The sequence below is a fragment of the Macrotis lagotis genome, chromosome 4 (genome assembly GCF_037893015.1).
Source record: "Macrotis lagotis isolate mMagLag1 chromosome 4, bilby.v1.9.chrom.fasta, whole genome shotgun sequence".
NCBI classification, from domain to species: Eukaryota; Metazoa; Chordata; class Mammalia; order Peramelemorphia; family Peramelidae; genus Macrotis; species Macrotis lagotis.
The window spans coordinates 126,302,726-126,374,814 of NC_133661.1; the positions used below are offsets into that span (position 1 = coordinate 126,302,726).

General features: G+C 39.1%; 2 protein-coding genes across 3 annotated transcripts; both read right to left on the reverse strand.

The window, feature by feature from the left end:
* Positions 1–28,029: 28,029 nt before the first annotated feature.
* On the reverse strand, positions 28,030–43,375 carry ISG20 (interferon stimulated exonuclease gene 20). The gene is made up of 4 exons (XM_074234124.1): positions 43,018–43,375; positions 42,336–42,594; positions 36,270–36,470; positions 28,030–31,542 (listed from the first exon to the last, which is right to left on the reverse strand). The coding sequence occupies exons 2-4, from the start codon at positions 42,570–42,572 to the stop codon at positions 31,456–31,458; spliced, it is 525 nt and encodes a 174-aa protein (XP_074090225.1). The 5' UTR covers positions 42,573–42,594; positions 43,018–43,375; the 3' UTR covers positions 28,030–31,455.
* Positions 43,376–49,484: 6,109 nt separating this feature from the next.
* Positions 49,485–59,483, reverse strand: AEN (apoptosis enhancing nuclease). Of its 2 annotated transcripts, XM_074234126.1 has the most exons (4): positions 59,392–59,483; positions 54,934–55,567; positions 53,416–53,619; positions 49,485–52,724 (listed from the first exon to the last, which is right to left on the reverse strand). In XM_074234126.1, exons 1-4 carry the CDS (start codon positions 59,424–59,426, stop codon positions 52,521–52,523), a joined length of 1,077 nt encoding a protein of 358 aa, XP_074090227.1. In that variant the 5' UTR covers positions 59,427–59,483; the 3' UTR covers positions 49,485–52,520. The 2 variants fall into 2 exon arrangements, with proteins under 2 accessions (XP_074090227.1, XP_074090226.1); XM_074234125.1 differs by lacking the exon at positions 53,416–53,619 and having other exon boundaries at positions 59,392–59,475.
* Between the last annotated feature and the right edge of the window lie 12,606 nt (positions 59,484–72,089).

The following is a 72,089-nucleotide window of genomic DNA, read 5'->3' on the forward strand; positions in this document are numbered from 1 at the left end:
AAATGTCTGAGGCAAGATTCAAACTCCCATCCTCCTGATTCCAAGGCCAGTGCTCTATCCATTGAACCACCTAACTAACCCTAGAATGAGTACTTTTTAAAAAATACTTGGTAGTCCTAATGGTCCTGTTTAATTAAGCTTTTGATTTGAATTACACAATGTTAGAGCTAGGAAGTATCTCAGAGATCAATTATCTTGTCTTCATTTCTCATATGTTCAGGTTGCTTTTTGACAATGCTGCTAGTTTCTGGGTGAGGCAGTGTGAAGTTGGAGATAAGGGACCCACCTCTCACACTGACTAGTTTATTTCCAGTGTATCCTCTTTTTAATTCACTTGGACATAGATTATTTTCATGTTTTCTCCTTCATTAAATTGGGAGTTCCTTAAAGACTGGTATTGTCTTTATCTTTCTTTTCATCCTCACAGCTTAGCCCAGTGCCTAGCACAAGATAAATTTGATAAATTATAGTGGCATCTAATTGCCTTCAGGTTCAAATACAAAATCCTCTGGCATTCAAAGACCTTTGTAACCTAATCCCCTTGCCATGTATTGTTCAATCTAGTGACACACTCCTGGCTTTTCCATGAACAAGACACTCCATCTCTTAGCTCTTAGTATTTTCTCTGGCTTTCTTCCCATGCCTGGAAGGTTCTCCCTCTTTCTGTCCACTTATTGGCTCCCCTGGCTTTCTTTAAGTCCCAACTAAAATACTTTCTTCTAGAGAAAGTCTCTCCCTATCCCTCTAAATTCTAGTATCTTTCCTCTCTTAATTATTTCCTATTTATTTTATATGAAGCTTATTTGTACATATTGATTTGCCTGTTGTCTCTCCTTTTGGATTGTGATCTCCTTAGGGGTTGGGACTGTTTTTTGCCTCTTTTTGTATCTCCAGAGCTTAGTACAGAGTCTGATACATAACAAGATCTTAATAAATTTTTATTGACTGGCTGCCAGGGGCAAATCTCATACAAAACCTTAGTTTCTATAGCTATAGTTATGAAGAAATAATAAATAAAAGATTAAAAGAAAAAATAAAAATGAGGAAAATAATGCTTGTAGTACCTGTCTCATATGGTCATTGAAAAGATTCAATGAAATTATGTATGTAGTAAAGCATGGCTCAAAGTGGTATTATTTGATAGTAAACACCCATTTCTAGGTCCATGCCAAGAATTCAGAAGCAGGACAACAGTAGTTTTCACTTTGCTCTTCTGTTCAGGAGAAGTATAAAGGGAAGGACTATTTGGAGTTTTTTAGTTGTTTGTTTTGTTTTGTTTTTTATCCCTAACTTCTTGAAAACATCATCTTGAACTGAGAATTCACTTAGTTAATACCGAACAAAATTGAATTAAATTGTGACCCAGCTCCTGTTTATTCCCTTTCTCTGACTTTTTCCTACCCCATCGTCTTTGAACCTCCTATGGTATAAAAAGAAGATGCATATGATTTGATAAAATGGGGTCTGGCAGTGTTCATTTTCTTTCTTGAAGTTCTGAGCTGCCTTCCTTCTTCTTCCTATTTTTTTTTCTCCTTTGACTTTCTCTCTCTCTCTCTCTCTCTCTCTCTCTCTCTCTCTCTCTCTCTCTCTCTCTCTGTCTCTCACTTCTCTTCATATTCAAAGTGATAGTTGGATAGATGGGGACATGGCTAAGGTTAAGATCATGTAGAACAGACTTCTCATTTTACAGATGAAGAAACTGAGGCACAGGGGAGTGATATGATTTGCTCAAGGTCATACAAATAGTGGCAGAACCAGGATTCCTATCTCTCCTGAAGCCCTTGAGTGCCAGCTATACCCTTTAGAACACAAGCTATTCCTTCAGCCTCAGCCCTCAGCTGCAGTTTGGGGTTCGGGTGGCTCTACAGTTGTGCAAACTGCCTACAAAGCACTCCCCAATAGTGCCCACATCTCCATGAGAAACTAAAAGTTAAATTCTCCATCTTTGCTGCCCAGGAGTTCTGAGGCAAGGAGCACTGAGGTACTGGTGCCTCGACCCAGAGCTGGACATCCTCATTACTCTTGCCTGTGTGTGACTCATCTGAAATCCTGGCCAATCCCATTTGGAAAGAACAAGGAGCTAGGGGAGGAGTTGGTGAGTTGGGACAGAGGACACTGTCTCTGGGTCTGAGTGGGGCTTTGTGAGTAAGCCAGTCTCAGAGCCTCAGTGGCTAACACTGTGTTTTCTTTTTCCAGCCACAATCTTTTTCCAGGGGATTATTATTAGCAGAGGCAACAATGCCCCTAATGACTCAGAGACTGACTGTGCCTGCCCAGGGAGTGTGCCAGGAAGCCAACCAGTCGAGGGGCCGGCACACACTACTCAGCAAATAATTATTTTGGAAAGGGAGCAAGTCCCAGGGAGGAGTGGCCCAGAGACCCAGGTTCCCAGTGGGCTGCCTAGTGAAGTCAGAAGGTGATTTCTGCAATGCAGGGGTCCCTTTTAAGAACTTCAGGGGCTCTGTCTTTGGAGGAGGCAGAATCCTTCTATTTCTCGTTCTTCCTCCCCAAAGCATAACCTGATCCTTTGCCAAAGTGATCTCCTTTTTAAGTTTTAGACAGAACCCCCTCCTCTGCCCTTGGAATAAAGTATCCACAGACAAAATTTTAGAGTTGGAAGAGAGTTTAAAACTCATCTGCCCAACAGAGTGCTTTAATACTGGAAAGTCAGAAGACCCAAGTGTGAATTCCAACTCTACTATTTGCCATTTGTGTAACCTTGGACAGGTCATTTCCATGTCTTTGAGTCTCATTTATCAAAAAAAGGGTGATGAACTCTAAGGTCCCTGTCAGCCTCTAAGGGGTACAGTGGGTACAGTGACAGCCTTGGAATCAGGAGAACCTGAGTTCAAATCTTGCCTCAGATGTTTGACACTTACTGTGTGACCTTGGGTAAGTCACTGAACCCGGATTGTCTGACATCTAATTCATATCTGGTCACTGGACCCAGATGGTTCCAGAGGAGAAAGTGAGGCTGGTGACTTAACCCAGCATCCTCTCACTCAAATACAATTCACTTGCTTGTCATGGCATCACCTTCCTGATATCATGGTCTTCTTCAAGAACCAAAGCAAAATATCTTCATTTGTTAGCTACATAGACTTTGTTAGCTACATAGAAATCCTAAGTCCCTTCTCATTTTACCAAAAAGGAAACTGAGGCTCAGAAAGTTTCCTAACATCACACAGACAACATTAAAAACTTAATTTTAAATAATTCTAAAAAAAATTCTGTAGAGGCAAAACATTGGTCTAAATCTGAAGAGAGGTTAGCTTTAGGAGTTCTAAATTCCTGTGGTAGCCAGAAAACTAATTTGTGAGATGGGGATAAACTGGGTTTTCTTCCTTCAATTTATTTAACAAATATTTATTAAGGATGAACTGGGTTTCCTTCCTTCAGTTTGTTTAACAAATAGTTATAGGGATAAACTGGGTTTCCTTCCTTCAGTTTGTTTAACATTTATTAAGCAAGTACCTACTATGTGCCAGTGCCTGAAATACAAAGATAAAAATTACAATAGTCCTGCCCTCAATAAGCTTACATTTAAGTAATCTAAGAATTAAAATGATATTTCACATTTTTATTGTATTTTAAAGTTTACAAAACATACTATTAGTGATCAGCTTTTAAGGTAGATAATCCATATTTGCCCAAATTGATAAACAAGAAACAAGCTTAGAAATGTTAAGTGATGGGGCTGCTAGGTGGCACAGTGACTAAAACAACAGACCTGGAGTCAGGAGGACTTGAGTTCAAATTCAGCTTCAGACACTTAATAATTACCTGACTGTGTGACCTTGGGCAAGTCGCTTAACTCCATTACTTTGTGGGTGACTCACCTAGGACTACACAATTAATGTGAGCTGGAAATATATGCAATGTTTGTCCTTCATTCTGGAAAAAGACCATGACATCAGGGAGGTGATACCATTACAAGCACATGATTTAGATTTGAATGAGGGGGATACTGTGCTAAGTCACTAGCCTCACTTTTTCCTCTAGAACTATCTGGGTTCAATGGCCAGATATGAATAAGGATGATAAGATACTTAGGTGACTTGCCCAAGGTCACAGAGCTAGTAAGTGGCAAATGTTTGAGACTGGATTTGAACTCCCATTCTCTTGACTCCAAGGCCAGTGCTGTATCCACTGTGCCACCTAACTCCAAATCACTGACTTTGGACAAGTCCTCAGCTCTGGATCTCCTGATTGCTCATCCATCATGCTTTCCATTACTAATGCATGGGACTGTACATCTATGTACAGGTTAACTTTAGGGCTACTGTTCTCTTATTCAAAAGGCCAATAGTGTTGATTCAGAATTCTAAGATTTTGATTTGCCTCAAATGTACCTGGAACATAGTAAGTATATGCCAAATATTGCTTATCACCAATCAATCTACAAGTACCTACTATGTGGCAGACACCGTGCTAAATGTTGGGAATACAAAGGTAAAGGTGTTGGGAAACTCAAAGGAGATAAGCACCTTGCAAAATAAAGCACTATTTAAATGTATTATTATTAGAATTAGCCTATGATCAGCAAGCCTCCATTCTTGAAGATGACTTCATTTCCTGAATCTTCTAATGCACTCCTGCTGAGTGCAAGCAATGTTTATAGAGCAATACAAGAGTATGATGGTAAATATTTAACAACTGGCTTGGTGTGTGTGTGTGTGTGTGTGTGTGTGTGTGTGTGTGTGTGTGTGTGTGGTGGAAATGTACTGAAAAACACAATTATAAATTTAATCTACATTATTAAAATTTTCCCCATCACTTTACTTTTATTTTGTTTTTACAAAAATACAAGGTAACTAGGTGGCATAGTAGCTAGAGTTCCAAGTCTGGAGTCATGAAGACTGATCTTCCTGAGTTCAAATCTGGCCTCAGATATTTGAAAGATGTGCGACCCTGGGCAAGCCATTTAACCCTATTTACCTCAGTTCTTCATCTATAAATGAAGGAAATGACAAACCACTCCAGTATCTTTGTTGTGATACTTTTAAAAGTTTGAGAGATATAATTTCTGGGTAATAAATTGTTTTATTAATAATGATAGAATTTTATTAATAAAAGAGGTCATTGATACTCTCAAATGCCAAAGACCTCTCATGTTGGTGGAGTCACAGTTTATGTGCCCTTGAAAGAGTGAGTGATCCTAAGGGTGGCAATCAGCTCTGATTGGTTAACAATTAATGAGAGACTTTACAAAGAAAAGTGGGCTCACTCCACTGAGGTAGTAGCAGAGTGATATCTTGTCACTCTTGGACAAAGAGACCATCTCTACATCCAGACCACCACCAGCCTTGAGCAATCTAAAAGGATCTGTCTCCACCCAAATGTGCTTGTGTCCAACTCAGTGGACAGCAATTAACCTTAGATTACATTTTTTTAAGACTGAGTGGGATCCCACCAAGACTGGGGAGAAAGTTAGATCTACCTTCCCAGACTGAAACTTTAGAAAAAAGGGGGAATTCTGGATCTCCCTAAATTATTAGTTATTAATAACCATTTCTCTCATTTGTAAGAAAATTCCCAATGGGATCATAAAGAGTCAGGCATAGGTACACCCAATAAATACATATATCCATGTATATATATATATATATATATATATATATATATATATATATATATGCATATATAGATAGATAAATACATAGTCACAAATCTACAAACATACTCCCCTACCATATTCTCTTTCGCTTTTGCCTCACCTTAGTCTCTGGGGAAGGAAAAAGGATTGGGGGGGGGGGTCATAATTTAGCTGGGTTTCCTAGAGAATACTGTTACTTTCTTAAATCTAGACCAGGAGTCAGTAAACTATGTCCATCGGTCAGATTTGGCATCATTTTTGTTTTTGTATGCCCGTGAGCTAAGAATGACTTTTATATATTTAAATAAAGTTTTATTGTATTTAAAAATATAAAAATCAGTCAGCTCACAACTGAACAAAAAAACAATCTTGAGTCAGATTTAGTCCTCTAGTCATAATTTGCTGACCCCCCAGGTTGAGAAAATCAACAAAGTGGTATATCAAGCCCTGATTTGTAGCTGGCTGATTTCAAATGTGTAAATGCTCACATTAAAATTTCAACAGTCAGATTGGAACTTGTTTCAGCACATTTCTATCAAAAGCAAAAAAAAGATAAGGAAAGGGGGGAAAAACTGATAGGAAAGAAAAGGAAAGAAGGAGAGGAGAGAGGAGATGAGGGGAGGGGAGGAGAGGGGAAGGGAGGGGAGGGAGAAAAAAATAGAAACAGTTCCTGCAAGCTTTAAGCATTGAGAACCTTCTACCTCAGCTGAGCTCTTTTTTAATTTTCTCAAAAGCTAATGCTGTTTTTCAACAAGACCTGTGATCTCCTGCAGCCTATGGACTACAACCTGGAAAAAATGATTGGCCAAGCTCTACCTAAAAGGTCCCAGACCTCATTGTCATGCCAATTCATTCCCAGCACCCTGTGCTAGTGTGCCAGCAGATGTACCAGGTGCCAACAGCAACCCCAGGATGAAATCTGAGACATCAATCATAAAAATTTCCCATTTGAGTGGCTTTTCAGACTGATGAAGAGCCCAAGTGAAGAAATCTAAGGCCCTTGTGTTTGAGAGATGGGGGTAGGGGGTGGAGGAGTGGGGAGGTGAGGAGGCAGAAAAGGGGGAGTGGGGCAGAGATGGGGAGAGAAGGAAGAGGGGAGGGGAGAGGGAACCAGAAGAAAGACAGAGGCCAGGGATGATACAATTTACAGTAAAGTGGTAGATTCAGAGGGAAACATGACCCAACCTTCCAGGTCTCTTTTCCAAAAGGCCTCATGTTATAATGGTCCCTGTGTAACTGGTGCCAAAGGACTGGTAAATGGTCCTTTGAAATGGAGAGCAAGGAGTTTGCAGTTTCTCACTCTGGGGCATTGAACAAATGGGAGATTGAACCTTCAAAACAATGCTTCTGGGGAAGTGACATGCCATCTCCACCTAATACTGTGTGTGTGTGTGTGTGTGTGTGTGTTGGCATGGGATACCAGATTAAGACCATCAAATTTAGAGCTGGATGGGACCATAGAGATTATCTAATTTAGTGATGTCAAACTCAAACAGAACCAGAACCACTAGACCAAACTTAAGGATCCTTGTGGGCTGAATATTGACTTAGAAAACCACATAAAAATATTTTTACATTTTATTGTTATTATTATTATTTATTTTGTGAAATATTTCTCAATTATTTTAATATGGTTTGGGCTATATATGAGAGAGTGTCATGGCTCACATACAGCCTGCTGGTGTGTTTGAACATCACTCTAGCTCAGTCCTGTCTTTTACAGATCAGGAAACTGAGACTCAAAGTAACTTACCCAAGTTGATACATAGGTATCACAATTGAACGATCAGGTGTCACAGTGGATAGAGAACTAACATCTTTCTGAGTTCAACTCTAGCTTCAGAGACTATCTCTGTGACTCTGGACCAGTCACTTAACCCTGTTTGCCTTAGTTTCCTCATCAATAAAATGAGGGGATTGGACAAGAACTGAGGTGTCAATGGCAAAGCCACTTCAGTATATTTGTCAAGAAAACTCCATGTGGGGTCATGAAGAATCAGAACAACAATGGGAAACATACATTTTTAGACTACTGCAGGAGCATGATACACCTCTTAGAGAGGAGTCATTTTTACATTCCTGATAGTTGGAAGTTGACTGTTACATAGTTTCAAAATTTATTAGTCATTACATCAATTCTACACAATATGGGTTTGTTTTATATAAATGTAATTAATGCTAACTACATTGTAATATGGGTGGTTAGGTGGTCAAAAAAATGCAACATGATAGATAGCTCAGTTAACTGGGCCTGGAATCAGGAAGACTCTTCTTCCTGAGTTTAAATCTAGCTTCAGACACTTAGAAGCTGTGTGAACCTGGACTAGTCACATCACCCAGTTTATCTCAGTTTCCTCATCTGTTAAATGAGCTGGAGAAGCAAATTTCAAACCACTCCAGTATCTTTGCCAAGAAAAACCCAATTGGGGTCATGAAGAGTTGAACACAATGTAGAAATGACTGAACAATAACAAAACAACAATTTAACTGGTTTAGGAAACAGATCCTTTGATTCCAAACATAGTATTCTTTCTGCCAAAAATAAAAGAGGAGACTATAGAGACAGGTCCTCAGTAAAAAAAAAAATGGATGGTTGAAAAGGATTGAGTTTTCTGAATTATCCCAAGTATGTTGATATTTCTTTCTGTCGAAAGAATGGGGACCATCTAGGGTAAGACTAAGCCACCATTGGACTCAGCATCTTCTTAGAATTAAAGAAAACTTAAGGATCACAAAATCTCAAGATTTGGAAGGAATTTCAGAAAGTCCAGAGTGTGCCTGGGCAAGAGTTCCTTCTACCTATGGGACAAATGGTCATCCAGCTTTTGTCTGAACATCTCCAATGAAGGGGAATTCCCATCTCCCAAGGTATTATTGTTCAGTCCTTTCAGTCATGTCTGACTACAGCCTAGGGTGCCCTAAGATGCTCAGAGATTTTTAGATAAGCTTCTAACCAGTCTTGCCTTTCCCAATTTGATATAGAATGTTAGAGCAAAAAGAGACTTAAGACATGATGCAGTTCAATTATATATATACATATATTTCTAAATGAAATCTAAGCTAATCTTGTGCTTGCTAGGATTCCCTCAACCAAAAAGAAATCATCTGTATTGATTTTGTATTTTTTTTATATTGTCTCTTTTGAGGGAGCACAGATTTCTTGAGAGAAGATACTAATTTATTTGGATTTTGTATTCCTAGAGTCTATTCTAATACTTGTCATATAGTAAGAGTTTAGTAAATTCTTGTTGATTGACTCACCTTCATTTTACAAAAGAGAAAACTGAGGCCCAAGCAAGTTTAAGTGGCTCAAATAGTCGTTCAAATAATTAATCCCAAAGTTAAGACTAAAACCTAGATCTAGAGACTCTAAATTTACTGCTTTTTCTAGTATATCTGATAAAAACTTATCTGGGCTAGGGAACTAGAAACAGCTCATTCATGGACTTTCTGTATTTCCATGAAAAAGGCACTTCTCTATTCTGTGCCATAGTTTTCCTTATCTGCAAAATAGGAAGAAAAAAATCTTACTCTACCTAGTGTTTTCCCCTCTTGGATTCCTTCTTTTTGGGTTGCTTTTTTAACCCCCCCCCCCCACTTAATCACTCAGATCACTTTGGATTGTGGGAGACTTCTACTACCCTTCTTCCATTTCATTGGCTGGAAATAAATTTTCCTTTCATAAAATGTATTTCCCTAGTCACTCAAGTTTTCAAAACCTCATGGTGAGGGGCTGCTAGGTGGCATAGTAGATAAAGCACCGGCCCTGGAGTCAGGAGTACCTGGGTTCAAATCCAGTCTCAGACACTTAATAATTACCTAGCTGTGTGGCCTTGAACAAGCCACTTAACCCCCTCTGCCTTGCAAAAACCTAAAAAAAAATCATGGTGAGTTTCCAAAAACACAAATTGCTTGCATGTCACTCCAAGCCCTGAACTCTCCCTCACATCTCTGCTCCTTCCATTTTCTAAGAGGTTTTAACTATGGTAGCTCTAGTTTTCTTAACCTTTTGCAGAATCACATCATTCCTTTAGTGCACTCAAAACAATTTCAGTGGATAATCAGAAGTTTTATGTCTAGATGATAGAAAAATTGATATCAGAATCAAATTTTTCCTTGTTAAAAATTAGTGAATTGGGGCAGTTAGGTGGAGCAGTGGATTCCTGGAGTCAGGGGGACCTGAGTTCAAATTCAACCTCAGACACTTAATAATTACCTAGCTGTGTGATCTTGGGCATGTCACCCAACCCCATTGCCTTGCAAAAATGTAATAAATAAAATTTTTAAAAATTAGTGAATTATGTCACGCTATTGGTCATTTTCATCATGGATAGGGAGACCTGGGTCTAAGTGTTAGCTTACTTACTCATTATACTACTATGGACTAATTTTTCCATTTCTAAACAGGAACAAAGATTTGTGATTTAACTGGTGACAATCTCCCCCCACAACCAAGGCAGATCACTGTCCCTCTGTGACTTTAAGAGTCTCTGGGGCCAAAAACCTTATTGTTTTGGTGTTAGGATGAAGAATCAGAGAAGCATTTTAGTGGAATGGAGTAAAAATTGGATCCCAAATGGAAAATGTGTAATGTCTTACCTCTGCAGATATTTGCTTCTCTTGCTACTGTCAGGCAAATGATGACTGAAATTTTAGATATGGAAGTACAAGGGGAAATGTGAAAATTCTCTGAAAGTAGAGAGGCCTAGACTAGGTGCCCAGTTCATAATCAATGGTAATTTCCATTTCTATCACAGTAACCTAGCTATGAGCCATAGAGCCTTGGTCCTGGGCTTTTTATGGTCATGACCACAAGGAAATTTCTGTCAGTTGATCCTGTGAGTCTTATGAGTAAGAGACCAAAGAATTGTGGGGATGCCATTGTGTTTTACTACAATACCTATCAGCAATATTGCTGGGCAGCAATAATGCTGAGTTTCTTTCAAGAACCTGACTTCTTCCCAAAATACAATGTCTTCTTAATAGAACAATAAACAGCATAAACAAAAATGGCTCCTTTATTTTCCTGTGCTGGTGTTCTGTCTGTGACCAAGGCTGTTACAGAGGGAGATTTTATGTTATGATAGTCTTGCCTCTCATAACATTTCCAATCAGGGTCCCCAGTTATCATATATACATATATATATATATGTATATATATGCATATATATGCATATATATATATTTGCACTCTATTATTCATAGTCTTCCAGATAGAGATGCATCTTTGAATAGCTTGTCAATGGTTTGACAAAAGACCTGAATAGTATTTCTCATATGACACTATACAAATTGACTAAGTACTCTACTTCCCATGCTGAAATTTTGGTATAAATTTCATCTCAGTTTAAAGAAGTAATTGTCAAATGTATAAATGCTCTTTGAAAGATCAGGAAGAACTGGAGAGCTGCTGTAGGACTGAATAAGGATAAATGTCCCCATTTTCTAAAAAGGGAAGGAAAGTGGATTTGTAGGTTAAAGAGATGCTAGTGAGTTTGCCTTTAATTCTTAGCAAAATTTTAGACTATATTGTTAAAGAAATAATAAGTGAACACCTAGAAATGAAAGCAACAGTCATAATGAAATAGCATGGCTTCACTGAGGAAAGGATCTTATAAGGTTAAGTCCAGTAATCTTTTCTCAGGGTTATTTGAATGTAGAAATGTTATAAGCCTAATTTAATCTAGATTTTAGCAAAGCTTCTGACAAGTCTTTTATGTTATTCTTAAGAAAAAAATAGAAAGATTGGACAAGTTGCTAAGTAATTAGGAGGATTTGGAACTGGCTGAATAGGCTAGACCTAAAAGTATTCATTGGACAGCTTAGGTGAATGCTACTGCTACTGCTACTGTTACTGCTAGTCCTTCAGTATGAAAGAGGACCAAACCAATTAACCAAGTGACATAGTGGATAGAATGCAGGACCTGGAGTCAGGAAGGCTTAACTCCCTGAGTTAAAATCTGACCTTAAACTCCTATTATGTGACTCTGGGCAGCTCACTTAAACCTGATTGCCTCAATTTCATCATCTGTAAAATGAGCTAGAGGAGGAAATGGCAAGCCACTGTATTATCATTGCCAAGAAAAACCCAATAAGGTCACAAAGACTCAGATTTGACTGAAAAGAGGAGTTATGGGAGTCTTTTGGAGCTATGACATTTTAGTGCGCAGTCTTCAGTGAAGTACTCCAGATAGTAATCCTTGGTCCTTTGTTGCTTGGTATTTTTATAAATCATCTGGGGGGAAAGAAACAGATGACATGTTTTTAAAATTGTGACATGATGAAGTTAAGAGGTGTATTAAATTTGTTAGTTGATAGTTGGTATATAAAGAGATCTAGATATGGTACTGAGTTAAATAAGATGACATTTATTAGGGATAGATATAAATTCATATATAATAAATGCATTATATATATACATATATATTTAATCAACTTCACCATTGTAAGATGGGTCAGATGTGTCTAGTTAGATGTTCATCACAAAAATAATAAAAGAGAATTAAAGGCTCAAAATGAGTCATGATTATGGAAACCAAAAAAGTGAATTTGATCTCTGGCTATATTAAGAGAGCCATGATACTAGGGAAATGGCAGATCCACTATATTCTGTCCAGTGCATATCAAATTTTACACTGGTAAGCCAGAGATTATCCACAGGGAAACAAGTCAGGATGATGAAGGGTCTTGAGATCATGTCATATAGATATTGGTGGAAGAAATTGGGAATATTTAACCCAAAGAGAATAAGAATTAGAGATCCAAAATCTGCCTTCAAATATCTGAAATGTTATAATGTGGAAAAGGTATTAGGCTTGTTTGATTTGGCCCCAAAATTGAAAGTTATAGACAGATAGATGATGGCTTATGAAAGGAAAAGCTTCCAAACAAAAGAAACTCTCTATATTTGCAGAATGGAGGGCCTCAGAATATAGAAAGGAATAATTTCTCTCTTACTGGAGGTCTTTTAGCTGTCAAGTATACTGAAGAGCAGCTTCTTATTCAAGAGTGCTTTGGAATACATGCCTCTAATGTTGCCTCCAATTCTAAGATTCTTTTATGATGACTTGTGGGAGATCATTCTGGATAAGGTGGTATATTGGACAAGATGACCCCAGAGGTTCTACAGTCACAAGTCCAATAGTTATTGTCTCCAATAGAAAGTGATGATGATGTTGATGTTTTGTCCTTTGTTTTTGAAGAAGACCATGACATCAAGGAGGTGATGCTATGACAAGCCCGTGAATTGGATTTGAGTGAAGGAGGTGCTGTACTAAGTCACCAACCTCACTTTCTCCTCTAGAGCCATCTGGGTCCAGTGGCCAGATATGAATCAGGATGACTGGAGATGGCCCTGGATGTGAGGCAATCAGGGTTAAGTGACTTGCCCAAGGTCACACTAGTAAGAATCAAATATCTAAGGAAGGATTGATGTGATACTCTGTCCTCCTGACTCCAAGACCAGTGCTCTATCTACTGTGCCACTAGACACACAGTAAATCAAGTCAACAGACAGCTTGTCCCTCAAGCTCTATTATAACTCATACTTATATTGCTCCTTACAATTTATAAAACTATTTCCTCCCCAAAACCTGTGAAATAAATATTACAAACATTATTACTATTTGATAACTAAAGAAACTGGGATCTACTAGAAAGACAAATAGAAAATTTGGGTTCTAATACTCCTCTAACAAATTACATGACTGGAAGATGAAGGACTTTATCCAATGTCAGACACAGAGCAAGTAAGGTACTATAGCTCAGATCTCCTAAGTTCAAATCCAGTGTTCTTTCCATAATATTATAGTTGACTTTGTAGGGAGGGTAACCAGTTTGTTGCTGGCAAGAAATAAAGGAAAAAATTAATAGTTCCACTCTTCTACTCCAAGGTTTCTAAGTGAAATTCCAGTTATTAACATGGACTAGCTAGGGATATAATGGAAATATAAGGACTTCCTTACCCTAACTTAGAAAGAAAACTGAAATCAATGAGTAGTAGACCCAAGGCAGAAAGAAAACAATTAAAAAGACAAATATAACTCCTAAGGGATTGTCTGGCTGGCTACCTCCCGAGTCTAAATTAAAGAGCTGAGATAGCCTATAGAGTTATGAATTAAAGGAGTTTTCTAGACACCTTCCCCTATGGAGGAAAGGAGACATAGCAGCTAGAATGCAGTGGAGAATCATCATATGGAAGCAGCAAAGAATGAGTAGTGAGCAATTAAGTTCAGACATCAGCAAATACAAGCACAGCAGAGAGAACAGACCAGTAGAAGAGTATAAAATCATGTAATGGTGAAGAAAACATTTTGCATTTCAAAAATATTGAGACCTGAAGATGATACTAGTGACTCCTTAGGGAGTTAAACAGCAGTATCAAAGGCTGAACACTATAGGATGTTAACCTGACTGTGAATTCCTTGGCCACAAGTGTTGCTTAAGCATGTGTATAAGCTTCTTAATCCCATGTGTTCACTATGCATGTGATACTGCTGCACATTTCCTTAGCAGTAGTGTTTCTCTTTCATCCATTATGTATATGGAATGAAGAGACTTTTGCCATTTTTCTATACTATTTAATTAAATGTATTTTGCTTTGATGTGATAGATTTTCTTGTTGTTCTACTCAAAGAAATATTGGTGGGGACCCATATGCAGTGGCTGTGAGTGGATAATGACTCAGTGCCTTGGAACTGGAGAAGCTTTCAAGGGGACAACTGCAGAAGATTCAGACTCTCTACTTCTTTCAGAACACTAGAATTTTCTGTTACCTGAAATTTCCCCACCACCTCCACCACCATCTCCACCTCCATACTTAAAGAATCACAGTTATTATTATCTGCCTGGCAATAGCAATAGCAGCAGAAGAGGTCAATTGTGGCACATTTTCAATGTATGTTCAAATTTTAATCTACCAAAATTCTTCTCTAATTATGGCATGAGGCTAGATGCAAAGTGTTTTGTTTTGTGGTCTCAGCAGTTCTCAAAGAAGATGTGATCTTATAGGTAATGGTGAGAGAAATATCAATCCCAGCGAAATCTCACATATTTGCAATGTTCAAGGATTCCTGATTTGCTTTAGGTATAGCTTAGTTTCCTGACTCATTTCCATAACAGTGTCCATGTCATATAGTACATGGTATAACATCTCTGCCAGAAGTTAGTGAAAATGTTAGAGGTATTAGAGCTAAATAGACTTGATCTAGAAACCAAATCTCTTTGGTAGGGGATAAGCTCTGAGCTTCTTACTGACGTTTTAAAAAGAAGATAAAATTCCTATCTGGAGAACAAAGAATGAAAAACCTTGATCTTGAGAGTGGCGGAGAATTATGGGGTAATAGAATGACATCATGTGGGGTCTTTAAAATGAACTTTTCTAGAATCAAAAAGGGCTGAGTGACTCACAATGCACCAATCAAAAGAACAGTGGAAAGGAGCCATAAGAGCTGAGAATAGTGTAAATTCAAAAGGATAGCCTAGAGAATGCAAACACATGTCTGACTCAGGGATGATTTCAGTTGGTAAGCTTGATTTGAAGATCCACCCCTGTGCTTCTCTGGAAATGGGGTCCCCTTCTCCACAAACTTGCTTTCATATATTGTCTTCTTTGATTAGCCCCTCCCATGGAAAACAGAATGATCCCAATTGCTTTAGAGGAGTGGCCTTCTCCCTAATTCCTTTAAGCAGTATTACTGTATTAAAAACTGAAAGTCGGTTCAATGGAAATTCATTCTATTTACTGAGCTGCATTCAAAAAATTAGGAAGGGAAAGAACTCAGAGGAGCATATTTAAGTTATTAGATTAAAAAATATTAGTTATATTCTAGCCCACCCCTCTCTCTATAAAATGTTGTTGGTCCTTCATTTTCAAAGAGAACCAATTGACATCATAGGGGGATGACTTGTGTATGAATTGGATTTAAGTGAGGCAGAATCTCACAGAGTCATCAGCCTCACTCTCTTCTTGAGTCATCATAGTCCAGTGGCAAGGCAAAAGACAGGTCAACTGGTGCAGCTCCATGGAATGGATGACCTTGGTCTCTGATGTTTGATCAAGTTCTAATCATAATGCCTCAGCTGCCTTCATGGCTATTGGAACAAATTACTCTCTTGTGTTCGTTTCACTGGGACAGAGGAGGAGAGTGAGTGAGGTAGGAGTTTTCACTTGTTTGGGGTAGACACCCCTATCTCACTGAAGATTTTGAGGTCTGTCAGTTGCCCTCAACTGGGTGGTTATTGGCTATGTTCATGCTACAGCTCTGTGGAGCTACAGGTGAGAGTTGAGTGAAAGGTGGACATCAAAAATGGATACACAGCTCTGAAAAGGGCTAGGCAAGTCCCTATATCAGAGCTGCTAGTACTCCCTGAACACCCCATATATCCCTTTACATGAAACAATTTAAATAACCTTCCCTACAGTAACTATGGATGCTATTAATGTGTCTCTAAGAAGCTTAGGAATTTGGGGAAATGGTGATTTAATTACCACTCCTTGAAAAGTCACTAGTGAGGATGTGTATTTTAATCCTGATCTCTGAGGAGCTGACAAAGAGACAAATGCTATCTATAAAGAGATTGATTTTAACTATCATTCAAGAGAGACTGTTAGCAGTAATGGCTTGAGAAAAAATGAGAAGAGAATAAGAAACAGAAAGATGTAATTCTTTTAATTCTTACCTTATTAAGAAATTAATAATTATAAGTAGTATTCATATATCATTTTAAATTTTGCAAAGCACTTTATATTATTTTATTTGATTCTCACAATATCACTGTGAGGGGGTGGCTAGGTGTTATAGTGGATAAAGCACTGGCCTTGGAGTCAGGAGTACCTGGGTTCAAATCTGGTCTCAGACACTTAATAATTACCTAGCTGTGTGGCCTTGGGCAAGTCATTTAACCTCATTTGCCTTGCAAAAACCTAAAACAAAAAAACAAAAAAAAACCCCCAATAACACTGTGAAGTAGGTACCCCCCCATTTTACAGATAAGGAAAGAGTCACACAATATCTGAGAAAGGATCATGAACTCAGGTTTTTCTGATTCCAATTCATACTCTCTAATCACTATGCTACCTAGCTAAAAAAGATTCTTGAGAAATTTTTGCTGCATCTTCAAAGTTGAATGAAGGGGTAGGAATGGGGGTGGTTTCTAGAAGTAAGGAGAAACCAAAAGTTAGAACTCATGCTGTGATCTTTCTCATAGCTATAATATTGAAGTTAATTATTTATGTATTTGTGTTATTGTTGATTATATTATTAATAAATTATATAATTGGGGAAGCTAAGTGGCACAATGGATATAGCACTGACTCTGGAGTAGGAGAACCTGAGTTCAGATCTGACCTTAGACATTTAGACCTAGCTGTGTGACCTTGGGCAAGCCACTTAACCCCATTGCCATGCCCTCCCAAAAAAAAAACCCCCAAACAAATAAATAAATAAATAACAGCAACTTAGATATTTATTCAAACCCAGGAGATTATATATATATATATGTATATATATATATATATATATATATGTGTGTGTGTGTGTGTGTGTGTGTGTGTGTGTGTATGTATATACACACAAACATACATGCACATGTATATTTATATTTATATGTAATGCCTTATGGGAAGAGATTTTTCTAGTTTACTTAATTTATTAATAAATAATATTTAATTAATAAATATTTATAATATTACTAAGTAAAAAATTCTAATATTTAATCAGAGTATAGACTCAGATAATTGATCATTTAGTGAGAAATACTACAATGCTTAAAATTAATGAGGAAATATCTAAGTATTCTCCTGAATTACCTTAGAATTTTATGGATCAATCAACTTCACATATATATGTGAAGTTGGTTGATCCATAAAAACTCTGTTTTTAATAAGTGACTTGCCCAAAGTTACAGTTAATATCAAAATTAGGACTAAAACTTAAATCTAAGGTCCCTTCTAACTCTAAATTTATTATACTATGACCTCCTTTCTCCTAGTCTGGTCCTCTTGTTTCTATATTACTTTGACAGATGAATTTCAACCACTCGGTTCAAAAACCAGAAGAAACATTTTCTGGGATTGGAATTTGGGTTGGGCAGGTCTTTTGATACAAAACCCTGTGCTCATTCCAAAAGACCATAACTGCATTTCCATGTGTTTTTATAGAGTCTGATTTTATCTTTACAACATCCTCTTACTAAAACAAGCATGAATATCTTCACTTTATAAATTAGAGGTTGTGATTTGCCCAGATTCACAAAGTTCTTAAGTGGCTGAGGCAGGACAAGAACCCAGGCCCTTGGCCTAGATCCAAGGCTTACTGGGTTACAATGCTTGTTTCTACAGTGCTCTGGTTGCTAAGCCCTTTTCCCCTCTACATCATGTTCAGTGTCCTGTGCTAACAAAGAACCCTTCTCTCATCTCCTTTTTCTGCACAAAAACCTAACAGATTCCTGAGAGAACTTACAGAGAGGGACTCATTGGGCCAGTGTCTAAAATCCCTTTCACTTCTCCTCTACTCTGAAGAGCCTCTCTGGAAGGTGCCAGGACCCTAAACAAGAACAGCATATATAGGAAGATGAATAAAGCCAATACTCAAGAACCAGTAGCCAGGACTGAAAAACAGAACTAAAAGGAAAAAAAATGCCTGCTCATTTCTTCCCTTGAGCATCCTAGCTCCCTGGCTTTTTCCAAGAAGTTCTCCTGAGAGACAGATAGTAGGAGCATCTGCATCTCTGGATAGACTGTATTGGAATGGGATAATATTGGTCTCACCTGGAAACTGTGATAAGGAGTAATGTGGGGACAGTCTGTGGGGCTTTCCCAAGTTCAGCCTTATGAGGACAAGGGCTGATGCTTCAAGAATTTAGTCTTCTGATCTGCCAAATTAGCACTAAACAACTCAGATTAGGGGACAAGAGAAAAGTACATAAAAATAGTGATCTTTGTTTCTATTAATGAAAAAATGCTTTGGGAGATTCCAACTGTGTTGGTTAGCTTATTCAGTCCCCATCAGCTGAGTGACTGGGCATACCACCCCATCGTCAGAATAATACACCATGTTAAAATTTGTCCCTAAACCATCTTTCTACTGGCTTCAGACTTGTTTTAGTCATTTTAATATCATACCACCAATGCCTTTCATTTGATTTCCAGAATTTTTTCTCTATGCCAGTTTTTGGCCATACTATTTTCTGTGAAAATCTTGCATTCTATGTATTATAAATATTTTGATGCTGGCAATATTCTTCCCAAATAATAGGTTAAGTATAAGATGTTACACTTCAGAATATTCATGATTTCATCAATACAAGGATTCTTAAGAGAGATCTCAAGCCTACCATACCTTGGTAAATGGTCTTCTTCAGGAATTGCTTGCTATAGCAATAGGGAAAAAAAAAAAAGTAATCCCCTAGTGCCCAAACTTCTGATACAGAGAAGCCTTTCCATACCTAGAAAATCTGAGCCTTGAATGATAAACATTCAACTCATCCCCAGGTCTATACTTGAATTTTTTTCTTAAAAGACCTAGTTAGAAGTATTCTGCAACTGGCTTCTACTAGCTTAAGGAAAGTGAATAGCTAAATTTTCAGTGAGAACATTTATCCCTTGGAAATGGGAAAACTCTACAAACCAAGGTTTGATTTACTGCCTTGTTGAATATATAGACTAAAAAGTGATGGAGAAAATAATAATGCAGATTAAACTTAAAAATCAGAACTTTTTTCCCCCAGAGAATCAGTTGTTATACATTTACCAGTATATCATTAGCCCTGTCATATCTTGTGCTCTGCTTCCATACCTTGAAGTCCAAACAGAGTAGGTCTCTGTTGAAGAAAGAAATAATATACATATATGTAATATAAATGCTATATAATATCATATATAAAACATATATATTAATGTTAATATATGAATTAGTCAATTTTTTTTCAGTCGTGTATGACTCTTTGTGACCCCATTTGAGGTTTTCTTTGCAGAGATACTGGAATGATTGACCATTTTCTTATCCAGTTCATTTTACAAATTAAGAAACTGAGGCAAATAGAGTTAAGTGATTTGACTAGGGTTACACAGTTAATAAATGTCTAAGGTCTTATTTGAACTCAAGACAATGAATTTTCTTGACTTCAGATTCAGCACTGTTTTACATGGAGCAATATTTTGGTAAGAATATGACTTTAATTTTCTTTTTTTTACACCAAAATTACCTTTATTAGTCCCCACCCCTCTTGTCCTGGTATGTCAAGATCTTCCTGACCATAATTTACAGGTTCTATCAATATCCTTAAGTCCAAAAGTGTTACATAGCCAATTTAGTTGGGAACCCATGCTCTAAATAAATCCATTTAGGAAAATTGACCTAAAAATATCAACAACAAAATATTTTTCAAGGTATGTTATTCCCCAGTGGGTTATGATCAAAGGACATAAAAAAAGTTTCTTAAAAGAATTGAAAATTATTCACAACCATATGAAAAAATGCTCAAACCACTAATAAGAGAAATGAAAATTGTAACAAACTTAAAGTTTCAATTTACACTCATTCAATTGATAAAATGATAATAGTGAATGTTCAAATGATTATAAAAAGATAGGCATACCAATAAACTGTTGGTGGATGTGTAAATTAATCAGCTTGATCTGGAAAGCAACTTGGAATTATTCAAAGAAAGGAATTAGGATGAATCAAGTGAAAAGTAATTTGGAATTATTCAGAAAAAGTGATATGAATGTACCCTTTGATTCAGAGATTCTACTGTGAGGCATATATCCCATGTAGATCACTGATAAAAAGAAAAATCAATACAATACATGCCAAAATATTTGTAGCAGCAATTTTTTGTCATAGTAAAGAATTAGAAAAAAAGTAAATGTTCATAAATTGGGTAATGGTTAAACAAATTATGGTATGTGAATGTACCGGAATACTATTGTGCTGTAAGAAATGATAAATACAAACAACTATGAGAAAACATATGAAATGAGGCAAAATAAAGTAAGTAATGCCAGGAAAAATATATACAGTGAGTAGAATTTAAATGGAAATAATAAAGCAAAATAATTGAAATATTGAAAGTGATTAAGAAAAAGTAGAAAAAAGATATTAGAAGGCACTTCTCATTTTTTTTCAGAGTTAGTGAGTCTAAAGATGTGCAACAACACTGTAGATATGAAATTTTATTAAGGACCAATTAGTTTTGTCAAACTATTTTTTCCTCTTTTTTATTTTTTGTTTTAATGGGTGACTTTCTGAAAGAGAAAGAGTAACATCAAGGAAAGGTACATTAGAAAATATAGGTGATGCAAAAAACAAAAAAAATATTTTTAAAACAGTTACAAAAAAACAAATCTCTACATTCTCTCAGAGAATGGAAAAGCATCTGGCAGTAGAAATGTATGGAAGCAGCTAGGTGACTCAGTGAATAGAGCATGGAGTCTGGTGTCAGGAAGACCTGAGTTCAGATGTGATTTCAGAAATTGATACTTAACTAACTGTGTAATCTAAGGCAAGTTACTTAGGGACTTGCTCCACCCCCATCCCCCAAAGAAATATAGTATGGTTAAATAATTTAAACAACGTTTAATTCTCAAACAAAGCAGTGAGGTAGGTATTACAAATACTAATGTCTCCATTTTACAACTAAAGAAACTGAGGTTCTGAGATTGACATATAAACACATAGTTAATAAGTAATGGAATGTGACCTTGGGCAAGTTACTTAACCCCATTTCTTTAAATAAATAAAAAAAATAAAAAATTCTTCATCTGTTTGGGGGCAGCTAAGTGATGCAGTGGATAGAGCACTGGCCCTGGAGTCAGGAGTACCTGAGTTCAAATCCCACCTCAGACATGTAATAATTGCCTAGCAGTATGACCTTGGGCAAGTCACTTAACCTCATTGCTTTGCCAAAAAAAAAATAATAGGTAATAGAGCTAGGATTTAAACTTAGATGTTCTGGCTCTCTATGTTTTCAATATTTCCCCAGCATAAACAAAATGTAAATATTCAGGGTCTACCAGACCTTCATTATTTTCTATAGAACTTAATTGAATAGTGCCAATAGATAGGCACCTGAACACATTCTTGATAAGAAATAGATCTCATATTTCAGACTCAACCCATTTCCCAAATGTGCATCCAAGAAGCTAAAAATTGAAGGATAAATCCAGACTAGCCAGGAAAATTGAGTTCTTTCTCACCATCTCTCTCCCACTCCCAAACTTTGGCTCTGATCCCATATAAACAGAACCAGGGAAATTAGGCAGCCAGGGCAGCTGAACCATAGGAGGGGCACTAACTCAGCTTCATAAGCCACATGTCAAGGATGGGTCTTTCTTGCAGAGCAAAGGGGAATGCTAATCATCTACAGATCATACATCCCAAAGCATGGAATGGGGGAGCTGAGAGCAGTCAGATTTGAAGGATCTAGTAGATTTACAGACATGCAGAGGGAAGTACTTTCTCCAGTAGCAAGGAAAATGTACATTCTTTCCATACAGAGGCAAAATTGTGCCACATATGAGTAAACCATTTGGCTCCCAAGCACATCTCCATTTCCCAGAATACTATGCAGGAAACTTAGCCAATGTTCCTGGTATTGAAAACAGAGGCCCAGATGTAAAATATATTTCTGAGACAATAGTGTCTAAGATGGGGTTTGAATGGGGAAGGAGATAAAGGATGAGAGCAAAAATGGGTTATTATATGATGTCTCATTTTATGCATGACATATATGTAAAAAAGTAAGTGGCAGGAAACGAAAGGGGATTTATGGTCATTCTGTCCTCATTAATAACTGGTGGGGGCGACTAGGTGGCACAGTGGATAAAGCACTGGCCCTGGAGTCAGGACTACCTGAGTTCAAATCCAGTCTCAGGCACTTAATAATTACCTAGCTGTGTGGCCTTGGGCAAGCCACTTAACCCCATTTGCCTTGCAATATCCTAAAAAAAAAATAACTAACTGGTGTAGCCAGGTTTCAAATCCTTTAATCTTTGAGTGTTTATTTAGTGCTTCTTCTAGAAGGAGCTCCAGTGTACCATACTTTTTATTTTTTCAGTTTAGCATGTGACTCGAGAAGGGGACATGATAGGGTAGAAGATGGGAGCCAGAAGGCTGAACTTCAAGGCCTGGCATAACTTCTTGCAAATCACCTAACCAATCTGGGTCTCTGTTTCCTCATCTGTAGGTAGCATAAGTACAAGTTGACCCAAGAGGATCATCTGGTCCCTGTATGCAAAGACTGCTTAGCTGATGCTTCCAAGTATGGAAAGCTTTTCCTCTGAATTGTTGTAAACCCTACTGTGGTCAAAATTCCTCTTAGCTAAGTCTAGGATTGAAGATGCAAACTGTTTCATAATTCTATCACAGATTCAGCTCATTATGTCCCCCACTTGAAAATTTATTCTAGGAAAGTCTCCAAATAAAACTCACTTCACCTTAGAATTCTTATTTCTGTCCCAGTATGACATGAACCCCAAAGAAAAATAGAGTCATATTATAGGTTAGCTGCATTCATTGCAAGAAATAGGAAGATAATAAAACATAGCATAGAGATTCCTCAAATGACTATTCAGTTCTTCAGATTAAAGGATCAACCATGTCCTCTACAATTCTGGTGCTTTTGGTCCTGTAAAAATGGCCAGAGTTCACATTTATTCTTTTCAAAGAAATCATTATTTGGATAATTCCTATCCCAAACAGTTGCCCAAATCTCTTAAACATTCCATATCCTGAGTCACCTCCCATGCCATCCTCACTTTCTCCTATAGCTATTCTCAGGCAGTAGGTCTCTCTTCTCCATCCAGAGTAGCAAGGACTACTTCTCTGCCTGAAAGATGGAGAGTGAATCCATTGCCATGAAAAGTATGGCATCATGTAGCAATCATCCATGGCTGTCTTCCATGCTCCCTCAGTGCTCCCAGAAAACAGATAAGCATGACTTTTCAAAACATTGCACACAGCAGCACTTTATTATATTCCATCTATTTTTAGTTCCAAGTATTGATCAACTCCCTGGTTCCCTTCCCAAAATCCATAGTTTTGAGTAAAGACTAATGAAATGTGGAAGAAAGTTCTACCTTAATGAAACAAAAAAAAATGAAAATGAAAATACATTAGAAAACATGAAATGGTCCCTGCCTTCAAAGAGCTTGCATTCTAACAGAGGAAACAACATAAAAGGAAGGTGCAGCTGCAGTTTAGATAGAATAACAAGTCCCAAAAGTCCATTTGCTATAGAGGAATATCCTAAAACTTAAAAATGTTTCTAGAGTAAATTCTAGTTTAAAGCAGCACTTCCAGGGGACTACTGAAGACATGACAAATAGTACTGACTCATGAGACCAGGGAGCAAGGAGAAACTTTCTTTTTTACCAACTCTTCTCTATCTTCCTCTAGTGCTTATCTAGAAGAGAATTCATATAAAATAAAGAGCTTGGACTAAATGGTTTGGAAAGTCCCTTCTGGGGCAGTAAGGTGACACAGTGGATAAAGCCACTGGTCCTAGAGTCAGAAGAACCTGAATTCAAATATGACCTCAGATACTTACTAGCTGTGTGACCCTGGGCAAGTCACTTAATTTAACCCTGATTGCCTCAAAAAAGAAAACAAAGAAAGACTTTCCAAGCTCCAAGTCTATGATCCTATGGTATTTCAATTTAATTTTTAAAAATATTCAGTAGGTATTTACTGTCTACAAAGCACTGTGCTAGGTGAAATACAAAGTTTAATCCCTATTCCCAGAGATCTTACAATTACCACAAAATAAATGCATATAAACACACACACACACACACATTGAACACAACAAAATAACAAAAACAACCTTTTATTCAATGTAACTGACAGAGGTGGGTTTCTGTTGGGAGAGTATTGTTTGTTGTTTGTCCTTCATTCTCAGAGAAACATCATGTGATGACCTGGCTTGCAAGTGAATTGGATTTAAGGGCATGGGGGTGGGGGTTGCTGTGCAAAGAAACTAGTCTCACTTTTTGTTTCGGTGTCATCTGGGTCCAGTGACCAGAAATGGATCAGCTTGACTGGTGATGACCATGGCCTTTTTGAGCTAGGGAGTTTAGCAGTTCTCATGAAGAAGACGACCTCTAGCTTTCAAGTGTGCAAGTGTGCAGAGAGAGTGGTGAAGAATCTTCAAGGTTTTGGGGGACTCTGTGAATTTGGGAGGGCAGAAAAAACTTTCTTGGAAAGGAATGGAGAATTTTTGGGGCAAGAGGAGACTTTAGAAGGAAGGGGTTGAGAGAAGCTGAAAATGGCAATTTTTTGTTTTGTTTTTGTTCTTGTTTTTAGCAGGTGATAACTCAGGAAAGCTGACCAGAGTATCCTATGCTAAGGAAGAAAAACCTAAATTCAGGGAAATTTGGGGAATAAAATCCAGAGAAAATGGTTTAAGTGGTTTCAAGGAGATCAAATTGGGCTGGCATGGGAGTCTAGACCTGAAGCCCATGATATGAGCAAGGATTTGTTCCCATCCCCACTTTAGGCAGGGTACTTCCTTGAGTGGCATCACAGGTTCATAGATCAAAAACTGGAAAAGGTTTTTGAGGTTATCGGCCCCTCTTCTAGTTGTTAAATGGGCATTCTGAAACCAGCATTGGTGAAGTGAATTGTTCAGGGTCACACAAGTAATAAGTGACAAATCTAGGATATGAATCTAGTTCCTTAAACTCCAAAAGAAGTTTTTGAAAGAGATCAAGAACACATTTCTTATTTGGCCTTCAAACATCCCAAAACAATCAGTCTTCTGTCCACTAGAAGGAGATGTGACTAGTCATTCAAAGTCTGACAATGAATTCAACATAAAGGTGAGAACAGACTGCCAAACATCTTTCTCTGTGAGTCCTAATACTTTGAGATGCAAGGCTTCAAAGCCTTGCTTCCAGAGCAAGGATTCACTTCTTCCCCTACATTAGGCCCCCTTGGCTCCAGAAACTCCTGTCTCTTAGGCAGTAAGGCCTGAGGGTTCTGATTGGAGAGTCTGCCTGTGGCTTTTCAAACCCTTGACTTTGTTGGCTCTTTCCAGGCTGACTTGTTTGGTAGGTGGGTCTGTCAGCAAACAGGCCTGAGTCAGAGTTTATTCTGGACCACAGGACCATTTTTAGAACCCCTACTTTGACAGTTCTCTTGAGAAGTTTCGAACACCTCACAGGTCCTCCTTTGTGCAGAAGGGCTTTCTAACTCCTCCTTCTCCTCATCTCATTTTAAGTGACAGTAGGTGACTGTCTTTAATTGGCACCAGTCATTTTGGGTGTTCTTTCTTGATCTCGCAAATTTGCTTTTCTGAAAGGAAGGGGTTCTCTTCCTTTCTAACTTAATGTTCAACTAGGTCTTAGCATCTTCTTGTCTGAACATAGCATGTTAAAGTTTCAAATGGTAGATTGAAAGCTCTTCCAGGGCAGGACTGTTTAGGCTTTGTCTTGTATCCAGTATCTGGCATCTAGTAGGTGACTAATACATGCTGGCTGAATTGAATTGAGCAAGATCAACAAATGCCCAAAATGTCTCCCAGTGGAGAGGGACCCAATAAAACCAGGGACCTATATAGTAGATGCCACCTCAATGTATGGACTGGTAGCAATTATTTATTTCTCTTGTTCTAGGAAATTGATAAAATGGGGAGGCAACATAACATGGTGGAAAGGCCACTGCAGCTCTGTGTGACCTTGGGAAAATCAATTAACCTCTCTGGATCACTGTTTCCTTACTGTTGTAAAATGAAGGAATCAGACTAAGTGATCATTGAGCACCCTTTTGGCTCTAAATTTAGAATTTGGAAACTTCACTGAAAAATCTAGTTATGCTGGTGACCTGCTGGAAAAGCAGACTGATAAGCTGATTGTTATGGGGAGGTTGAAGGCCCAAGTGAGAATTGTGTTCCTGGACCCTCCTAAACCCTAAGGAAAGCTAAAGCTCTTTGTAACTGTGAGTTTAGGACTTTGAGCACCCCATGCAGATAGCTTAGTCCCCAAAATCACCTCAACACTCCCCCCCCATTTCCTTTCATTCATCTCCCAGTTAGTCAAGCTCATCACCTGGTACCTGATACCATTTTAAGACTGTGGAATACTTTAAGACCACTAATCATAACCTGAACTTTCCCATTTTCCAACCTGGGCAGTGATATTTTCATAAAGTCATGGTGGAAAATTCCTTTTTAGAATTGCCTGATGGAGATCTATCTATTTTATTCTTTTTTTTTTTAAGGAAATGTGGTTGAGCTGGTCATAAAGGAGCAGTTATAAAAAGCCTTGGGTTCTTAGGATCACAGAGCTAAGGCTAGAAGGGACCTGAGAGATCCTCTAGTCCTATTCCCTCATCTTATAAATGAGGAAACTAGATTCTAGAATTAAATGACTTGTCCTCCCTAGGTCACAAGGCTTTTAAGAAGTAGAGCTGGAATTTGAGCTTAGATTTTATAACTCCAAGTCCATTCCAAGAGTCCAATGTTCTTTCTACTACACCACACTGCCTCCCTCCAGATACTGATGTTTTCTACCATAAGGCAGCTAGGTGGCATAATCAATAGAGCAGAGCCCTGGACCTGGAGTCAGGAATATGAGTTAAATTTGACCTCAGATATTTATTAAGTGTTCAACCCTAGGAAAAGCACATAATTTCTTTCTGCCTCGGGTTCCTTGGGAGAAATGATATAGTATCTACCTCACAGGGTTACTGGGAGAATAGAATGAGATAATATTTGTAAAGCACTTTACAAATCTTAAAACACTATATAAATGTAGTATTAATATTGGGTAAGTCACTCACCTCCCTCACTTCTACAATAGATTATGTGATCTCCAAACTTCCTTTGACCTCTAACATTCTAAGTATCCTTGGGGAAAGCCTGTTCAGTCCCGTTCTAATCAGGTCCTTCCTAAATGCCTAATAATCTGATTTTGTGAACAGACAGACCTAGAGCACCACCTAATGTTCAGTCCACACATACACAGAGTCCACATCCTGGACTCAGTCTGCCCCAAGACACACCTAAAAGTTTTAAATAGACATAGAACCAGGGAAGATCAAAGATCATTGTCCATAGATTCAAGTCCTTAGTTACCCCCAGAGATGATAGAAAGAGATCAAGAAGTCTCTCCTGACTCCTTCCCTTTCCCCACCCTCCCATTCCCCACCCCACTCTTCCCATTCCTCTCCTCCTCCTTACCCTGACCCCCACCTCCAAACAAGGAAGGTTTCCAGTCAAGGTCTTGGTTAAGACTATCAAGTCATTGACAAGGGGTTTCTTGATGAACACTTATGGACAGCTTGGGGCTCATTTTGGGGTTTTTTTGTTTATTGTAATTATTCACTAGATAAGTAATAATAATATAACTTTAAAGTTTGTGAGGGTGCCACTTCCTCTAAGTAATATATTTTATATGCTCAGATAGGTGATAAGTGGGGTAACAATGTGAAGCAATGGGTAGAACATCAGCTCTGGAGTCAGAAGGTCTTGAGTTCAAATGTGAATTGGGGGACTTTGGGCAAGTCACTTAACCCTGTTTGCCTCAGATTCCTCATCTGTAAAATGAGTTGGAGAAGGAAATGACAAACCCTTCCATATCTTTGTTAAGAAAACCCCAAATGAAGTCACAAAGAGTTGGATATGACTGAAACAAAGCAAAAGTAAAGTTAGACTTGAGTCAAGGTCAACTGGGACCATAAAAACATAGGTTTGGCAAGGATCATCTTAGAACTCAGATAATAGAGGATGCTTTCCTCACACCAAGAACAAGGGATTATTAAATGTTTGAATGTTTCTTTAACTGTTTTTCTGTGTTCAAGGAAGATTTTGATCTAGAGGGAGGAGGCTTTTTTCAGAAATGATTGGGAACAAAAGGGCTTCAATTCTCAAATCAGAGTTGATCATGTCTGCATTATTCATGGATCACAAGAGTAAATTAGAATTGACTTCAAAGATTATCTAATCCAATCTCATTTTGTAGAGGAGGAAACTGAGGTTGAGAAGAGTAAATGACCTAACCACAGTTACTGGGATTTAAAAAATTTTAAAAATCCTGGGATTTTACTCAGGTCTTCTGATCCCAATTCTGTCCTCTTCTATCAAAAAGTAGAAATGGTGCTATTTCCATGTTTAAATAGTCTATGTTTAGGATAATATAGAGGTGTAGTCAACATTATTAAATATTTAGAGATTGGAAACAGATTTAAGGTTACTGAAAAGGCAAAGGAATTCACAACTCTGCTCAGGATTTTATTATGGCAAAATATTGTTACAAAGTCCACAGAGGCCCATGGTGCTCCACATGGGTGTTAAGGAAGATCATGAGAAAGCCCTCTCCTTCTGGATGGGAGCCCAGAAGATGCAGGTACAAAGGACAGTGCTTCCTATTATATACCCTATGGTAGGTTGGGGGCAGGGAGGATGCTTTGGGGAGTGGTCTTACACCTTGGACCAGATATCTTCCAATGGAAAACTAAGTACCAGTCCTTCCTGTCCCAGGGTGTTTGACCCCCAGCTTCAACATATCATTTCTTGTCACACTAGCATCTAGGCCAAGGTTAAGTGAAAGGGATAATAGTGCACAAGATTCAAACAACAGTGTCAAGGGGAAGCAGGACATAATAAACAGGGGGTCAGTTTACAGCTCAAGAATGAAGAACCTCTACCCATTTAACAAGATTGAACAGCATTTAAAATTACAGATTTTGTTTCTGCTACATTCCTTTCCCTGCATCAAAAGTGGGACCAGCTGCCTGGGTATTGAGAAGTACTGATTTCATCTTTGCCTTTGGGGCCAAACTCCCTCACCTAAAGTCTCATTTGTCATTTAGATTTCTGAAAATTCAAAGTCAGGAGGTCCTGAGTTCAAATGTAATGTCAAACACTTAATAGCTGGGTGACCTTGGACAAGTCACCTAACCCTGTTTGCCTCAGTTTTTTCATCTGTAAAAGCTAGAGGAAGAAATGGCAAGTTACTTTTTTTTTTAAATCAAGAAAACCCAGGGGGGTTATGAAGTGTCAGACACAAGTGAAATGATTGAACAAAATATCAGGTGTTAGAGATATACTCAAGAACAAAACATCTTATGGGCAAGGAGCTCATATTTTCAGGTCCAAGGAGCCTCTAATGAAATGGTAAAGGGATGTTCTGGGTCACAAGTGGTCTACAAACCTGACTGACTGTTTTGGAAGGTTTTGAGGAGTAAAGAGTAGGGGAGGCAGCCAGGATCTGAATTTGCAACTCCCCAAAGGGATTCAGTGAAGGGGAAGTCAGAACTAGCAAAAAGTATTCTAGAATTTAGCAAACAAGGCTAAAGGAAGTTTTCAGAATTCCAATTCACATTGTCACAACTGTGTGAGAACTCTAATCAGTTTTCTCAGATGCAAAATGTTTACAAAACAATAGCATAATGTATGGAGATTCTGGAGCTACATAGTAATCCCCAAACCAGGGGTCCTGACATAACACCTGATGACCCTACCAAGCAAGTCAAATCCTTGCATAGTAGAGTCTGCAGAAGACTTTCATGTCATCTGCCAAGGAGAGAGGGGGTTAGAGAGAGGAGGTGAAGGGATAAGGAATAGGTTGAAAAAAGGAGGAAGTGGCAAGAGATACTGAGGAAGACAGGTAAGGGAGACAAAGAGAGATACATACAGGAAAAAAGGAGACAGTAAAAGAGGGAGAAAGAGATAGAAACAGAGACAGAGATGGGAGATAAGAGATAGATTAAGAGAAAGACAAGACTTGTGAGGACTCAAAAGTTTTTCAGTTGAAGTCTAATACCTCACTCACCAATATGTGAAACTGCAGGATGATGTGGGAAATAGGTGCTGAGAATGATTCTAAAATTTTATGCTTCGTTTTGTTCTAATTAAATTTTATTGTTTCAGTGCTGTTAAGTACTTGGGTTTCTGTTAGCACAACATTAACTGGTTATCTAGACTTCCAGTTGACTTGTGAGCCATCCCATTTTACCTGGGGATGGGTACTAAAGCTCTGTGAAATATACTTACCAGGAAAGAGCCCCATAAATATGAACCCAAGTTCATAAGAAGGTTCCACACAGGCACTGGAACCTAAATTTTCCTCCTCTAGGAAGGTTACCTAGCAGATAAAGATGGTCAAGGAAGTAAGCAAGCTGCCAACTTCCTTTTCCCAGTATTTTACGTAAGGCCAACTCACTAACTCAACAAAAAAAGGAGGAGGCAAAGAAAGAAGGAATAAGTAATTAGGTCATATTCCAGAGCTCCCAAGATATTGGGAAACCCTCTCCCTAGTAATTCTTTCAGACTATTCATAATGTGTTCTTTGTTACTGCATTCGTAAATACTTTGCATAATTAAATGTTCTGCCTTGGGGACTGTCAAAAGATTGATGATGATGGTGATACATGGATGTTAGCAGCTAAACCTTTAAAAAGTTCTTTGGCATTTTTGAGATTACACCAAGCCTGCAAGGTGGTAGGCACTACTATTAACTCCATTTTACAGATGAGAAAACTGAAGCAAGCAGAGTTGTAAAGGCTTGTTCAGAGTCACATAACTAGTGTGTCTGAAGATAGATTTAAACACAGATGTTCCTGTCTGCAGGTCCAGCACTATCTCTGACTGTCCTGTCTGCAGGTCCAGCACTATCTCTGACTGTATCAACAAATAAACCTTTTAAAACATCAACCTCTATTCCCAGCTCAAAGTGGTAGAAAAATCAAATCTAAGAGAAAATAAAGATCCATTTTATTACTAATACAAGCAAAAAAGTAAAAAGGCTTTTGGGAAATGCTGTTTCTAAACCTTCCTTGAAGGTTTGTGGCTGCCATCCATCCTCTTGAGACTGACTTTTGACTAGCAAGGCAGTTGTGTCTTCCTCTGCATTCCTCCCTTCAGTGGGCTCGTATCCTCCTGGATATTTTATAGAGGTCCATAGTAGCTCTAGCATCTTCCACAGAGGAGTGCCCTAAGCTGCTGTTCTGTAAAGACAGAAAGTTAGAGACTCAGTCACCAGATAATGGGGGAGGGGGGGAATCCATCATGACTCAGGCCAGCACTGGTTTCAATACTCTCTGGTACTAAAAGTTCTTGGGTGTTTAAACCTCATCTCTGCACTCTGGAGTCAGTGCTTGGGTAGAAACACCAAGCAGGATGATTTAGTTAGAGACTTAAATTTGTAGACAGGAGGAGTTGGAGTTGCAGTGACTACTCAGTGGCTAATCAAATTGTTTACCCATCTCTTTATAGTAGCAAGTGACAAACAGAATAGTTATTGGGCCAAGAGTCAGGAAGACCTGAGTTTAAATCTGGCCTCAGGTTCTTACTGGGTGTGAAATCCTGAGCAAGTCATGTCACCTCTTTGTGCCTCAGTTTCCTCACTTGTAAAACAGAAATAGTAACAGCATCTACCTCACAGGGTTATTGTAAGGACCAGATGAAATATTTGTAAAAGCAAAAACAAAGAAGGAACAAGTGATTAGGTCATATGCCTCAGCTTCCAAGATAACAGGAAAACTTCTCCCTAGTATGTTAGACCAAGACTGATCAAACAACACAAACTGGACTATATGTTACTACAGTAACAAATACTTTGCATTATTAAATGCTCCTTATCTTGGGGAGGGTCATATTATTGATGATGATGATAAGGAGGATTATAGTACATAACAGGAGCTATGTAAATACTTATTCCCTTCCCCTTTCTCCATCTGCAAATTGGGGATAGTAATTCTTTCAGTATCAACCTCATGGGACTTTTATGAGAAGAAATTTATAAACTGTAAAGTGACATAGAAATTTGAGTTGTAATGAATGCCACTTCTTAAGCCCCAAGCCATTCACTTGCTGTATTGTGGTTCACACTTGGAAACTAGAGTCTTGGAAGGTCCCAGGAGGAGAAGCAGGACCTCTACTTAAAGAAAGGGTCTAGGCTGTCTGATCCAGACAAAAGATATGGGGAAGACCCAGTTGTATCTAACCCATCTGAGATTTTTCTTAGCAAAGATACTGGACTGGTTTGCCATTTCTTTCTCCGGCTCATTTTACTCATGAGGAAACTGAGGCAAACAAGGTTCAGTGACTTGTCCAGAGTCACACAGCTAGTATCTGAGTATTTGCTCACTAGTGAGTCCTTTCTCAGTTTTATCTTCTAAGTTCCTTACAGTTTCAGAGTTTTCTTATTGCTAACCTATTATATCCTTATTTATTCCCTGTGAAATTCTAATTCCTTTTTTGTGACAGGAATAGAGGTAAAGTTTTATTCACTAACCCTAAAACACTATGAATATTCTAACACCAAGGTGGTAGTATGACTACAATAAAGCTTACAAAGTGCTTTGCATACATTATCACAACAACCCTTCAGTATTTGTGCCATTATCCCCATTTTTCAGATTTGCAAAACTGAGGCTGAAAAAGACTGGCTAAATGATTTGCCCTGTGATACACAGTTAGTAAGCATCCAAGTCAGGGACTGAAACTCAAGTCTTCCTGATTATAAGTTAGACACTATATCCACTTTACCACCTTTCTAGCTGCCTCTAACATTTCTCATAGAGCTAAGGAATCCCCAAGTCATTTGGAGAAGATCCTTCAGCATCTTGGGAAATAGGAAAGGATGAGGGAATTGATTCTGAGCCTCAATTTCCTTGCTGCAGCAGGAAAACTTGTTGAGATGTACAAAAATGACAACTATAAAGGAATCTGGAAAATGGCAATGAATATGAAACCTACCATTGCCATCATCACCTCTATTGGAAGCACTCACAAATATTCAGGAATATCTACAGACTTTTCTGATCATGAAAAAATGTCCCCATAAAACTCATTACAATATATTATTTAGAATAATTCAAAAGTCCTTTTCCTCTTTTTATCAGAAGGCTCCTGGCAAGACTACCAGTGGCTGTGTATCCAGGAATGCACTTCAATTAAGTCTTGCTGGTAGCTAAATTTTTTAATTAAGGAGTCTCAGACCAGGAGACAACAACTCAGGCTGAAAATAACCAATGAGGTGTTTTATGGACTTGGCTTCCCTAGCAGTGTCTGGAAAGAAAAGAGCCAACATTATCTTGGGGTCCACACTGGCAAAGATGATAGAACCAGAGAGAGATGTGAGCCAGAATTAATCTCACAACAACCTAATCATAATTACAGGGAGCTTTCAGGAAGGTTTTCATTAAGTCTTGTTACAAGAAATAGGGACAGATATTTTTGTTCTGTAGAATTATAAAATTATGCTAAGGCTCAGAAAGTGTCTGAAATTTAATAAGAGATAGTTGAATTGGAAAGATCATGCATTTCACCTAAATTCATAAAAAAAAAGTATTGGAAGAGTTGTGAAATGATTCATAACTTTGAAATATAAAAATTAGTAGTAATAATAGCTAGTGTTTAAATAATGCCTACTGTGTACTAAGCACTTTACAAATATTTCATTTGATCCTCATAACAACCTCAGGAGGTAGGCGCTATTATGATCCACATTTTACAGGTGAGAAAACTAAGGCAAAAAAAGGTTAAGTGACTTGCCCAAGGTCACACAACTCTTAAATTTCAAGTATCTGAGGCTAAATTTGAGCTCAGATCCTCCTGACTCCAGAGCTGATGCTCTATCCACTGTGCCACCTAGCTGCCCCATATAATTGTCATTTTCAAAAAGACATCAGCTACTGGTTGTATATCCCCTTGCACTCAGTCACCTTGGAGATAGCACTCAAGACTTCCTCAGAGACTGGCTTTCTAAAGCTGAGGATTTCCAATACTTCATCTGCCTAGAAGGCATGTCCCTGATAGTGTAGTTCAGAAGCAACTTAAGGAAGTCAAGTTACTTTGGGCTCTTCATTGTTATTGGAATCAGAATACTAAGGTTCAAACCCTAATTCTGTCACTTATTGCTCATATCTACTGTACCATGTCACTTCTTGGTCCTCAGTTTCTTTATCTCTAAAATGGAATTTTAAGGTCCCTTCTATTTCTAAATACTAGAGTAGGGATTTTATGCTACATGATATAGGTTCTAAACTATCTAACAAAAGAAATAATTTAAAACAAATAGGCATAATGGTTTAAAGTTCAAATGTTACCAAACATCACAGCAACCTGGTATAATAGGCTAGATGATGGATTTGGAATAAGAGGGTCTGATCTTGAATCCTTGATCTGCTACTTAATACTTTAAGCAAACCCTGAATATCTATGGGCTTTAGGTTCCCCTTTTTAAAAAACGAGGGTTGTACCAGATGATGCCTACTGTCCTTTCTAGCTGTAGAGCTGTGGTCCACTGGATATGGTTCTCCAAGCCTCAGTCTAGTTACTATGTCTGGAAGGAAATAAGTTTAACTAATATTCTGATTGCTAATTGGAGTCTTGCAGCCTCCAAACCTAATTCCTTCTTTCCCTCTCTCTCTTTAAGAGGGGTTTTTTACCCACTTTACTAAGGAGGAGAAAGTTAAGATTCGTGAAGAGTTACCATACTCCTCCCAAGCACATCAGCCTGAGCATCACCCAATAATTGAATGGGAAGATCAAGCAAGGTTTCATCTCTTGGTTATGGGGTCCTTTGGGAAATTTGGGTAAGGCTATAAATCACCATTGGCAAACATGCAACATCATAAAGATTATGAGTGGAAAGGCAGAAAGGGTTTTAAGACCATTGCAAATGAAATGGATTGAGCAGTTTTCAAAGGGCTTTCAAATATTTTCTATTCCTTTAAGTCCAGTAAGCTCTTGTGAGGCAGACAATTTTATATTATCCCCATTTTGCAGATTTAAAAAAAATTCAACAAAACCCACTGAGACACAGAAGGAATGAAGTAAGTAATTTCACAAAGGTCATTGCAAAAGCCAGGGTCAGGTCAGGGGTTCTTTAACTTTTCTGCACTATTGACCCCTTTGACAACCCTGGTTGTTCCCCATGCCTGGAATTCTCTTCCTCCTCATCTCTACCTCTTGGCTTCCTTCAAATCCCAACAAAGATCTCACCCCTGAAACTAGTGCCTTTCCTCTGAGATTATCTCAACCTATCTTTATTTTTATTTCTACACAAGTACTTGCATGCTGTCTTCTACCATTAGACTGTAAGTTCTTTGAGAGCAGGTTTTTTGCATTTTTTTCTGCATCCCAACCACTGAACATAGTGAAATTAAATGAAATTACATTTGTAATTTAATTTTCTTCCTATCCAATTTCATAGACTCTAGGTTAAGAATCTCTGGTTTTGGGGCATCTAGATAGCACAGTGGATAGAGCACTGGTCCTGGAGTCGGAGGACCTGAGTTCAAATCCAACCTCAGACACTTAATAATTGCCAACTGTGTGACCTTGGGCAAGTCACTTACTCTATGGCCTTAAATACATTAAAAAAAAACTTTTTTAATTAAAAAAAAAGAATCTCTGGATTTCCCAGTTCTAGATTCCAGGATCCTAGGATTGATCTTCTGGTTCCATTTCCAGTATTCTTTTCCTACTACCATACTAAGTTGGTTGATCCTTTAATTAGAGTTGTTTGGGAGCAGATAAGAACCCCAAAGGCACAAGGCCTTCTGGGATGAACATCCTGATTTTCCCTCTTCTGGGATTAAATAAAGAATGTGGTCATTTGGTGCTAAAACATGGTATATTAACACATAAAGTGATCTTGGTTTTTACAAACACAGGCCATTAAAAAAGAGATGACAACCCACCCCAATCCCAATCCCAATCTCACTTGAATTCTTTTCTTGAGGATCCTCTCACACAGAACCTTGAGGGATACCCGCCGGCAACCCCCTAGGCCTCCCTCTTCCCAAAGTAGCCTGTCCTTGGAGGTATCATAGATGTTGTAGTTTGACATGTCCTCCTTCAGTGCCTTGAAGTCATAATGGAGGTCATGGCCTACCACCAGTTTGCCTCGGAGGAGTTTCAAGATCTAGACCAAGAGACAAAAAACACATGTATCACCTGAGACATCATACCCAAACTATGAAACATAGACCAAAATCTCATTTCAAACTGCTTTTATGGCTTAAACAAAGGGGAAAAGAACACATGTTCTTCAATCACTGTGGGAGTCACATTGGACAGGATACAACTCAAGGAAAACATCCATGTGCCTGGTGATGAGGCATCTAAACTGACTCAGACAGTTCATTATTTGAAAAATTATATAGAACACTGCCACCCCAGTCCATATTACTATTTCCTTATTGGCCATCACCATTGACACCTGTGATTTGACATCGCAAAACAAATATTGTTGAGCCAATGCAAAGTGAAAATTTCTGATGTTCAAAAGGTATGTATCTGTATCTATCTCCTTAGCTGTCAAGATGGGACTTTGCATATATTGTTAGACATTTTTTCCCCCAAGGCTTCTCCAACACCTATATGCTGCAGGTTCAGATTTAATTACAGGGATGGGAGTGTATATAAGACAGAGTCAGGGTGAGGCTATAATAGGAAAGGACTAATAGCAGCCTGTATTTTAGGACTCTAAGTCAGGATCATGAGGAGGGTGTGGTCAGCATGGACTTTGTTGTTGTTAAAGTGTTCAGTTCCCCACCCCCACCCCCCTTGTGCAATCCCCAAGCCAGGCCCTTGGCTTATCTATTCAAAGTCCACTTCTTGCCCCTAAATTGAAAAAAAAAAAGTTATTACACCAGAGGAAATTCAGTGATGAAATAACCATCACCCTCCCTGACTAATCTGGAAAGAGGAATTCTAGCTATATATAGCATAGTTGCCACACTTTCTATTCCATAAGATCCCATTTTTGTTGTGCTCCATACCATTAGCAGGTTGAATAGAGTAGGAGAAGCACTGGATTATTTTGAAGGCTAAGATTAAAATTTCAGCTCAACCATTTAATGTTTGTGTGACCTTAAGCAAATCATTGAATCCCTCCATACTTCATTTCCTCAGATTCTTTTTTTTCTTTTAAGTTTTTGCAAGGCAAATGGGGTTAAGTGGCTTGCCCAAGGTCACACAGCTAGGTAATTATTAAATGTCTGAGACTGGATTTGAACCCAGGTAGTCCTGACTCCAGGGCAGTGCTTTATCCACTACGCCACCTAGCTGCCCCTTATACTTCATTTCCTTATCAATAAATAGGGATAATGATACTTGAATTTTCTATTTCACAGAAATGTTGTGAGATTAAAGTGAAAGAATGATGATGAAAACATGTCATAACTGCAAATTCCTATATAAATGTTGGGCAGGTAGATGGTACAGTGCACAAAACTCATCTTCCTGAGTTCAAATCTGGCCTCAGACACTTAGAAGTCACTTAACCTCATCTGTAAAATGACCTGGAAGATGAAATGTCAAAGTACTCCAGTATCTTTGCCAAGAAAACCTCAAACGGGATATAAGAGTCAAACACAACTAAGACAAATAAACATCTATTAGTATAGGCTAAGAGAAGCAGCAAGGGATAGTAGATGGGAGTCAGACCTAGAGTCAAGAAGATTAGATTCAAGTCTTCCCATGGAAAAATTATTTATACTCTCAATGACTCCAATCACCTTGTTAATCCTAAAAGTTACAGATAAATTACTGATCTTCATTGGTGGAGGGACCTTCTGTGGCTGGAGCTCCAATAAACATGAAAAGTTAAATAAATGAAGAGATGGTAGACAGATGGACAGACAGATAAAGTTGCTATGGCAAGAATTATGATCATAGGTTCAAGATAAATAAATAAGCAAATATAGTTAGGTGGGTAAATGAATGAATGTGTAGATGGATAAGTAATAAATGTTTCCATGTCAAGTGTTCTGATGAAATCACGAGGATAGACAGATGACAGACAAGATAGTTATAAATTAATACATAGATATATAGATAAATGAATGAGTAGATAAATATCTAATAAATTTCCATTGCAGGAGCTCCAATAAAACTCCAGGTTCAGCATCAATCAATAAATATATGAATGAATAAATAAATGCATATAGTTTGAAAAGTAAAATTTCCATGGCAAGAATTCCAATAAAATCACAGGGTAGAGATAAATATATAAATAGATTAAAAAATAAATAGGTAGACAGAAGTAAAGTTTCCGTGTCAAGAGTTGCAATAAAAATCGCAGGTTCAGGATAAACAAACAAACAAATAGATGAATGGAATGCTAGCTAGCTAGAAAGATAACTAAATTTTCCATGGCAGGAATCCCAATAAAAATCACAGGTTCAGAAAGGATAAATAAATGAATGAATAGTAAGTGGGTGAATGAACAAATAGATGAATGGAGATAGATATAACTATATCTCCTGGACCTGGACATGTTTCCCTATCTCTAGAAATGAAATGCAAGCAAAGTCCTGAGGGGTATATCTAACAACCAGATCACGTGTTATGATGGGGAAAATGCTAGATTTGGATTCAGAGGATCCAGATTCAAATTCCAGATTTGATTTCTGTGCAACCTCAAGCTAGACTTCAGCTTCCATATTTATAAAATTCTGGGTGGAGGGCAATGGATGTGTGGGGGATAGGGGGATTAAAATAGAGAGGAATGATTTCTCTGTTGGAGTCAGAAGACCTGGATCCACATTCCTACCTCTAACCCTTAGAACCTGTGTGACCCTAGGTAAGTCACTTCATTTTGGACTAGAAAGTTTCTAAGGGGCACTACACTTCTAAATCCATAATCCTATGCTTAGAGAAGCTCTCTAAGACACCTTCTAGCTTGTAACCCCCAGGCCTCTTGAGTTCTCTTCTCATTTGAGATCAAATATACATATATGTACATACAAATGATTCTAAGGAATTTGAAAGATAGTTTTGCCTCCTTTGTTGTAAATAGGAGGAAGTGAATATGCTTCTTCATCTTGTGGGTTGAGGCCCAACTGAGAAAATGAAAATACTTTTTAAGAGGGGGAATTTAAAAAATACATCAATCTGAAATGTGCAACTGCCACTGGAGGGATCATCTTTCTTTCCATTTAGTTCATCCCAGAGACAGCTGTTGCATTTCTGGGTTTACAGCCTTTCCTAGCAAGGCTCAAGATGGACGTGGGAAAAGTGCACTAGGCACTTGACTGAAAATTAAATTATGCCTGACAAGATGACTGCCTGGAGAGACAGGGTCTACTAGGGAATTTGGTACTTGGTTAATCAGCCACAAGGAACACAATCATTCATATTAAAAAGAAATCAGGTCTTAAAAACCCCATCTCAAGTGCTATCAATCTGAGCAAACTGTCACCAGTCCTCTTCTTAATGATTCAAGTCAGAGCAACAAACAAAACATCTGATGACACAAGCATTTGGAGCTAACCTGAAGAAAGCTGCAAGGAGGATGAAGAGGACTTTCTTCCCTGTATCTGTGCTAGCATAGATTTGAGGTCCTGATTGAATTGAGTCAACAATTAACCAAACTATGCTTGCTATATCCAGGAGGGTTTTTCTTTTGGATAAGAATTTGTTTTCTTAGGCCCTCTCCTGGTCATAGTCATTAACTGACAGGTCTGAAAGGGACCTTAGTGATCACTTGACTCAACCTTCTCTTTTTTGAGGTAGTTTAGTGACTTATTCATTCCTTCCTTCGATTAGGACCTATTATGTGGTAGATAGATACAGAGCTAGACCCTAGAAATATAAAGACCAAATTGTAAAAGTTCTTGCCTAAACAAAGCCCTTAGCTTATATTAAGGGGAAGAGGGAAAAGAAGAAAGAAACAAGCATTTATTTGGCAACTACTCTCTGCCAGGCCACATGCTAAGTGAGCACTTTACAGCAATTATCTCATTTGATCTGATCTTCCCAACAACCCTGAGAGGGAGGTCCTATTAGGAACTTCATTTTATAGTTGAGGAAACCAAGGCAGACAAGAGGTGCTGTCACACATTCAAGGTCTCACAGCTAGTCAAATGTCTAAGACTGGATTGAACTCAGGTCCAGGCTAGGGTTGGGGGGGGGGGGGGGGGCTCCAAGAAGAAAAGGGAATAGCTAACAAAGAACACTAGCAAGTGAATTTAAGTCAGTCAGTGAGTGACAGAGCCAGGACATGTCTCCAGGAGTCTAGAGCTCAGCTGCCATTCCAAGGCTGACTGGCCAGACTGAAGGTCAACCTTCTCCAGGGCCAACCCAGATACTATCTGATCCCTTGTGGGGGAGGGATTTTCCACTCTTTGTATCAGTATCCCTAGCACCTGTGCCTGGCTTACTGAAGCCCAGAAGAAATGCTTGTTGGTTGACAGATTTCACCCAGCATTTCAGTACAAAAGCCAACTGCTTCTTAGTGTTTTGTCTTGCCATGGCCATTTCCTTTATTTGTTCTGCTTTTTGGCTGCCCTTCCTTTTCCCTCTGGCTGGCTGCCACTGTTTCTTAGCTTCCCAATTATGTGCCCAGGCAGGAAGAAGCCAGGATTCTCCCCACAGCTACCTTTGCTTTGGATTGATGCCAAAATCAGGTTTGGAACCATCTGATTCTAAGACTAGAAGGGACCCTTGAGGTGTCATCTGGCAGGAATCCTCACTCCAGCTAGCTGTCCCCATGCCTGGAATCTCTCCTTCCCTATCTCTGTCTCCTGGCTTCCCAGTTAAACCCCACCTTCTCCAGGAAGTCTTTCCTGATCTTCCTTGATTCCAATACCTTCCCTCTTTTGATTATCTCCAGTTTGACTTATATTTAAATTGTTGATACAGAGTTGTTTGCACACTGTCTCCCCTATTCAAATATGAGTTCTTGAGAGTGGGGTCTTGTCTTTTGCCTTTTGTAGTATTCCCAATGTGCAGGTGCCAAATAAATGGACTGGTTGGCAAGTAGCCACCCAAACTCCAATAAAATACTTCCAGGGAGAGAGGAACCCACTGTGAATCTTTGGTTAATCAGGATTTCCTTATCCTCTCCCAAACCTCTCTAAACATAGAAAACTAAGAACTGAACTGTCTTAGCTTCATTCAAGTCACTGGTCCTGAGGACAGTTAATGGGAAGCGAGTGACTGGCCAGTACAAAACTGAGATATGAAAACAAATTTACAATGGGAGAATATGACCTGTACTGTACCAGTAGGTTAAAGATAGTGTTCAGAGGAAAACCTTGGTGGTGTCCATAGACCTGTTTTAAATATAGACAGAGCCTCTGTTGTCTAATAAGTCCTATATCCTATATGAGGATAGTATGGGAGGAAAGTCTCTGAGACCTGCTGTAAAATCGCCATTTTTTACCTCCTACTGCCTATAATACAAACAGAAGTCTTGGTTAATTTATATCTGAAGGATATGTCAGCCTCTGACCACAAATGGCATCCTGTGACTTCTAACAGGTTGCCACTCCTCTCACCAATTCACTCTTCTAGCCCTCTTCCAAGTCTGTGAGGACATGCACACAGAAAGTTGTCTGATAAGAAGAATGCCAAAATATCATGATCATGGTAGTCCTACAGTCCTACAGTCCATCATCATATAATGGGAAGTGCTTTAGACCGAGAATCAGAAGACAGTTCCAGATCTGGCTGTTACTAGCTGTATAAAAAAAATGTAAGCCACTTTATTTCTGAGTTCCATTTTACTCATCTGCAAACTTCAAGAGTTGTGATTACTAAGGTCCCCCCACTCTGTGAGGTCAGAGGCACTGCTCTCTAGTTCCCTGATAGTTAAGTTACCTGGGACTTTTTCCCCACTGCTGTGGGAAGCCACTAATCAGCTGTGCTTGGTGACTTTCTAGTGATTCATTATTAGTTTTCAGTTACAGTGTTGCTGTCCATAAATCCCTTTTACCAAAAGCATGGAACTAGAGATATCTTTCTCTTGCCCAGTCTTTTACCAGTCTAATCCCCCACTTACCTCTTCCCTGGCGCTTGAAAAAGATGCAGCTGTCAACATGTGTCTGGGTAGTATCCCACTTACGTGGGTACGGAAGTCTGTGATCTCCCCTTCTGGCCTGATGTATTTGTCATACACCACTAAACCATTATAGTCCACAAGACTGCACCGGGCCAGACCGCTCTCCCGAAGAGATCCCACTCCTACCATCTCACAGTCCATGGCGATGATCTGGTCCTCTCTGACATGGTCCCCCATGGTGAGCAGGCACTCAGATGCTCTAAGGGAGATTGTAGAGTAATGACTGGAGGCTGATTAAATGACTTAGGCTGATTAAACCATCATTAGAGTTTAGTGGTGTCTGGAAATAGTCAGGGGGACTGACTCTGAACTAAGCTCTATGAAGCTTAGCAGTCAGGTTAAATAGTCCTGCCCTTTGTCACAAATGCCACCTGGCAACAGCAGAAATTGGCAACCTGACAAGCCAATCAGTTTTTTTTTTACACTAAGAATGAAGGAGAAAAGAGAGTAGAGAAGGAGACAGAAGCATAGAGACAGAAACAGAGAAACAGAGAGATCCTGGGCCCTCCCAAACCAATCAGAGAAGATCAGGAACAGATCCTGACTGGCTTCCTTCTCAGGTGATATCAACACACAAGTTTAACCACAAACATACTGGAAACCCAAATCAATGTGTTCTCACCTTTTATCTTTTCAGACAGGACCCTATCCAGTCAGACACCAAAAGCGCAGTCAGCCCTCAAAATAACTTACTACTGGCTTCTCCCTCCACTTTTCAGCTTCTGCAGCTGGTATCACAAATGACTCATCTCTCACAACGGACCTAGGAACCCTGAAATCTTAGTTTCAGTTTCCTTGAAGTTATCAAATGGGGTCAGAGGACCTGGAGCACGTCATTACATTTAAGTTTCTGTATTGATTCTCTGTCTTAATGACTATATTTCTTCGCAGAGCACTTGGCTGTACTTTTCTCCAGTGTCCCACTTGCCTACTCACAGTCCTCTACCAAAACAAACAGGAAAGTCCTTAGTTCTGTCATCCCAAATGAGTCATCTGAATGGACAGATTCTATTGCAACATCTTCCTTTCTTCTATCAGTTTCCTCCTCCCTGAATCAGCCTTCTAGAATGAATGGAATAAGATTTGGAGCCTAGACAATATCCCACAATGTCAGGATGCTCTTGCCAGTCTGATACTGTAAAGAGAAGTGTTCTGGAAATTTGTTTGGCAAACAGTAAAGTAACAGGATCCCTGTTGATTTGGGATTGGAAGGAGAGAAAAGAAGTCAGAATGGGGAATAACAGAACATTCAGTTAAAGGATCTGTTGTTCTGTTGGGTCTGCTTCATCACTAGTGATGTCACTTTCTTAATCTCAGTTTTCTCAGCTGTAAAATTATGGGGTAGAAGTAGACTTCAAAGATCTCTTTTGGCTCTGATTCCTACGGGCTTAAAGGAAGAAGAACCATATTGTGATCTATCCAGAGAAGGTGGAGTTAGGTGGTGCAGTGTGGGGAAAGCACCAGTCCTGAAGTCAGGAGGACCTGAGTTCAAATTTGACCTCAGACAACTTACTAGCTATATGACCTTGGGCAAGTCACTTAATCCTGATTGCCTCACATCCAGGGCTGATTCCTATCTGGCCACTAGTTCTGGAGGAGAAAGTAAGACTGGAGACTTAGCATAGAACACCTTCACTCAAATACAATTCACATGCATGTCCCTGATGTCATGGTCTTCTTTGGAGAAAAAAAAACAAACCAGGACAAATATCAACTTGGATAATTACCTGAGTGCAAAGTTCTGTTGAATGAAACAGAAACAAGACCTTATCTTCAAAAAAAGGTAATACTAAGGGCAATGAATAAACATTTATCTATGGCCTACTGCCATAGATATGCATTTTTAACTGTTATGCATTTTTAACAAATATCCCATTTAGCAAATATCTCAACAACCCTATGAGGTAAGCATGGTCAGTTCTACCATTTTTTCAATTGTGGAAGCTGAAGCAAAAAGAGATTTAAGTGACTTTTCCAGGGTCACACAGCTAGTGTCAAAGACCATATTCAAACTCAATTCTTCCTGACTATCTACCACACCCACCATCGGCCACCAGAGTGCAGAATGCCACTGGAGAGATGCAATAGAAACCTGACAGAGCAATCTGAGAATATCAACAAATAACACCATGAATAGGCTATGATTACCAAATAATTTTGGGAAAAAGTGGATTGCCTTCACCAAGAACCATATTAATATATATGCTCTTTATGAGAAGCATTTGTAAACACATGGAAGAGACAAAATTGAATGAAGGATGTCAAAGAGGCTAGAGGAAGAGATGTCTTTTAGCCACAAGCAAGATAGAGTTGATATTACTCCCTATGAGATAATATCCACAACTCTAAATTGTGGTCAACAGAAATGTTGTTTGTCACAGTTTAATAGGTATTAACAATAGCTTTAAGGTTGCACCGTAATTCCCACATGATAGCTATAAGGGGTAAATAATGTAGTTATTGTTACTCCTATTTTGCTGAGGAAACTGAGGCTCAGAAAGATAAAATAACATTTCACCATTCCTGTAATCATAATTCAGTTAAGGGAATATGAATATAGTGAAGGGATTTTAATTCTCAATTAAGCAATAAGCAGCTCCTAGGTGGATGGATCTGGTAAAACTGATGAAACTATGGGTTTGCAAAGAACAAAATACTTAATACATCCATTTTACTGCTGTTGTGCTTGTAACAATATCTATTTAAAGTGGTGGTTGTTGGGAGATTTTCATCTAGGTTATTTTCTTCTTGATTTCAGGTGTATAGGATCTATCTCCATATGAGCTTGAAGAGTTGACTGCCTGGGGTACCCTAGCAAGAATCAAGCAAGCACAGGAGTTAGGTGCTGGGGTTAAAGATACAAAGATATTGTTGATTGACTGAAGAAGCTTACATTTTATAAAGGACATTCTGTAATCCAGGGAGGAACTCTTGTTAAATACAAAAGAGATAAATCTGAATGGGATAAAGTCTGAGATTTCTTCAGTAGACCATTACAGATTAGAAATAGTTGAACTGTGTGTTATGTTTCTTCTGCCTCTCCTCCTCTGACAAGCGACTTAATTTTACCTTGACTGAAATGTAAAGAGTAAAGTGACCCAGTCTTATCTGAATTGAAGTCCAGATAGTTCTACATTTCTCATTCTGGAGCAGGAACCTGTCTCTATTTGGATTATATGCTTTTTCTTGAGATTAGTTTCCAAGCTTAGATTGTAAAGACCACATTCCTAACTAATGAGGATGAGTAAGTGAGGAGGGATGGAGTTAGCATATATATATATTGCCCCTATGGTTCATGTCCCCTTTGCCTCATTCTCCTTGTTTTAAGGCAGAGTGGGTGGGGTCTGATTCTCGAAAATTGAATCAAATTTTTTTCTTCATATCTTGAAAAATCTCCGAATTTTATTAAAGTGGGTAAATTCATCCCACACAAATCCAATAATTGTAAGGATCAACTGAACATTGGTCACAACTCATAACCTCTCAGCAACTGTGAAGCAGGTGAGTAAATCGTCACTAACCTGGGGAGGTCTATCCTTGAATAGTCACTGACCCAAAGCCTATTTAATCTGCAGATGAGCAGGCTGAAGGCTGACCCAACCAGGCAGTTAGTTGTGGCAACCAAAGGCCAGTGTGAAGCAGGAACATCAGCCTGGCACAAAATCTCCTGCCCTGTAAAGTCACATCCTTTCAAAATTCCAGGTTTGTTCTATGGCAGCCCATCTTTAAAGGAATCCTAACTATCCAATAGGTAAATGAATGTTTAGGGATCTTTGAGTTCTTGGCTCAACTTGGAAGTTAGGAAGGTCTGGGTTTTAAGTGTAATCTGCCCTTTACTAGCTATGTGACCATAACAATAGCTAGCATTTAAAAAACAACCTCAAGACTAAGAGGTAAGTACTATTATTATTAACAGTATTCCCTTTTTACAGTAGAGAAAACTGAAGCTGAAAGTTTAGGTGACTTGCCCAGGTCCCCAAAGCTACTAAAGTGTCTGAGGAAGGATTCAAATTCAGGTCTTCCTTTTTTGTCATGGACACCTTTTGAAATCAGAAACCTAAGGAATTCCTCAGAATAGTTTTAAATACAAAAAAACAAAAACATGTTGGTTTACAAAGCAAACCAACAATTTTTTTTTCATTCAAGTTTAGTCTCCCTGAAATGTATCCATGAACAAACTCCTTTCAAGTTTGGACACCAGGATGAACCTCAACTCTAATTTTAAATGTTGTTTGTCTTTAATTATAGAAGATGACCAAGAAATCAGGGAGGTGATGCCTTGATATGCAAGTGAGGTGGATTTAAGTAAAGGGGTGCTATGCTAAATCACCAACCAGAGGCCAGATATGGATCCAGGATGACTGGGGATGGCCCTAAATATAGTGGGAGACACCTTGACTTTTTAAAGCAAAGTCTTCCCCATGTAACAATTTTACTGAAGCAATGTCCATCCTAAACTTAGGCTAAGAGAGAGAGAGAGAAGACAAAAAAGACCAAGAAAGATCATTTCCAAAAAAGAAGGAAAAAATATATAGTTTGGAGAGAAAGACCCTCAGGCTATCTCGGTGATTAAGGCAGGTGAGAAAAATGCCAGGAGCGCCTTTAAACTAAAAAAAGAAAAAAGAATCAGTTTGGGAGGGAAACCCTCAGTGTTCCAGACGGAAACAGAAACACAATTGTTTGAATTCATTCGGAACCAGTTAAGGTCCAAGGTTAAGCTGGGACCCATTGTTGGCCAATCAAAGACTTAAGAGTGATTCGGGGTCTATAAACCTCCAATCTTACTAGGCTTTTGGGCAAAGCACCTATAAGTACAAGGAGAGAAAGGAAAGGAAAGAAGGAAGGAACTAACTGTGCCAGCAGTGGGGTTGCTCCAGTTACTCACAAAGGTTGTTGCTTGCCCTTTGTTCCCTAAAGACTCTTCAGGGAGGTGATACGTCTGGGTCCAGTGACCAGAAAGGGAAGTGGGGAACCTTAAAGTTTGAATGAGGCAAAACCCATTTTAGTCCTAAGGTTAGCTAAGAGAGAGATGAAACCAAAAAGGCCAAGAAAAAAGGCTTTCCGAAAAAGAACCAAAAAGCTACACACATATTATTTGGAAGACCCTCAGGGTATCTGTTATTAAGGCAGGTGAGAAAGAAAATAGGCTAGAAGGGGAAGACTCTTCAGGATTTTTGGCCAAAACAGACACAATTGCTGTTTGAAATGAATCTGAACCAATCAAGCCCCCAACAATGTCCAAGTGTGACCCATAGTTGGCCAATCAAGGAGAGTCAAGAGTGATTTGGGGGACCTGAAAACCCCAAGAAATCTTATGAGGCCTATGGGCAGAACACCCACAAGTACAAGAAAAGGAGATTAAGATAAAGGGGAAAAAATTAGAGAAAAAGAGAAAGGATGAAAAAAAAAAAGGAGCCGTGCCGGTAGTGGGGTTATTCCTTCACTCACAAGATTGTGGTTTGTTCTTCACTTCCTAGATGACCAGTCAGGGAGGTGATACCATCTGGGTTAAGTGACCATCTAGGGAAGTGCTTTGCTATTTAAAGCTAGGTCTTTCCAAGGTCACAGTTTGACTGAAGCAATGCCCACTCAAATCCTAAAACCATTTCCAAAAAAAAAAAGAAGAAAAAGTATATTGTTTGGAGGGAAAAATCCTCAGCTTAGGGCTAGGAGTCTCTTTTTTGCATAGTCAAAAAAAACCCAAACTACAAGGAAACCTAATAGCTTGGCCTCCAGGTAAGTTTAAGGTTTTGTCTAAGCTTGTTATGTATATTTTGTTCCCTCCCTTGCAGCAGTTTAAGTATCCTGATCTCCTTCAACTTGGTGTGGTGTGGTCATTACCATAAAGGCCTCCATCATTAGATAACAGTAAATCTCAGAAAACAAAACTTCATGTTTAACCCATATTTTGTCATTTTGTTTTAACCCTATATATTTAAGGTTTACCTTTTGAGGGTTCATAAGCTCTCTGATCAACCTTAACTTACCAATAAGCTATCTGAAAATGAGATGGGAAATGGAGATACTTGTAAGACACAATTTATAGACCAGGGGTGTTGAATTGTCCATGGAATAAAAGAAAAGTTTATGCATATTTCATTTTATTAACATGGAATTATGAATATCATGAATTATTAAATTATAAATTTTAAATTATGAATGTTAAAAATTATTCTGAGGTCCATAGGTTTCACTAAACATTAAGAAGTCCTTGCTTCTAAAACCATGTTCTAAACTATGACCTAGATTTAGCTTGCATTTTAAAATGGCATCATATACAGATAGATTTACATTATGTAAATTCATCTTTATGTGAAGAATGCTAAAATGAATCTTTACCCCTCAAGTTGCTGCTGTAGTCTCCTGCCCCCAATAAAAAAAAAAGCCCTCCAAAATGAAAGTAGAATGGACTTGGAGAGATATAGTGGTCTGATTGGGAGATTGGTGCAGAGACCAGATAGCCCTGTTCCCACTCACCCATGTCTGTCCCCCCCATACATCACGGATAGCTATTATATCTGTCCCCCCACTCCTGTGTCACCTGTCCTCTCGGGTCTGTATCCAGCCCTCCTGTGCCTGGCCTGGCCCCTGTATTCCTCCTCCTGACCCTGGATTCCACCTGTCTTTGATCAGTCCCCTCCTGACTTCCCCTCCAACATCCCAACAAATTCTCAATACACAAACATAGCTTCACATAGAGGGCTGAAGAACATTCCACTTTGTAACACAAGAACTATCTACATATACTAGAGGGTTTCACACACAAAGTGGGTATTTTGGCCACAGATCACACCCCTAACTCGAGTCAACTGTCCCACAATCTTGAGAAACTAGAAGAAAAATGGACAGTGTAACACAAAGTCATTCCCACCACCCAGATTCAACTGAACAGACATTATTTATTCAAAAAAACCAAACTCAAAGCCCATGAATGGTAGGCTGGGAGAACCTCCTAAAGACTGTGTTTCTTGGACCTAATATGAAATAGAGGACTGCTCAACCTAACCTCTACAAGGGACTTGCTGCTCATCCTCCCAGCTTCCATATGGACCTACAGAGGGCTAGTTAGAAGATATACACAGAGCCAGGTATTCTCAAATGAGTTTTATTCAGTCAAAGGCAACATTTTTCAAAAGGTAGTTTCAAAACATAGTATAAATCTCTCCTAGTCCCTCCATTTCCCCATCAACGAAAAGTAATGGAGATCAGAAGGTAAGTATCCTTTGTTTTGTCCAATCAGCAATTCAAGATCTTTCAACCTGCTTTCTGTTTCCCCATGTCCTGGGCACAGTGCCTCCAATGCTATAATTCCCAACCAACCTGGAGAGTCTCTAAGGAAACCAGCCCCAGAAAGTCCTAAATTTAAATGCTAGGAAGTTGGTCTTCATAGACCAGATGAGACCAGCTGTAAATTCATGGAAGACTAGCATTCTGCGATTTAAACTCCTAGATAACTCTCCTCTGGAAAGGCAAAAAAAGTCATCCTTCAATCAGGCTCATGTAAAAATTTATTTCATTCCCTAGACAAACCAGTTGGGCAAGAAAGAGAAGGAAACCCCAGATTAAATCACTAGAGATGCAGGGATAAAATCAACTTTAATCAGTCAATCAACAAGCATTTATTAAATCCTATTGTGTGCAAATCATTGAAGGACCTTGGAATGCAAAAAAACAAAGATTCTAGTCTAAGAAACCTTGTATGTGCCTCCCACACCAGATGACTGGCTGGTTGGTTGGGGGCAGGGGATGATGGGTAGAGGGTGGGGGTCTTAGAGAGCCAGGGCAGGATATCTAGTCTAACAAACCAGGCCAATGTTTTACTAATTATGAGGCACAACAGTGCTTGAACTGAGAATAAATAAGCCTACCAAGTAGTGACCACATCTTTGTCTGGGTCACAAATGGCACCAACTGAAATATTCAAGTCTAAACAATAAATAGTTTTGTCTAAGCCTAGGGTTCTCAACCTCTTTCTTAGAAACCCTAATAAACTCAGACATTCCTAAAAAGTGCTCCTCTGAAGAATAAAATGACACTGGAGAGGGCTAAAGAACATAAAAGTAAAGAACAAAAGGGAGGGATCTAAGGAGGAAAAGGCAAGAAATGAGGGAAAGTATATGTTCTTTAAAATGAAGTGAATTACTGACAATCAATGTACATCAATACTAGCAATGAAGGTAAATAGAAGGGGATGATTTCTGTTTAGGACTAAATACTCTTCAAACAACCCACAATCAGAGAATAATCCTTGATCTACAATCAATAGGTTTTCACATCTGAATGACCTTGGTCAAGTCAAGATGCCTCTCTAGGTTTCACTCCTTATCCAGGAAGACTAATTTTCCTACCCATTGTTATTTAACATCTCAAGCCCTACTGAGAAGTAAATGTCTTGGCTGCATTGTAAAAACCTACAAATTTATATCCCAACCCGTCCCAAGATAGATAGATAGATAAGAGATAGAAGATGGGAGTGCACCTCAGGTCCAAATGAGATGTAAATCCAGAGGTGAAGTCAATTGCCTCAAACACCTTTCCCTCCCAATACTTCTTAGTCTTTTCCTAGCACATAAACCAAGTACACCAGGCCCAGTTCCTCTATATAAACTGGGCCTATGGCCCATCTTGCAGCAGTTCCTACATTTCTCTTCCTCATGCTTCCCCCCTCTAGGCTACTTATGGCAGTTGGTGGAGCTGCTGTTGATGCTGCAGATGTTCCTAACTGTCCTTACTCTATCTCCTCTCTCTCTCTTAGTTTCTTCTAACTCCAATAAAATTTGAAAAAACTTTTTTTGTCCCTAAGTACAAGTGAGTCAGTTGATCTTCGTGTTAATTGTCATACATTCAAACCCAAAACTAGGCCATTCCAAAACATTTTTAAAACTTCTTCAAGATCAAAAGAACTATATATTAAAATAATAGAAGGCCTGGATTGGTTCCTTAAGGCATCCATCTAACCAGCATTGATATCACATGTAATAAGCAGTAGAAATGAGATTTCAACCAGTGCTAACCACCATAAGGATGCTTCTGGGTGGGTTTCTTTCCCTCTGCAATTTCTATCCTGGTCATAACAGGAAAGATGGTGATCCAAATCCTTCTTTGTCCTAAACTTTGTAAACTTGGTTGGATTAGAGAATTTCATACTTTTATTTTTTTTAGGTTTTTGCAAGGCAATGGGGTTAAGTGGCTTGGCCAAGGCCACACAGCTAGGTAATTATTAAGTGTCTGAGACCGGATTTGAACCTAGGTACTCCTGACTCCAGGGCTGGTGCTTTATCCACTGCGCCACCTAGCCGCCCTTAATTTCATACTTTTAGTCTGTTATAACACCTTTAACCTAAACTCAAAACCCACTCTACTCCCTGATATCACAGATCAGAGCTGGAAGGGAGCTGAGAGGTCTTCCTAGTCCAACCCCCTCATTTTACAGATGAGGAAACTGAGGTTCACATTAAGTGACTTGCCCAAGGTCACAGGTGACAGAGACAGATGTAAACTCAGGTCTACTGATTTTAAATCCTGGGTTCTGTCCCTGCATCTGTGGCAAATGACCATTTCCCATTTTATACATGAGGACCAGGGTATGAAAACCAAAGGAAGAGTGGAAAAAATGTACTTTGTGCATAGTATATTTTTAAAAACCAGAGCAACTTGGGGGTTAGGAGAGTGCAGGGACACTACATCACTGGCATAAGATGAACATACAAATTCTTAGAATGTCTTGTGGATCCACAAAATACTGTTCACTAGGAGACATCAAAAGATGAGAACCCCCTTACCAGTCTTCTACCCCAATAAGTGGGTTTGACAATTTACTACTAATGTCTTCAAAATACTGTGGCTTGAAATCAAAAGAAATTGGCTCCTAGAAAGCCCAGAGAGATGGGGTGGGGGAAGTTTCCCAATCCTCATCATCCTAGAAGCCAAAGCATTTTGATGCTCCTACCTGACAAAGGATATTAAATGGAAGATCTCTTCAGATCAACCTATTGCCTTGCTTGCATGAATGGGCCTGGATGGTCAAAGTACCAGAAAAGTCACTTTTCCCACATACATGACAAGGCCAATTTTACTGGGTTCCCCACAGAAGTTCATACTCTTCCCACCCTGGGAGCCCTTGTATCATTTACAGCCTTCGGTCTGATCTTCTAGCCAGAACTGGTCTTCCATGTAGTGTTCTGTGTCTGTGCCACTGTCCTGAGAGTTGTCCTCACAGTTTGAGGGCTGACTGCTGGCCTCCTTCAGCTCCCACTCCACCTCAACCAGCTGGTAGAGCTCCATGGCAGTTCTGGCATCTTCCACAGATGAATGCCCATGTTGACCAATCTGCAAAGGAAAAAGGAATCAATGTCCTTGGGGTCTAAAGGAGAGCTCCCAGAGAACAGGGACATTAAGCTGCATGGGTAGCTTCTACCCAATGCCACAAAGGGGAAGACATTTTAACAAGCAATTCCTGATGAGGATGCACTGATTTCCAAGTCTTTTTTAGGGGAGATAAAATAGGCTAAATCCAGACAGAAGCAGAACAGGAGGAGCTGAGATGGCAAGATGGGAAGCGGGGGGAGATTGGGGCTGAGAAAGAGCCTCTGAGGAATTAATAAAGAAAGGTTCTGGTATCTTCCAGGGCACAAATTGGGGGGGGGGGGGGGAGAGGAAAAGTGTAGTGGTACTCAGATCTGTGAAAAAAGGAAATCATTACCTACAAATAATAGTGTACAGTGATGATCTGGATAAAAATCTTAATTTATTTAGGACTTGTCATTTCACATCTCTAAATCTTAGTTTCTTCATCTATAAAATGAGTCTTTAAACCCAGGATCCTATGATCAGAATACAGACACAGAAACACAGACACACGCAGCATATGCACACACACTCAGTGATATTTCTTCAGATTGTAGCCACATGTGGACTACCACTCCACAGTGAGATGCCATAGACTTTGGCGCCCACTCCATAATGTGCACTATTTCTTCATCTGTCTGTCCATTCCTTCCTCCCCCCTACCTTCACACACCTGAATTCTTTTGTTCAGCAGCTGCAGGGCCAGATTCTTGAGAGAAGAGGATTGGGTTCGGACAGGGAAACGCGTTTGGTTGATTAAGTTAGGGACAGAAAGGGTGTCCCGAGTTTGTCTCCGGGGATGGAAGTATTTGAGGGCCTGGAAGTCATTATGGAGAGCGTGGCCCACCACCAACTTGCCCTTCAACAGCTTAAGGATCTAAGAAATGTGAAATGCATCAGTGAGTTTCTCACCATTCTTTATCAATGAATATCCACTACAAGTGGACAGCATCTTTCAAGAGTTCAAGGTTGTGCCCTTTAGAGAAAATAGGTCTGTTAAAAGGATCCAGGACCACCCTCACTCTTCAGAATCCTTGCCTTACACCAACTCGAATCATTCTAGTGCAAGAGTGGAGCCTTCTACTTCTTTTTTAAAGAGTATTCCATCCACTGACCTTTCAGGGCTCTTACTGGCAATACCACATTTTGCAATTTGATCATATTCTATATCTCTTATTGACTTCTTCCCTTCCCCAATCTTAGACACGGCAGTGTCTAGAGTAGTGCCAAGTGCCATGAAGATCCAAGTTCAAATACTACCCTCAGACACTTGAATAGCTATGTGACTCTGGGCAAGTCTCATCTAATCTTAAGTTTCCTTATCTGTAAAATAGGAATAATAATAGCAACCCATCTCATGTGTAATTACAAGACTAAATGAAATTGCATGTGTAAAGTATCAGGTAAAACTCAAAGTGATATGTAAATGCTAGTTAGTAACAGGAGCATCTTGCATTGTAGCTTGCTCGGCATGTGAATAAGTCTTGTCTCTTGACTACAAATTACTAGAAGACCATGTCCTTTAAATCTTTTTCTATCTTTGAGAGTATTTGGCACAATATTAGTCAAAAGTACTGACTCACTTTCTCCTAAGCAGGCTTTTCCTGCTTAGTCTCTCCCTGATCCTAATTCCCCAGCTTTTGATGCCTCCTCCCATCTGGCCTAACTTGTCTTCTTTCAAAATCTCTTTCTAGGACAACTTCCTAACACCAGAATTTCTCACCCTGTATTCACTCTCAAAACCACTGACCAAGGTGCTCTAATAGACCTGGGATTTCCCTGAACTTTCAGAAGAGCAAATTTGACTTCTCCACAACTTCTAGTCTTGGAGAGCTGCCTAGAAAATTGGGAGGTTGAGTAATATGCCCAGAGTTATAGTCAGTGTGGGTGAGATGTAATACTAGAAACACTAGGTTTTCCTGGTTTGGAGAGCAACTCTCTGGGCACTATCTGATTCTACCAGCCTTGAGAGCTGAGGATATATAAACAAGGTCTGTGAAAAGGTGGAAGTGGGGCCAGATAAAAGACAACACGAGCTTCCCTGTTCTGTTTTTTCAGTCATATTTTGTCTTCAACTTACAAGTTGCCTCAAATCTTCGAGAGGAAGATATAAATCTTAAGCCAACAGGGATTCCCCACCCCCCCAAATACTTAGCACATCAGATGAGTTTTTCCTTAACCATGCCCATACCTCTTTTTGAGCCACTCTGAAGGGGATAGCGTTCTTCATATGCTGTCTGGTAATGCCACTCCAGCGAGTTCGATAATCCACAATGGGTGTCTCAGGCCGGATGTATTTGTCATATAGAACATCCCCATGATAACTCACCACTGAGCATCGGGCCAGCTCACTCACCCGCCCACCAGGACCAGTACCTACCATCTCACAGTCAATGGCCACACATTTATTAGGCATAGTATGGTAAGGGGCAGTGCCATTTTTGGATTCAATCTTCTGAATTAGCTTTTTTTTGGACTGGGTGTCAGGTGATCCAAGAGTAGCTTGATGTGTACTACACCTGGTAGCCTCTGTGTTCTCCAGAACCTCTGATTTGGCCAATTGGAGGTTGCCCTCTGACTCCTGAGATGTACTCAGCATGCTTCGTTTCTCCAGAAGGGCCTGGTGTACCATGAACCTTTGGTGCCGCCGGCTCCTCCTCTTGTGCCACCACCGAGGGATGTCCTTACCACTGGAGTTCGTAAAAGGTGTGCTTGAGCACTGAAAGTACTTGGAGTTCTCTTTTGGTGCCATCCCTGCCAGCTCAGTGATGGGAACATGGGTGGTCATCTCTCTACCAGGCTGTGACCCACTACTGCTCAACTTTCTAAGGGGACAAGGAACAGAAGTCAAGTCAGACTAATCATCAGAACCAGAAGTGAACATAGGAAGGATTTAATTCACCTCTTCCCATCCATTTCATAGATGCATCAATTGAAATTCAGAAGATAAAATCACCTTCTAGTAAGATAAACTTTACTATAGGGTCAGACATAATGTCAGAGCCAAGATTCAAGCCTAGATCTCCGGACTCAAATCAGAGAGTATTTAATGGTTTTTCCCCGTTACAATGGGACCACTACTGTATGACTGATCCTTTAGATACAGAACCTTGACCAACTCCTCACCTTCACCGTTACTAAACAAATCCCATATTAAACCTGCTCATGAATAAAAGCTCTTTAAATCAGACCCCTTTACCCAATGATAGAAGCAGGACACACTGACAGAAACAAATAGAATAACAGAAAAAACAACTAGGGTAGACCTAGACAGCAAAGGAATTCTGCTAATCCACAAATAAATGAATTGAAAAGCATGTTATGTGCCTATACACAGCAAACTAAGCTCTGGGGCTACAAATAAAAGAGAAGATAATGTCTCCCATCAAAGAATTTGAATTCTAATAGAAGAAAACACAAATAAGGGAATAGTGGTCAGGGGCAGATGAAGAGAGTGAGAGGTAAAGCTGGTAGGATTTCAGGTGAGGTAGTAACCCCAGGGGAGGCTGTAGTGAGGTATTCAGCTTTGAAAAAGTATAGAGATAGGAAGCTGAGTTATATGAACACACCCTTTTTCCAAAAGCAAAGGGACTGTTCATTGGATTATGAATTTGGAACTGGAAATGGCGAAGAGCAAAAGATGGCTGCCAAGAAGTGGACCCAGGGTCTCAGGCCTATGCTTTTGACTCAGACCTCTTAAGTAGGCAAGTCATTCAATCTTTTTGAGATCACTTTCTCCTCATTTTATATTTGAGGAAACTGAAGCCCTGAAAGTTGTTTGCTCCAAATCACGCAGTAGTTGGTAGTAGTAATAGTGGTAGTAGTAGAGGTGGCTGTGATGGTGAGTACTAGTAGTAGTAGTAATAGTAGTGTGGTGGGACTGTGGTATAATGGTGGTGATGATGGTAAATGTAGTAGTAGTAGTAGTAGTAGCAGTAGCAGTAGTAGTAGTAGTAGAGCTGGAATTTACTTTCCCAGCCTCTAAAAACAAAGGGCTTATCTCAAAGTTTTCTCTTAAAGATCTCATCTAACAGAATGAGGTACTTCTTCAGTCCATATCTAAGGTAGGTAGAAATTCTAGTAGTCAGAAACTTTTCCCCATCTTCAACCATCAGTCCTGCCTGGTGCTAGCAAAGGGCTAATCCTAAACCTGAGCTGGACCGAATTCTTCTGCCAAGGACCTTTTGGATATCTGCTGGGCATACAAAATTATCAACTTAAAAATTAGCCTGCTATCTTTGGTCAAACATTTAATTAATTCACCCCTAAAACAAACTCTTTATTGAATTTCAAGTCCACTAAGGGTTGTGTGACAGCACCAGACCAAATGGATGATGCACAATCTCATTTGGAATCCTTCCTTGCATTTTATTTACAGTGCAAGTATAACAGAAAACCCTAGGTCAAGGGTCAGGGACACCTGGGTTCTATTTGACTCTGCCACTTAGTAGTTGTGTCACCCTAAACAAATCATTTAGCCTTGGTTTCTTCATTTCCAAAGTATCAAAGACACCATTGTAAAGAGTTTGACAACAGTGCTTCTTCTGCTTATCAAGCAAATGAGGAAAGAGAAGCACTGAGAAATGAAATGATGGAAGAGCTTCCCAATCATGTTAGTTGATGATCAGAACTGGCTTCCAGAAAATGCTGACTGGAGATGGCAAGGGGGGATTGAAGCCTTCTTAAAATGTTCTCTTTACTTGCAGATACAACACATTAATTTTCCCATGTGTTCCTGGTACAGCTAAACCAAACACAATTGTCAGTTCACCTGAAAACTAAATAAACATGAACCACCTGACTCTCTTTAGGGGGAGCTGGGAAATTTCTAAGTAGGGAAGAGCCTGAGTTCAAGCTGCATAAGTCCTGATAGACAAGGAGATACAGATGGAGATAAGTAACTATGGCAGTCAAGTTCCAGAACTTTGTAAATTCAAGTTTGTCAAGGCTCCAGGAAAGTAATATTTTAGACTTTCTACCACTAATTTGCTAGATATGAAAAGCACTAGATTGGGGGGTGGAGGTCAGAAGACCACCAACCTTGGCCACCAATCTCTGTTACAACTTCCTTATCTGCTAAATGAGATTGGATTGGGGCGGCTAGGTGGTGTAGTGTATAAAGCACCGGCCCTGGAGTCAGATCTACCTGAGTTCATATACAGTCTCAGACACTTAATAATGACCTAGCTGTGTGGCCTTGGGCAAGCCACTTAACCCCATTTGCCTTGCAAAAACCTAAAAAAAAAAATGAGATTGGATTAAGCACATAGCATCATAGATGTGTAGTTGGAAGGAAGCTTGGAAGTTATCTATTCCAAACTCTTTAACAGATGTTGAAACTGAATGATTTGCTCAAGACTACAAAGGTGGCAATGACAGTGGCAGAGCCGGAGCCCAGATTCTCACTCCTGAGATCTTTTCTTTTCTGTGGAGAATCTCTAAGGTCCCTTTCAAATCCTAAATCTAAAATTTCATTCTATTCTAAAACTTAAGATCTCCAATTCTGGGTTACTAGGCATTAAAAGAGTAATTACTAAAGTGAGTCATTTCTTCAGCTAGGTGGAAGAGTGGATAGAGCACTGGCCCTGGAGTCAAGAGTATCTGAGTTCAAATTCGGCTTCAGACAATAATTTTCTAGCTGTGTGGCCTTGGGCAAGCCACTTAAACCCCATTTGCCTTGCAAAAAAAAAAGAATAAAGAGTAGTCTCCAGGACCTCCTTCCACTCCAAGAGGTAAAGCTGCATAGTAAGCATGCAGTAAGCATGACCTCATCAAAGGACAGACTGGAGACTCGTGCTCTCAAAGCTCTGACAACCGTAGCCGGACTTGGAACACTCCAGTCTAACACTAAAGTGAGTCATTTATTCAGCTTGTTTTCTCTTCTATAGCACCAAGATTTCTGGACCCGACTTCCAGAATTCTGGACCGAGTCATGATCCTTAAATGAAAAGTCTTGCAGGCCTGTTTCCTTTGTGAAATTAGGCGGTTGACTAGGTGATATTTTTACATTTTTTTTTTTCTTTTAAGTTTTAGCAAGGCAGCGGGGTTGTGGCCTGCCCGAGGTCACACAGCTAGGTCATTATTAAGTGTCTGGGGTCACATTTGAACTCAGGTCCTCCTGACTCCGGGGCCGCCCCTTCTTTCAGTTTTTTAACATGGAATGTAATCTTTTTGAAAACTTTTAGGAAAGCCACTTAACCCCACTGCCTTGCAAAATCCTTAAAAAAAAAAAAGCCCAGAATAAATAAAAAAAAAAACAATTGTAAAGATGGCAAAGCTCCGTCCCCGCTTTGGAGAGGGGGAAACTGAGGCCGCGGAACTAGGGCTCTGGAGGCCAGGCTGGGGGGGCGCACGGCCCCTCCGCCTGGATAAGAGGCTGCGAAGCCCAGGGAGGTCCCGCGGCCTGGCCGCTGTGCCAAGGGGAGGCGGCGGGCATCCGGGCGCGGACCCCCATGAGCCCAGTGCCGCCTCGAGCCCAGGCCTGGGGGAAGCCGGTTGGGGCCCCGGGGTGCCCGCTCCGCCAGTCCAGGGGCAGAGCCGGGGGGCGCCCCCTCCCCCGCCCCGCCCCGAGGCTCTGCCGCTTCCCGGGGGGCTGCTCCGAGCCGGGGGCTCCCGCTCCAGCCCCGCGCCCCCCGGCCCCAGAACTCACCGGCCGCCCGGGAGCCCCTCTTCCGGCCGCCACATGGTCGCGCTGATGCCAGGGGCTACCACATGCCCGGGCAAGCCCGGCTTCTGCCCGCCGCCGATTGGCTCCGGATGCGGCACCGCCCTCCCCCGGGCTCCTCTGATTGGCCGTCGGGTTCACTGTAGCGAGCAGTCCCGAAGCCGGGGGGCGTGGCTTCGGGGAAGGGGCGGGGCTTTCCCGGCTTCTCGCCCTTACCTGTGGGCCGGATTGAAAGGTAAAGGCTGCGGGAGAAGGAAAGAGTCCACCGAACCGTGACAGGAGGCAATCATGATGCTCAGAACTCTGACCTTGACTCCAGGGGGCTGAGGCTGAAGCATGGGGAACTCTTGGTACCAAAAAGGGTGAAGAAAGGAGGTGGACTCCTGGTACAGAAAGGGGCACCTCTCCTGAAAAATGCTGAACTTAGGTAGAGAAAGGAGGTGTACTACTCCAGGTACAGAAAAGGACTCCTCTCTCAAAAAACAAAAAAAGATGAGCTCTAGGGACAGAAAGGCACATATGTTTCATGGACAATGTATTCATTTCTTTGGCTGGGCTCTACTTTATCTCAAGAAAAGATTTTTTTGGTGAAGATGCAGAAAAGAAAGAATCAATAAAACACTTAATATTTTTTTTATTTTTTTTAGGTTTTTGCAAGGCAAATGAGGTTAAGTGGCTTGCCCAAGGCCACACAGCTGGGTGATTATTAAGTGTCTGAGGCCTCACTAGCCCCAATAAAACACTTTCTAAAACAATTCTAAAAAAATTCCTAGTTTTACCTTTCTGCTCTCTCTCAACCTACCATGTATTACTGTTTAGTTACCATTGCTTTTTACTATAGTTGCAGTTCTCAGAACTTTTGTTTTAGTTTTTTTGCAAGGCAGTGCCGTTAAGTGACTTGCCAAAGATCACACAGCTAAGTAATTATTACATGTCTGAGACCAGGTTTGAAGTCAGGTCTTCCTGACTCCAGGGTTGATGCTCTATCCACTGTGCCACCTCGCTGCCTCTTTATATTTATTATTGAAGATAATTATTATCGGATTATTATTGAATTATTATTCAAATTATTGAAGATCTCAAAAGAGATTTTGGTTATATCTCTATAGTTACTACATTAAAATTTTAAAATGGTATTTTTAAAAATAGCATTAATTCATTTAAAATAATAATAAAACAATTACATGTTATTTATGAAAAAAAAACAAAAACTTAATGAGTAGAGTAGTATTGGGTTGTTTTTTTTTTAGGTTTTTGCAAGGCAAATGGGGTTAAGTGGCTTGCCCAAGGCCACACAGCTAGGTGATTATTAAGTGTCTGAGACCGGATTTGAACCCAGGTACTCCTGACTTCAGGGCCGGTGCCGCCCCAAGAGTAGTATTGTTTTACATATTTTTGCAAATATCTTTAATGTCTTACTTAATGGAAGACAACTGGATTCTCCTATCTACATCTGCATTCAATGTGTTTCGATAAATGGTTGTATTGAAAAGAAACGAAGAAAATTTGACTTTACATAGATATATAGTTGGAGAAGGGAAGAGTGTTTTAATAGATGAATAATATCTTAGTATTTACCTCATCAACCCCCTGAAATTTTCTCAGGAACTGAAAGGTTCTAAGCTAGGGGATCTCTGTGGGTCATAGGACCTTGAGAATATCTGCTCTAACCTGACACCTGTCTTTTATTTCAGGAATAAAAACTAAAGTAGAATGGAGGATATTAAGAATGGGTTAGGGGCAGTTAGGTGGTGCAGTGGATAAAGCACCAGCCCTGGAGTCAGGAGTGCCTGGGTCTCAGACACTTAATAATCACCTAGCTGTGTGGCCTTGGGCAAGCCACTTAACTCCATTTGCCTTGCAAAAACCTAAAAAAAAAAAGAATGGGTTAGGGGCAGCTAGATAGAGCATCAATCCTGAAGTCAGGGGTACCTGAGTTCAAATCCGACCTCAAACACTTAATAATTACCTAGCTGTGTGACCTTGCATCACTTAACCCCATTATTTTGCAAAAACAAAAATAAATAAATAAATAGATAGATAGATAGATAGATAAATAAAAATAAGTAAGTAAATAAATAAATAAAAGAATGGATTAGTAAAGTGATGAAGGAGATGGTTTCAGATTAGCATTCTTGAATTAGAGTCAAATGAGCAGAACCAAGAGAACAAATTGTACAGTAACCACAACACTGTAAAAACCAAACAACTATGAAAGACTTTAAAACTCTGATCTATACTATTTCATCTCCTGGGCTGTCCTCTTTCCAACTTCAGGGGACCCTTCCTGCCTCCCTCTGCTTTTCCCCTGGCTTGATTCAAAGGGATAGGAGAGAAAACCTATTCCATTAGTTCCCTACACTAGTTCCCAGCCTGAGCTCCTAACAACCCGATAAGACTTCATTCACCTTGAGGCTAAACATCTAGTGGTATTACCAAGAACTCACTTGACAATGATTAAAAAACACCCAGCTTCATAAATTCTCCCCATCAGCTACTGCAGTGTCTCACACTCGTTGTGTTCCCTAGAACATTCTAAATCTTTTCCATTCCCCATTCCCATATCTCCAGGATCCTACTGGTTCTGGATCCCTCCTGGGGATACAACCTCCCTAGCCTTGAATCCCTTTCCAGCACTGGTTATACTTTCACTCATAGATGGGAAAATCTCTCACTCAGTAACTTCTCTTTTGAGGTTCACTCAATCCTTATCTACCACCAATCAAAACTGTGATCCTTGTTATCAACCCACCTCTGGTACACTCTCCTTTCCTTCATGAGTTTAGTGCTTGGTTTAATCTTTCTCTTTTCTCCAACTCCTATCCTCATACTAGAGGACTTCAACATACATATTTATTCTCCTTCAAATACCCCAACCTCCCAATCCTCCTAGTTCCTCAGTTTATTAATTCCCAATGATTCCCTCTTCTCCACTACAGCTTCACACAAATGGTTATACTCTTGGTCTTACTATTATCCATATATGATTCATTTCCACATTTATAAACTCTAAGGTTCCCTTCATACCATCTTTCACTCTTCCTTGCAAATCCAAATCCCTGTTTTTTGATTACATGGACCTCCTATTCCTTGTCCCCTTAGTTCTTTCTCTGCATTATTCCTGAAATGTTAGTTCGTCACCACTGCAATGACACTACTACTTCCTTCCCTATCTTGACCCCTTAAGAACCATTTCAGCTTGACATGATGTTCTTTTGAATCCTTTGTTCCTCTCCTCCCCACCCACCCCACCTCCAGTTTGCCCTGCCAAGCCTCATTCCTGGAATGCTCCCACTATCTAGTCTCTTGACTCTTACTTCTGTGCTACTAAAATAGAGAAAATCATGAAACTATGCTGACTGAGTCTACTACAAATTTGCTGCACAATCTCAACCGGACCCTGATTGAATCATATCAATCTCTTTTACACCTCTCCAATTGACTCACTTTCCCATTCACCAGGGCAACCTTTATAAATCTTTTTATCCCTTTTCAAACTTAACCATAGCTCTCCTTGCTCCCAGAATCAGCTGAAAACTTGGCCACATATTTCACAGAAAGAATTGAGGCCATTCTCCATTTTCCTTTCCTATTCAACTTAAATCACCCAGATGCCTTTTACCACTATTTCCCCTTTCATCCCTGCCTCACATGATGAGTCAGCTCTTCTCCTTTCCAGGGCAAACTTCTCTGTTTGCTAAAAATGATGCTCTCATCCCATCTCCTCCAAAGGATTGGTTCCCCTATTATCCCCACTTTCTCAAATATTTTAAATTGATCCTTCCCAGCTGGTTATGATCCCATTTCTCTCTTTTGTGATCAAACTACTTGACAAAACTGTTCATAATTGATGTTTCCACTTTCCTTTTCTTTCCTCACTTTTCACTCTCTTCTTAACTTTCTATAGTTTGACATGCCACTTATTTCTTTTTTCTTTCTTTTTAAATTTTTAAATTTTTCCAATTACATACAAATGTAGTTTTCAACATTCATCCATTTGCAAGTTTATGAGTTCCACATTTTTCTGCCACTATCCCTTTCCTCCCCACCATGGCATTGAACAATTTGGCAAATGTTGTACACGTACATCATGTTTCACATATTTCAAGATGAGTCATGTTGTGAAAGAGAAATTAGAACTAAGGGGGGAAAAACATAAGTAAGAAAGAAAAAATAAGCAGGTTTTTTTTTTTTTTTGGTTTTTGCAAGGCAAACAGGGTCAAGTGGCTTGCCCAAGGCCGCACACCTAGGTAATTATTAAGTGTCTGAAACCGGATTTGAACCCAGGTACTCCTGACTACAGGGCTGGTGCTTTTTCCACTATGCCACCTAGCTGCCCAATAAGCAGTTTTAAAACGTGAACATTATATGTTTTGCTCTGCATTCAAATCTCATAGTTTTTCCCCTCTGGAAGTGGATGGCATTTTCCATAACTGATCTGTCAGGATTTTCCCTGATCATTGAACTGCTGAAAGAAGCTTCATCCATCTTAGTTGATGATCTTACAATGTTATTACTGTGAACAAATGTTCTCTTGGTTCTCCTACCTCTTTATTTCAAACAAAACTGCTCTCACCAAAGTTACCACTAATCTTAACTGCCAAGTCTAGTAACCTTTTTCTCAGTCTTTATCATCCTCATTTTCTTTACATTCTTCAACACTGTCAATCACTCCTCTTCTCCCCAATATTCTCTCCTTTCCAGGTTTTTGTTACCCTAATCTTTCCTGGTACCTATATGACCTCACCTTCTTCATCTCTTTTACTGGATCTTCATCCAGATCATATCCAATAACCTTTCTCTTCTCCCTCTATTCTGTTTCACATAGTGTTTTCATCAGTCATTATTATGCTGATGATTTTCAAATCATTTATTCATCCCTAACCTCTCTGCTGACCTCAAGTATCCATCTTCAACTACCTACTGGTCATCACAAACTAGATACATATTGATCTTAAACTCATGTCTAAAACTGAACTAATTTGCTTTTGCAATCCCAAGCAGAGTGACAGCCACATAGTAGGACTTTATAAATGTTATATTATATTATAGCATCTTATATTTGGAAGGTACTTTGCACATCCATTGTGTGTGGATTTTCTTCAATTTCAACAAATATTTATGAAATTTCAATAATACTCTAGTCCCTGTACTGAAGGGTACAAATGTGAGACATAGATTGCTCCTTATTTTAGAGAGAACATAGAATCTTACATGCTTTTAAACATTTTTCAATATTGACTTTTCTTCTCTAATTAGTCTAAAGCTTCTAGAGATCAGAGATTGTATACCCTTTTTAGCCTCCAGTTACCTCCTGTTAGCTACTAGAAGGTCCATGGTACTCCAGGGGTAGTCACCTTTCTTAATCCACAATTAAGGGGGCTTTCCTTAGCTCCCCCCAGCAGAAGCCAGAATAATTCAAAAGGAAAAGACATTTTCTTAAAATAGAACACAAGGTTAACAACAAGTTGTTAAACAGAACAGCAAGCAACCTCACTACCCATTCCCAAGGCTACCATTTTCCAAGTTGTTCAAGTTTTCAGAGTGATTTTTCATACAAACCATGGAAAAAGGGATGTTAAAGATATTCCCATCAGAGAAATGATAAAACCTCAATCAATACCTGGACATCCCATAAACATTCCAGTGAAACTGCTATTTCCTCTCCTGAGTCAGAATGGAAGAAACTCCTTTCTTCTTGGAGTGTTAACACTAGTGTGGGGTAGATGTAGAGCCACCATTTTATTCTATCATTTTTTTTTACTGGAACTACCCTGAGTCAATCAATAAACCAACAAGTAATTGATGCCTATTATGTGTGGGACAGTAAGAGTTCTGGGGATACAAAGAGGATATGGAGTCTTTTAAGGGGAGAGAACTAAGTCTTAAATATTCAATGTGAACATTTAAATCTTGAAAATCTATAATAAATCAGGAATTTATTTTTCTGTTCATTGACTAGAGAGGAACAACAAATTATGGTTTCAGGTCAAATCCAGATCAGTCTATTTTTTAAAATGTAAAAACCATTCTTGAGTCCCAGGGCATTTAGTAACAAGAGGTTGACCAGATTTGTCCTGAAGCCATGGTTTCCAACTCCTGGCCTTGACTGAAGAAAGTGAAAAAAAGAAAGTGTTAATGATTAAATTTTACAGATTAAACTTAAAAGTATGACCAACAATAGGTGTGAGACATTTCTATCACACCAGTGACAATAAAGAGTGAAACAATCTTGCTCTCAAAGAGTTTATATTCTATCAGGCTAATGAGATTTCCATCCCTCCTTCAAACCAAGCCACTGAAAACTGTTGAACTAATACATAGGCTTCTGGGATATGTAGTTCAGAGGTTTCTAGAACACTTCTCATTTATTTGTATTTCCTACAACAGGCATAACACAGTATCCAATGCTCATTAAATATTCTTGGAATGAATGGATGAATCACAGGTAAAGTTCAACTTCTGACCCTTCTTTGTCCTATTTTCAGGGCCCATGATGGCAATTCCAGGTAGAGGATTTGAATGCTAGGCAGGATTTGAAAATGGGTTTCCATTTCTACTTCATGCTTTGAGTCTTTATTGTAACTCATGGGACCTGACTCACACAAAATTAAAATGTACTACAGGAGCTAAATTTTCTGGCTTATATAAAAAATAGGAATCTTTATTTATAAAATTAAATATTAAAAACATTCCCTTTTCAGCAGTACAAAGAAAAACTTTTAAAATAATGTAAATATAAATATAAATTTAATTGGCTTTGTAATTGTTTAAAGTTAAGTTCATAATGAACTACTTTTTTCATTTTTGTAAGTATCCCTCACTGGGGGACTATGCTTCCAGGATCTGATGGCAATAAGCTCTTTTTTCTTCCCTTTTCTAAACCTGCTATCCAAAAGGAAAAAGGACAAATGACAGGCAAGGCCAAATACCTCCCACAGGAAATTGTATTTTAATAGGGAATAATCTTTTAACTTAAAGGAAAGAATCTTATGCCTGCTCCAATTCAATAAGCATTTATTAAGGAAAGATGAGATTATAGAATTCTGATTCATCATCTGGGTCTGTGCCACAGCTTGGGGAAAGGGCAATGTAATAAAATATTTTCCAAATGGGACCTGGTAATATCTGTGATCTTGCATAGATTTTGAGTGGTTCACTTGTGACCTTATTTACCTGCCTTCTCTATTTTCTCTAATATGCAAATCTAGCAATAGGTTAAGTGAATCAGTCAGAGAGACTGAGAAAGAGGGAATATATAAAATGTGTTCACAAGTATGAATATTCTGACTCAAAGCCTAATTAGGGACAAAAGTGATGGTTATAACTATCCTTTATCATTATAGCATCTTATATTTGGAAGGCACTTTGCACATCCAGCTTCATTCCCTACCCACTACCCCCAGTAAGCCTCTCCCCTTACAATGTCCCTGATAGAGAGTAATACAACCTTTGCTCAGGCCAACTAGACATTAGTACTTTAAAAAAAATTTTTTTTTATTTATTTTCTTCCATTTGTACATGTATATTTCCAAGTTAAAAAATTTCCCTCCTCCCTCCCTTCCAACCTCCTTCCCCTAGCAGGGAATAGTCAGGTTAGCATTTTACATACATATTTTCTTAAACATATTTACAAATTAGTAATTTTAGCATGAGGAATTAGGATTAAGGGAGAGAAATACATGAGATAATTTTTATAGGGTTCATCAGATTTGGAAAGGTTGGTTTGTGTGTGTTTCTTTTTCTGGTTGAGGATAATATAGTCCATAACTAGTCAAAATAGTTGTCTGAGCTCTCTGGATTGTCCAGAGGAGTTGCTTCCATCAAGGTTGTTCATCTTATAATGTTGTTGATGTGTACATTGTTCTCTTGGCTCTATTCCTTTCACTCAGCATCAGATCCCACAGGTCATTCCATGCTTCTCTAGAGTCTGACCATTTATGATTTCTTATAGAACAAAAATATTCCATAGTATTCATGTACCATAACTTGTTTAGTCAGCCCCCAATTGATAGGCATTCCCTCAGTTTCCAATTCTTTGCCACTACAAAAAGAGCTGCTATGAATATTTTGGAACATGTAGGACTTTTCCCATTTTTTACAATTTCTTATGGATATAGTCCTAGAATTGGAATTGCTGGGTCAAAGGGTATAGTTCCTTATTGCTCTCCAGAAAGGTTGGATCTGTTCACAACTCTATCAACAATACATCAATGTCCCAATCCTCCCACAACCTCTCCAACATTGATCATCTTCCCTTTTTCTCATCTAGGCAAATCTAATAGATATGAAATGATAACTCTAATCAATAGGGATTTGGAGCATTTTTTATATGATTATATATATATATATATATATATATATATATATATATATATATCTTTAATTGCTTTATTTGAAAACTGTCTGTTCATATCCTTTGACCATTTATCAACTGGAGAATGACTTGTGATCTTATAAATTTGATGCAATTCTCTATATATTTTAGAAATAAGACCTTTATCAGAACTCCTGGTTGTGAAGATTGTTTCCCAGCTTTCTACTTTTCTTCTAATTTTGGCAGCATTGATTTTATTAGTGCAAAAACTTTTTATTTAATATTGTCAAAATCATTCATTTTGCAGTTTATAATGTGCTCTAATTCTTGTTTGGTCATAAATTTATCCCTTTTCCATAGATCAGATAGATAAGAGTATTTTTTAGTCTATTAATTTATCTATGGCATCACTCTTTATGTCTAAATCCTGTAATCCATTGTGACCTTTTTTAGTATAGAGTATGAAATGTGGATCTATGCCTAGTTCTTGCCATACTAATTTCCAGTTTTCCCAACAATTTTTGTCAGATAGTGAGTTCTTATGCCAGAGGCTGATGTCTTTGGGTTTGTCAAATAGTAGATTGCTGTAGTCAGTTTCTTTTGAACTTATCCTAATCCACTGATCCATTACTCTACTTCTTAACCAGTACCAGGCAGTTTTGATGACTACTGCTTTATAGTACAGTTTTAGATCTGGTAGAGCTAGGCCTCCTTCCTTTACATTTTTTTCCATTAATTCTCTTGCTATTCTTGCCCTTTTGTTGATCTAGATGAATTTTATTACTTTCTTTTCTTCTAGCTCTGTAAAGTAGTTATTTGGCAGAAAATTATTTCTTATATTTGTTGAAGATAGCCATCAGAGGGGTTATCTGACTGTCTCAATGGAACAATTTGGCCCTACCAAGGAACAGTTCAAATCAATTTTATTTCTTTTGGAATTTCCCTGTTGCTACACCTGGAACCCACTATTCTGATCAGATTTCACTGCTGCCTGAGCCTCTTCAGCTTTCTCTATGGACTTTCAGCTGTATTGCACAATTAATGTAACAACTTCACTAGCATGAGACTGTCTCTCAGCTGAAGTGTCTTTGAACCCAGTCCCTTCTGCCCCTCTTAGGGACTCTGGTACTTTGATTCTGGTCCTAATTTGCAATTCTCTTGCCTTGATTAAAGACTTTAGTCATTACCACTTTGATATTCTCTTTATTTCAGGTTGACATTTGAAAATAAAGTCTACTTCTCAAATTTCTATCAATTCTTCCTCATTTTCCCTCTGGAGATATGAAGTCTTAACTTCTCTCCATTACTTACCATCTGTGTGACTTTGGACAAGTCACTTCTCTAGGTCTTAGTTTCCTCATATATATGGAACATCTATGCTCTGAATCCCTTTCCCAGAGTTCTTGTGGTTTCATGAGGGTAGGGTGTTCTCTTCTCTGCAGTCATTGACTTGAGCCCCTTTTAACCTTGTTCTCATTACTATCCAGGTCTCACCCTCACTTCTTCTTAGGTAATAAAATTCACTAATTTCATTTAATTAACATAAATTATCTTTTTACAAAGGGATATTTATTTCAGAGTCAGAAATAACTTTTATTGTCTTGTCTGAAGATCCCCTGCAGTGGGATATTCAAGACTTTCCCAAACAAGGGGTCCAATATGATACCAAAGAAAGAGACCAAGAGCTCCAGACTGATTATATAAGTAGTTTAATAATCAAAGTATGATACTCACATGGGACAGTCTGAGGTGGCCACTAGATGATATAGTTGGATCCTTGCAAAGAACCCTTAAAAGCCCCATAGTAATTATAGAAATCAGACAAAGGGAGGTGGAGTTATAGAGTATGTTAGCACAGTTTGGCTTATATTTTGGGGTTTATTTTGTTCAGCACTGAGTTCGGGACCCAGACACCTGGGTGCCCATCAATGTTATTTGGGGTGAAGTCCCAGGCATCCAAGACTATGGAGTGGTCATCCATTTAGCCTTGTCTGGGTCAAAGTATTTTCTTTTGATTTGATGTTGAGGATATTTGTCCTTCCTTCTTGAAGATCTTAACATCAGGGTGATGCAGGGATGGGAGATTTGTGGTTGGAAGCAAATTTTGTAATCCTTTTCACTGGTAAATTTTGTAAAACCTTATCTGCTCTTGTGCCTAATGTTACATTGTTAAATATAAAATTTGTACTGTCTCCTTATTCCCAAACTCCAGCTTCCAGTTCCCCTTCCATTCCCCTTCCTGTTCCAGCTACTTGGGGTCAAGTTTAGGCTGGTGTGACAGGATACTTAGAGGACTTATTGTTGGACTTAGAGGTCATATGCCTTGAGACAGGAAAGACTAGTATGTAGCTTGCCTATCAGAACGCCTGGCATCAGATGCTAGACTACTCCCCAAGTGCCACCTTTTGTCCAATGCACTACAGATGTGCATTTAAGAAGTGCTGCCCCTTCTCCCCTTCTCTCCTTGACCCTACTTTTGCCTTGCAAGGATGATTATCTCTCTCTTTCTTAGGGCACATGCTTCTGGCCTAGGCCTGCTGGAGAGCCATGGGCCCCTTTGACATATGGCCAGACTAAGTCCTCTCTTTCTCTCTCTCTCTCTCCTCCCCAACCTGTCCTCAAAGTGCTTCCTGTTTTTCTAGGAGGAGAAAAAGTTTTAATCTGTGTACTTTGCAGTCATCTATAATAAATCCTGAGCAGTTTTAAATCCCAGGGATTTATGTGAATTCATTCACTTTCACTAACTCTCAATCTTCATTTGACACCCCAAAATACTCATCCACAACAATGCCACCGTGACAAACACATGAATTATATTTAAGTGAGGGGATGATGTGCGGGGGTGGGGGTGGGGTGGGGTGGGGGGGGGTGGGTCCAGCCTCCTCAGGGTCCTTGGAACCTGACTGGAGGGATAGAGTCGGTGAAATGAGTTGAGACAACAAAGGGGTAAAGGCAGGAGCAGGTTGACTGACTGCCAGCTGCTTGGATTTATTTCTATAGTCTCAGAATTATGTTTCAAGCAAGCAAGCTAAGATCATTTCCTTGGTCACAAAAGTGTACAATTTTCATCATCAATCATATAGTTCATATGGTTACAAGTTTTAATCATGTGATTACAAGTTTAATTAATAATCATATAATTAATTGATTTCTTATCTCTACTCAGACCATGATGACCTCAACCTGTCTGTTACCTTATTTATTACTATGTTGTATAATTGTTAATTCATTTAAAGTTATTAATTAAGCAATTCTTTAAATGGAAAGTTTTTTGTATTTTTTGTGTAAGCAATTGTTTTTGATATACTTCCTTAACAATCTATAGTGAGGGTCTTTATTCTTGTCCACCCATCTGTTAACTCTTACAATAACCAATTTTTCTTTCAGGCTTTGTTGGTAGAAAACACAGTTTCTGTGACTTTTTTATTCTTTCCTATGAAACTAAGACTGTTGGAGTTCACATATTGGTCACCTGTACTATTTTCTCACCATCTTTTTCATATATTCCTGTGTATGGTAAGGGGGGAAAAACTATTAATTTCCCTGGAATTCTATCTGATCCATCTTGTATCTGTTGGAATTCCCCTTGTTGGGTTTTCCAGAGATTTTATAATGTTGAAGCCTTTTGTATGCCTCAGGGAGAGGCAGTCCTGTTAAATTTGGACAGAGTTTACAATCTGTTTCATTCAAGGAATTTTTCTGAAATCCTTCCTTTATAGTCATTCCACTATTAGGGTGAGTAAATATTGCAATCAATAATAAACCTATAAATATTGGTATGCATGAAATCCCTATATATATTGAAGAAGGAAATGTTGTTCCATCAGGCAGTGTGACTGGCTTGGGTCTTCTTGCTGCGACTGTGTCAAACAGTTTAGAGACCCTGGCTCCCAACAATGCTGTGCTAAGAAACTAGCCTCAGTTGCTCCTCTAGAATCATTTGGGTCCACTTGCCAGATAGGCATCAGTACAACTGGAGATGTATGTGAGGCAATCGGGGTTAAGTGACTTGCCCAAGATCATAGTGTCAAGTTTCTGAAGATGGATTTGAACTCACGTCCTCCTGGCTCTAAGGCCAGTACTCTATCCACTGTGACACCTTTACATTCTTGATTTATGTTATTCATGGTTTTCAATGATAGAGTTATTATTTTATGACTTCAACCGATCGAACCCTACAGCTATCCACTCTGGCAAAATAATAGTTAGAGCATTGGGTCTGGAGTCCAGAAAAACCTGAGTTCTAATTCTAACCTCAGACACTTACAAATGACACTGTGTGATCTTTGGCAAGTGATTTTATCTCTGCTTTCCCCAGTTACACATCTGTAAAATGAAGATAATAGCCTTCACCTTTCAGGGTGTT

What these genes read in the sequence shown, in the direction of transcription:
- ISG20 (XM_074234124.1), bottom strand. Translation starts at nt 42,572, where the DNA reads ATGGGGGACCATGTCAGAGAGGACCAGATCATCGCCATGGACTGTGAG. An exon ending in TTTCAAGCGCCAGGGAAGAG is followed by an intron (nt 36,471 to 42,335) that starts GTAAGTGGGGGA and finishes CTCTTGGTCTAG; the next exon opens with ATCTTGAAACTCCTCCGAGG. An exon ending in TCCTCAAGAAAAGAATTCAA is followed by an intron (nt 31,543 to 36,269) that starts GTGAGATTGGGA and finishes CTGTCTTTACAG; the next exon opens with AACAGCAGCTTAGGGCACTC.
- AEN (XM_074234126.1), bottom strand. Translation starts at nt 59,426, where the DNA reads ATGTGGCGGCCGGAAGAGGGGCTCCCGGGCGGCCG. An exon ending in TCAGAGTGGCTCAAAAAGAG is followed by an intron (nt 53,620 to 54,933) that starts GTATGGGCATGG and finishes CACATTTCTTAG; the next exon opens with ATCCTTAAGCTGTTGAAGGG. An exon ending in TGCTGAACAAAAGAATTCAG is followed by an intron (nt 52,725 to 53,415) that starts GTGTGTGAAGGT and finishes TTTCCTTTGCAG; the next exon opens with ATTGGTCAACATGGGCATTC.